Below are 66,451 nucleotides of genomic sequence, written 5' to 3'. Positions count from 1 at the left end.
ACACATGTGGAGCAGACGGTCTCCCTTCACCCGTATCAGACATCACAAAAACTACTATTACAACTAGCACTAATTTGCTTGGGTCGGGCCCCAACTCCTTTTACACACTTTCTTCCTTTGGAATCTGGCAGAGGCACTAAGATATAGGGCAGGAGGCAGGGGGCACAGGCCTCATGGGCATTCTCCTCCTCTCTCAGCCAGAGCTGGAGAATGGCAGAGCTGTGTCTAGCTAGAAGGGGAATAACCCCAAATACAGACGTATGTAGGTGCTGTCTGCAAAAGGTTTCTTTGAAAAGAAGAAAAGGTAAAGGGGTGACTTGATCACAGTCTATGAGTATGTCAAGGCTGAATCCCCACTCTGGCATTTTGAGTACAGAAGGTGGGGACCTGCAAGGATTCTAAAAATTAATACTGGCCACTTCATGACTCAGTTTTGTATTTTATTTCAATTTTATTTATTTTTTTAAAGGTTTCAAAAAATCTCAAATAAAATGAAACATTTTATTTTGGGTTGACCAAAACATTTTGTTCAACCAGCAGCAAGCATTTTTGACTTTTTTGGTTAGAGTTTTGGGTTGACCCAAAACAATGTGGTTTTTTTTTTCAAAAAAATTTCTGGTTCAGCCATTGAATCAAAAATTGGTTCTTCACACAATACAGATTCTCACAGAAATACCTTTCATGGGCTATGGTTGACTGTCATGCACAGAGCAATGTTCAGTACTATACAATCTTCTCAGAGGAGAGCAAGGGCATGATGCACTACATGTCCCATGAGGATCCACAGTGGCATTTTCTCACTGAATTATTTCAGTTTTTGGCCAAAATATTTTAATATTTTTTTTATCATAAAATAAATTGGGTGGGCACAGAACTGGTTTCCAACCAGCTCTAATGATTGGGAATTATTTAGTGAGGCTGATCACAGCCAACTTTAGGCAAGATATCAGGCTGTGGACAGGGCTGGTGGGAACACCACTGAATCACTCAACGTTAGATTCCACAGGAACATATATTATAGTGAACAATCCTACAGGGGAGTTATGTAGAGCATAGGACAAGATCACTTAGGTCTTTTCCATCTCTAAGGTCAGTGATGTAGAGACGCTTTCTCCTTATGTTGTGGGCAAAACTCAGGAAAAATAACATTTAATGGGGTAGAAATGAAATGTGGTGTTAGAAAACTGATCAAATCAAATTCTGAAACTTGCTGTTTTTATGAGTTTATACACCCCCACTTTAACAGGACACTTGCAGGATAATCTTGCAGGGAGGGAGGGAAATGGCCTTCACTGGTCATTTGAGGTAGTGCGTAGCATGTGGTTACATATAAATATCAAGGGGTATATAATATGCAGCAACACTTTCCCAGTAGAAGCCCTACCTTCCTTGTAGATTTCTGACAACATTTCCCATTGGGTTGACATCCGCTAGCCCAGACATTAATTTATTTTGGAAAATATGGTAAAATTCTAATCCCATGCTTTTGAGTTTAGTTGAGTGTGAACAAATTAAATTTTCTACGACGATGTCCAGATAACAGAATGAAGATAGCAGATATATCAACAAGGACCATCACAGGCTGAAATAATCAGAGGCAAGCAAATCTATTAGCAGCACATAACTAATTGATCAAGTTTCTTCTCTTTTCTGCATGCAGAATATCTGGGAACAGATCACAATTTCCAGAAAGTTATTAGTTATTCACGTTTACTAGACACTTTCCAACTCAAGATTTCTATAGGCTGATTAAGAACAGTTTCTATGTCTCTTGGGAAATACAGCAGCACTGAGACTTGCTGAGTCCTTGCTACATCTTGAGAGAATCTCTTTCTCATTGCTCTGTTCCTGGGGAGCTTAGTTCAATACTCAAAAGGCAGCAGACTTGATTATCCATATCCCAGGGAGTTTACACCTAGAGAACAAGCACCCTGTAGAAAGGTAGGGTGGTTTTAGGATGAACACACTGGACTAAGATGCAGGAGATCTCGGTTGGCTTCCTAGGTTTGCCACGGTCTGTGTGATTTGGGTGTGTCACATAGTTTCTTTGTGCCTTGGTTCCCTTTCTATAAAATGGAGATAGTAAAACAATGCTTCCTTTTACTTATCTTTTCTCTCACATGCCTATTAAGTATGTAAGTGTGATGCCTAGTATGTTGTATTTCTCTAGCTGCTACTGTGATGATGATAATAGATTTCATAGAATCGTAGGACTGGAAGGGACCTCGAGAGGTCATCTAGTCTAGTCCCCTACACTCATGGAAGGACTAAGTGTTATCTAGACCATCCCTGACAGGTTTGTCTAACCACAATGCCAGGAAGTTTTTTCCTAATGTCCAACCTAACACACCCTTTCTGTAATTTAAGCCCATTGCTTCTTGTCCTATCCTCAGAAGTTAAGGAGAACAATTGTTTTTTCTCCCTCCTCTTTGCAACAACCTTTTATGTACTTTAAAACTGTGGTCATAGAATCATAGAATCTCAGGGTTGGAAGGGACCTCTGGAGGTCATCTAGTCCAACCCCCTACTCAAAGCAGGACCAAACCCAACTAAATCATCCCAGCCAGGGCTTTGTCAAGCCTGACCTTAAAAACCTCTAAGGAAGGAGATTCCACCACCTCCCTAGGTAACCCATTCCAGTTCTTCACCACCCTACTAGTGAAAAAGTTTTTCCTAATGTCCAACCTAAACCTAATGTCCCCTCTCAGTCCTCTCTTTTCCAGACTAAACAAACCCATTTTTTTTCAATCTTTCCTCATAGGTTATGTTTTCTAGACCTTTCATCATTTGTGTTGCTCTTCTCTGGATTTTCCCCAATTTGTCCACTTCTTTCCTGAACTGTGGTGCCCAGAACTGGACACAATACTGCAGTTGAGGCCTAATCAGCTTGGAATAGAGTGGGAAAAATTACTACTTGTGTCTTGTTTACAATACTCCTGCTAATACAGCCCACAATGATGTTTGATTTTTTTTTTGCAAGTGTTATACTGTTAACTCATATTTAGCTTGTGATCCACTATGACTCCCAGATCCCTTTCCTCAGTACTCTTTCCCAGGCAGTCATTTCCCATTTGGTGTATGTGCAACTGATTGTTCCTTCTTAAGTGGAGTACTTTGCATTTGTCCTTATTGAATTTCATTCTATTTACTTCAGATCATTTCTCCAGTTTTCCAGATCGTTTTGAACTTTAATCCTATCCTCCAAAGCACTTGAAACCCCACAGTTTTTTATCATCCACACACTTTATGAGTACTCTCTATGCCATTATCTAAATATTGATGAAGATATTGAACAGAACCAGACAGAATTGATCCCTGCGGTACCCCACTTGATATGCCCTTCAAACTTGATTGTTAACCACTGATAACTACTCTTTGGGAATGGTTTTCCAACCATTGGGGATTGGTCCTGCTTTGAGGAGGGGGTTGGACTAGATGACCTCCTGAGGTCCCTTCCAACCTTGATATTCTATTATTCTAACCCCTTTGAGAGCCCAGGAAGGTGCACTTGGGAATTCCTTCCTCTGGGGTACCCTCAATCCCTTTCACTCCCCCTCCAGGGAAGAGCTGAGAAAGAAAAAAACAGAAACCAGTTGTTGCCACCAGCTAATTAGACAACATGTGCACAAACCTTTTAAGACACAAACATCCAATACTGTTATTAAAAAAGGTCAATTTTATTTTATTTTTTAAAAAAGGAAAGAAAATTCATCTGGGAATTCAGCTATTGCTAGATTTTAAAAGAGCAATTACAAGGATTAAGCACCAAGAATAGTTTTCTTGAGGTCCAATTTAAAGGTTACAAGCAAAACAAAAGCACGGGGGTTAGCACAGAGGAATCCACAAGCCATAAAGAAATAAAAGGGATAAACCTAATTGCATCTTCCTAGACATTTCTTGATCTACTTGCATATTTGAGGTTTCAAATGAGTAGTTTCTAGGTATGATACTGATGATTTTTCATACCTGGCCCCAAACTTTTTACAGCATTGCTGCTCTGTCCCCCTCTTCCCAGGAGAACAACCACAGACAGACAAAGGGGAAGTTTTTTTCCTCAATTTTAAAAGGTTCTAGCCTTCCCATTGGCTCTTTTGGTCAGGTGCCCACTCACTTCCTTTTACCTATGCATAGCAGTGAGACTTTTAACCCTTTACAAGTAAATCAAGTAGAGAACAGCTACTAAGAGGGATCTTATAGCTAACTGGCTGGCTGGGTGTCCATAAAAGGGAGCCAACCCCTTCCCCCCTTCATTTATCACACATGCCTTTACATTCTTTTCTTCCTCATTATTCACTGGCTACCTTTAAACCAAGCACTAGGGAAGGCTGTGTGGCATCTGTCACTGAGCTGTTTGTTATCAAAGCAACGTTCATACCTATCAGGTTGTGATAGGCTGGGCCATTCTCTGACGTCACACCCAGGCAGTTTCAGAGTCTCTTCCTTGCTTGAGATCTTTATTCTAGCCTTGCTGTGTGAGTCTCCTGATTATGGGGTATGTGCAGTCTGAGTTTTCTTATACAACTCTGGTTTGTATACAATGATACAGCATGGCTGGACCCTGGGTCAGAGTTTACCTTTAACCCCTGCTCCATGGAGCTCAGCTCAACCCCTGCCCCCTGGAGCTCAGCTTGTCCTGCATCTGGTAAGTTCCTGTGGGTGGCAGAGGCTTGTCATGTCTTTCACACTCAGCTGCTCTGTAGCGCGAGCCAGCTGGCATTTAAGACCACAGAACCTCACAATTTCTCTTAGTGGTAAATGCTGAATAAGAAGTTCCTAAGGGCTTGTCTTCACTACTGCACTAAATTTTCATTGTTGCATCAGTGCAGCAACACCCATTAGCCCATCTGGTGACGACATATTACATCAACAAGAGAGCATAATTACTCCACCTCAACGCTTTAAGTCAATGTAACTTATGAAACTCATTTGTTGGTTTTTTCACACCCCTGAGTGAAGAAACTTACATCGACTTAAATGGTAGTGTAGACAAGGCCTAAATGTTTATCATGCTTAGATGCTGCACCTGGGGATGCTCGGAAGAAGAGAGAGAGAATGCTTTGGAGATGTAAAGTAGGTAAGTACTGAATGCAATTATTAAAGCTGTTTGGAAAATGGGGTTTTTTTTACATATAAAATTTCATTCAAACAAATAGGTCATTTACATCAAAATTTTCAGTGGAAAATTCCTAGTTTTCTTCAAAAAAGTGAAAATTTCAGTTTTCAGACTTTTTTTTTTCTGTGTTCAGCTTTCCCATCAAACATCAACAAATTTTGAAGCAAGCTGGTGCTACCTGGCAAGTTTTATACTGAAAAAAAAGGATTCCACTGGTGAAAAGTTTGATCAGAAAACGTCCAACCAGCCCTCATTACTTTTGTGGCACTTCCCTCTAAGCAAACAGGAAAAGGAAGTCTCATTTAATTAAGTAGTGCTAGTGGCCAAAGGGCAGTGTTGGAGGGCTCCTGTGGGGAGCTCCATATGTTCTGAGCCAGAAGGGAGGGTGGTTAGGGTGGGGGAAAGGCATATGAAGGACACTGAAGCAGATAAGGGAAGGGAACAGGACTTTGGAGTCCTGCAGTAAAACAGAGCAGAGAAGGAGGGAGGAGCAGAGTGTGACCATCAGGGCAGAATTCAAAGTCTGATGCTAATAAAACACCTTTTGCATGAGCCTGTGAGAAATTCCTGGTGGGGCTTGGAGTCACCCACAGCTGGACGGAGGAGAGCAGCTACAGTGATAGAGTAAGTACATTGGCAAACACTCTCCTTGGGTGACCGTTAAAATTGGAGGTTGGTGGACATATTGGGAAAGGAGGCCATAAGGATGCCCTGAAATCCTTTCTGAATCCTTGTAGGAAAATGAGGTCAGAATTAAAAGAGCAGCAAATCGAATTACCTGACACGTGGGAGGGAGAGGTGAGGGGAGAAATTTGTGGCTCAAACAACATGCTCTTGTGAGAGCAAGTGGCACCTGCCAGATCAATAAAATGTTCATACGGAAGGGTGGAGTAGTGACAAAACTTGCTTGCATTCACCTAAAACTTTCCATGAGTCAGCTACTCTCCACTACATGGCTCTAGCCAGTGAGTAAAGGAGCTCAAAGGTCAGACTGGTGTTGATATCGTCTGTGACGTCTCCTGACTAATAACAGCTCAATCTGGGGTGAGCATTTGGTGCTGCTAAAGGTCGGTGCCTCCATCTCTCTTGAAAAAATAGACACAAGTGGTGTCATCCTGCCACCTTCCCACTCCCACAACATCCCAAAGCAAATGAATGAAGTACTCTGGTCCGGCCAGTGAAAGGGTAACAGAAATGTGACAAAAGGGGTTGCACAGGTTGGAGAGAATACAATCTCTGGAGACAATCCTGACTATTCCCATGGCTAAAGCCTTTCCTTCCTCCTTGCTACCCACATAGGTTAGAACGGCATCATTATGGTCATCTAGTCTGATCTCCTCTGTAACAGAGGCCATAGAACTTCCCCCTAGGGATTTCTGCATCAATTCCCTTAATTCCTGCTCACAGTAGCCTGAATTTATGCTTCCAACACTGGATCTTGTTATGTCTTTTGTCTGCCAAATGAAAATGCCTTCTACCCTTGGAAATAGTCTTCCCACTTACAGATTGTGACCTCAGCCTGCTTTCCAGTGCTTGTTAACACTTAAAAAAAATCTAGATCCTCTTAACATGCCAAATCTAGCAGCAGCCGGGAGCGTTGTGAAGACTGGCCGCTATGGGGTTAGTGCTGTACATTGCCATGTGGAAGAAATCGTAAATCTCTCACAAAATGGGACATAAGCATATGTGCCTCTGCAGCCATCTTTCTGTTAGAGTGTTGGGAGATTGTTATTAACTAGTCTTTGTGTTGTTAACTAGAGCCAGGTGACAAACTCAATTTTTTTCTGCAGAAAAATTCAATTTTCACTGGAAATCTGAATACAAAAATATTTTGATTTGGAAATGCTGAAATGCGGGAATTCCTGTGCCTCATTGCCCCCCTTTCCCTCTGTAGGCCAGGTATTCTAATCAGACAACATCTTCTATGGCGCATCATGGTCCTGCCTCTTGGAAATGGAGGCAGTGCATCATGGGAGTCCCTGGGCATGGTGCATGATGGGAGATGTAGTCCAGTCAAGGATCTCAGCCTGCAGAGGAGTAATGTGATATGTGGCAATTGAGCTACATTTCCCATGAGGCACCACAGCAGCATAGCTGAATTGCAATATTTCTGGTTTAGGGCTTTCAGTTTTATGACAAAAACTTGATACGTCCTCTGAAAAAAAGACCCTTTCCACAGACACACAAATATCTTCCATTAAAAAACAGTTTTAATGGAAAATTTTTCTCCATGTCTTTTGTAAATGCTTTCAGGTTTGATCCCATGCTTTTGAAGTTAACGGGAATGTTTCCTTCACTTCAATGAGAGCAGGAACAGGGCCTTTGTGCCAAAGGACCTGGGTAAATTTCACCCTCTATCAACCCTAGAATAATCAATTACACAGCCTTGGAAAATTCCATCCCAAAAACTGAAAGATCCAGAAAGTTAAAAGCATCTGGAAGAGGAGGGGTAGAATGGAGACACTTGAGCTCCTTGGTTGAGATTTTAAAAGCCAACAAGATGGTTTTGCCACACAAACCCTTTTGATATTCAGGGTAGTTGTGTTGCTGAATCCTTCAGTCAGCTTTTGAAATTTCAACTGTTATCTTTGGGTGTTGCTAGTGCTCCAAAGGACAAACTCATGGTAGGGACTCAAAGGGGCTTGAGCAAGAGGTAATGAAGATTCCTACTCAGCATGGCCCATGACCTAATTTTGGGGCCAGTGTTATTACATATGGTTTAATCTGGGCCAATCACTCTTTTCTGCAGCATCTTTGCCATCATGGCAGCACCAGGAAGCACGGCCAATGGGGTGCTTGTGTTCATACCCCCAAACAGCGCTGGCATCATCCACCAAGGCCAGGGGGTCTCTGGTGCCATTTCCCAGACTCCTGAGATGGTGCAATGTGGGCCCCAGCAGTTCAGGGTCATGAACCCTGCAAACCAACCTCTTGGGACAGTGTACCCCGGGAGTCCTGCTGAACAGGTCGCGCAGCTGAGGCAAATGGGGATGATGGAGAGATTCCTCAAATCACAGTCTAAGACCATGGGGGTAAGTGTGATTTTTGCTCTCAGTCCATAAGAATGAGTCATTTCAATGCAGAAGGGCCTACACAGGTGGATGAAGGCCTGAGCATGAGCAAACTCCAGAGTCCACCCTTTTCTTATTTACTTTAATCAACAGCTTTATGGGAAGGATGCTAAGAAGCTGGTACCATCAAGTGACTTGGAATCTCTGGGACCCAGGGTAGATCTGACCTCTTCTTGAGACCTCATTGCTTTGTCGGGGAAGGGAAGGAGAAGAATACACCCAGGGTTCCAGGGGCAGTGAATCCTCCTAGGTGCCCAAACAGGGAGAAATGAGGATTAATTGAGCAAAGGAGAAACAGGGAGGTAAAGAATTATAAATCAGCTGTTACAGTAACTAAATGAATGAAAATGCCCCAAGGTGGCTGGGGCCATCTCAGGGATGAAGGGACTGCAATTCAGGTGGTGTAATCACAATGGCCATGGATCTAGTCTGAGAAGGAGCAGTTCAAACCTAGGGTCCCTCTCCTAGGCCTGGTCTACGCTATGTGTTTAAACCGAATTTAGCAGCGTTAAACCAAATTAACCCTGCACCCATCCACACAACAAAGCCCTTTATATTGATATAAAGGGCTCTTTAAACCGATTTCTGTACTCCTCCCCGATGAGGGGACTAGCGCTGAAATTGGTATTGCCATGTTGGATTAGGGTTAGTGTGGCCGCAGTTCGACGTTATTGGCCTCTGGGCGGTATCCCACAGTGCACCATTGTGACCGCTCTGGAAAGCAATCTGAACTCGGATGCCAGGGGCGGCTCTAGACATTTCGCCGCCCCAAGCAGGGCAGCATGCCGCGGGAGGCGCTCTGCCGGTCGCTGGTCCCGCAGCTCCGGTAGACCTCCCGCAGGTGTGCCTGCGGAGGGTCCGCTGGTCCCGCGGCTCCACCGAAGCCACGCAGGACCAGCGGACCCTCCACAGGCATGTCTGTGGAAGGTCCACCGGAGCCGCTTGCCGCCCTCCCGGCGACTGGCAGAGTGCCCCCCCGCAGCATGCCGTCCCGAGCACGCGCTTGGCGTGCTGGGATCTGGAGCCGCCCCTGTCGGATGCACTGGCCAGGTAGACAGGAAAAGCCCCGCAAACTTTTGAATTTCATTTCCTGTTTGCCCAGCGTAGAGCTCTGATCAGCACGGGTGGTGATGCAGTCCCAAATCCAAAAAGAGCTCCAGCATGGACCGTATGGGAGATACTGGATCTGTTCACTGTATGGGGAGACAAATCTGTTCTATCAGAGCTCTGTTCCAGAAGACGAAATGACAAAGCATTTGAAAAAATCTCCAGGCTATGATAGACAGAGGCCACAGCAGGGACTCAGCACAGTGCTGTGTGACAAGCATAATGGAAAGCCAAAGAATCAAATGGACATTCATGGAGGGAGGGAGGGGGTACTGAGGACTCCAGCTATCCCACAGTCCCCACAGTCTCCAAAAAGCATTTGCATTCTTGGCTGAGCTCCCAATGCCTGAAGGGTCAAAAACATTTTCCCAGGTGTTTCAGGGTGTATGTCGTCAATTTACACCCTTCCCCCCACCAAAAGAAAAGAGAAAAAATCGTTTCTCACCTTTTTTCAATGTCACCCTATGTCTACTGCCTGCTGCTGGTAGACGGGGTGCTGCAGCGCTGAACGCCAGCATCCCCTTCCCGGTGGCAGATTGGGCAAAATGACTGGTAGCCATCGTCATCATCAGCCCGTGAGTGCTCCTGGCTGGCCTCAGTGAGGTCAGCTGAGGGCGCCTGGGTAAAAATGGGAATGACTCCTGGTCATTCCCTGCAGATGGTACAAAAGGCTTGGTAACCGTCCTCATCATAGCAGCTGGAGGCTGAGCTCTATCAGCCCCCCCACCTTTCACGTCTAAAGAAGATTCTGTACTCCCTGGACTATCATAGCAGTGGGAGGCTGCACTCCTCTCCCCCTCACCCTTTAATGTCCTGCCTGGACTATCATAGCAGCTGAAAGCTGCCTCCCCCTCATTTTATCTCACTAAAAACTCAGTGTTTTTTATTCCTGCATTCTTTATTACTTCATCACACAAATGGGAGGACACTACCACAGTAGCCCAGGAGGGTTGGGGGAGGAGGGAAGCAATGGGTGGGGTTGTTGCAGGGGCACCCCCTAGAATGGCATACAGCTCATAATTTCTGCGGGATCTCTGGGGCTCTGACCCAGAGCAGCTGTGCTCTCTGGTTCTCTAGTACACTTGCCCCATATTCTAGGCAGGACTGACTCTATTTTTAGACAAAACATAAAGAAGGGAATGACCTGGGGAGTCATTCCCATTTTTGTCCATGCGCCCCCAGCCGACCTCAGGACGGCCAGCCAGGAGCACCCATGACAGCAGCAGACGGTACAAAAGGATTGATAACCGTCATCACCAATTTCCAATTGCAAACGGTGCAAAATGACTGATAACCATCATCTCATCGCCAATTTACAATGGCAGATGGTGCAATAGGGATGATAAACATCTCTGCTACCTTGCAAAGGCAAATGAATGCTGCTGTGTAGTACTGCAGTACCGCGTCTGTCAGCAGCATCCAGTACACATACGGTGACAGTGACAAAAGGCAAAACAGGCTCCATGGTTGCCATGCTATGGCGTCTGCCAGGGCAATCCAGGGAAAAAGGGTGCGAAATGATTGTCTGCCGTTGCTTTCATGGAGGAAGGATTGAGTGACGACATTTACCCAGAATCACCCGCGACACTGTTTTTGCCCCATCATGCATTGTGATCTCAACCCAGAATTCCAATGGGCGGGGGAGACTGCGGGAACTATGGGATAGCTACGGGATAGATACCCACAGTGCAATGCTCCGGAAATCGACGCTAGCCTCAGTACATGGATGCACACTGCTGAATTAATGTGCTTAGTGTGACCACGTGCACTCGACTTTATACAATCTGTTTCTAAAAACCAGTTTCTGTAAAATCAGAATAATCCCGTAGTGTAGACATACCCCTAGTTACTGCAGTGCAGTACTGATTCCCTTCAGCCTTGAACTACTAATGAAAACAACCAATGTGAAACTTCTATCCATCAGTCTTGAGAGGGATAAGCCAATGGGTCTTCATTTATTTACAATTATGTATATAAATAGGCATAAGAGTAAACAGATTAATAGATTTTAAGGCCTGTAGGGACCACTGGGATCATTTAGCTTGACCTCCTGTGCAGGGGCGGATCTATGAATTCCACCGCCCCAAGCAGGGCGGCGCGCTGCGCTGCTCGCGCTGCCGGGCGCTGGTCCCGCGCCTACGGTGGAGCTTCGGCAATCATGCCTGCGGGAGGTCCACACGAGCCGCGGGACCAGCACACCCGCCGCATTTATGCATGCGGGAGGTCCGGTCGTCCCGCGGCTCCGTTGGACCTCCCGCAGGCATGACTGCGGAAGGTCCGCCGGACCCGCCTGCCGCCCTCCCGTTAAAATGCCGCCCCACGCGCGCGCTTGGCGCGCTGGGGTCTGGAGCCGGCCCTGCTCCTGTGTATCACACACCAAGAACTTCCCTGTATTAATTCCCATTTGAATTCAAGCATATCTTTTAGAAATGTCCAGTGATGGAGAATCCACCACAACACTTGGTAAGTTGTTCCAATGGTTAATTACATTCACTTTTAAACATTTGCACCTTATTTCCAGTCCAAATTTGTTTAGCTTCAACCGCCAACGATTGGATTTGCTAGACCTTTGTGTGCTAGATTGAAGATCCTGTTACTAAATTTTATTTTCCCACAGAGGTACTTTTAAATTGTAACCAAGGGTATGTCCACACAGTGAAATTAGGTCGATTTTATAGAAGTCAGTTTTTTTAGAAATTGATTTTATACAATCGATTATGTGTCCCCCCACTAAGTGCATTAAGTTGGCAGAGTGTGTCCACAGTACCAAGGCTGGTGTTGACTTTCGGAGCATTGCACTGTGGGTAGCTATCCCACAGTTTCGCAGTCTCTGCTGCCCATTGGAATTCTGAGTTGAGCTTCCAATGCCTGATGGGGCAAAAACATTGTCGTAGGTGGTTTAGGGTACATGTCATCAGGCCCCCCTCCCTCCCTCCCTCCATCCCTCCCTCCATGAAAGCAATGGCAAACAATCATTTCTCACCTTTTTTCCTGGGTTACCCACGCAGACGACATACCACAGCAAGCATGGACCCCACTCAGCTCACTGTCACCATACGTCTCCTGGGTGCTGCTGGCAGATTGTACTTCATTGCTACACAGCAGCAACTCCTTGCCTTCGCAGCAGCAGACGGTGCAATATGACTGCTAGCCGTTGTCTCCTGGGTGCTCCTGGCCAACCTCGGTGAGGACAGTTACCCCTTGCTCCCATGGCTCATGAAGCCTGGACAGTAGTAAGGAACAGTCCAACTATAGGCTGAGCAAGTGCAGAATGGTGGTAGACTGTGCCTTTGGACATTTAAAATCTTTCTGGCGCTGTTTGCTGACTAGGCTGTTTGTGATTAGAAGAGCACAGCAAGGCACGCTGTGCATCACAGAGACTTTGAAAACCAGTTTCATGACTGGCTAGGCTTCAGTGTGACAGTTGTATGTGTTTCTCCTTGATGCAAACCTGCCCCCTTTGTTGATTTTAACTCCCTGTAAACCAACTCTGTAAGCCATGTCATCAGATGCCCCTCCCTCCATGATAGCAATGGCAGACAATCGTTTCGCGCCTTTTTTCCGTGCAGACGCCATACCATAGCAAGCGTGCAGCCTGCTCAGCTCAGCCGCCACTGTTGTGTCCTGGCTGCTGCTGGCAGCAGACGGTGCAGTAGGACTGCAAACTGTCGTCATCGAACGACCGTTTCCACTGCCACTCTGTTCTCCTCTCCAAATTAGAGGACTGGGCCAAAAGAAACCTGATGAGGTTCAACAAGGACAAGTGCAGAGTCCTGCACTTAGGACAGAAGAATCCCATGCACTGTTACAGACTAGGGACCGAATGGCTAGGAAGCAGTTCTGCAGAAAAGGACCTAGGGGTTACAGTGGACAAGAAGCTGGTTATGAGTCAACAGTGTGCCCTTGTTGCCAAGAAGGCTAATGGCATTTTTGGCTGTATAAGTAGGGGCATTGCCAGCAGATCGAGGGACGTGATCATTCCTCTCTATTTGACATCGGTGAGGCCTCATCTGGAGTACTGTGTCCAGTTTTGGGCCCCACCCTACAAGAAGGATGTGGAAAAATTGGAAAGAGTCCAGCGGAGGGCAACAAAAATGATTTGGGGGCTGGAGCACATGACTTATGAGGAGCGGCTGAGGGAACTGGGATTGTTTAGTCTGCAGAAGAGAAGAATGAGAGGGGATTTGATAGCTGCTTTCAACTACCTGAAAGGGGATTCCAAAGAGGATGGATCTAGACTGTTCTCAGTGGTACCTGATGACAGAACAAGGAGTAATGGTCTCAAGTTGCAGTGTGGGAGGTTTAGGTTGGATATTAGGAAAACCTTTTTCACTAGGAGGCTGGTGAAGCACTGGAATGGGTTACCTAGGGAAGTGATGGAAGTGAGGTCGGGGGTTGGACTGGATGACCTCCTGAGGTCCCTTCCAACCCTGAGATTCTATGATTCCTTCCTTAGAGGTTTTTAAGGTCACGCTTGACAAAGCCCTGGCTGGGATGATTTAGTTGGGTTTGGTCCTGCTTTGAGCAGGGGGTTGGACTAGATGACCTCCTGAGGTCCCTTCCAACCCTGATATTCTATGATTCTATGATTCCTGCTCTGGCAGCAGACAGTGCAGTAGGGCTGCAAACCATCGTCATCGAATGACCGCTTCCGCTGCCATTCTGCTCTCCTGCTGTCCTGCAGACACCATACTACTGGAAGCATGGAGCCTGCTCAGATCACCGCGGCAGTTATGAGCACTGTAAACACCACGCACATTATCCTGCAGTATATGCAGCACCAGAAACTTCAAAAGCAGGCGAGGAGGCGATGGCAGCATAGTGACAAGAGTGATGAGGACATGGACATAGACTTCATTCAAAGCATGGGCCTTGGCATTTTGGACATCATGGTGGTAATTGGGCAGTGTGACAAAGTTCCTCCTCTACCTTGGTGGGTCCTGCGCTTATTGGCAGATTTGCTCACCTCAGTGATCTTCCCCACAGTCTGGGTCAACTCCTCCTGTGTCTAATCAGGAGTTGGGAGGTTTGGGGGGAATCCGGGCCTGCCCTCTACTCCGGGTTCCAGCCCAGGGCCCTTGTGGATTGCAGCTGTCTATAGTGCCTCCTGTAACAGCTGCATGACGGCTACAACACCCTGGGCTACTTCCCCATGGCCTCCTCCAACACCTTCTTTATGCTCACCACAGGTCCTTCCTCCTGGTGTCTGATAATGCTTGTACTCCTTAGTTCTCCAGCAGCACAGCACACCCTCTCACTCTCAGCTCCTTGCGCCTATTGCTCCCAGCTCCTCACACGCACTTCCTCTCCTCTGGCTTCCCTCCGCCTGACTGGAGTGAGCTCCTTTTTAAACCCAGGAGCCCTGATTAGCCGGCCTTGATTGGCTGCAGGTGTTCTAATCAGCCTGTTTGCCTTAATTGGTTCTAGCAGGTTCCTGTTTACTCTAGTGCAGCCCCTGCTCTGGTCACTCAGGGAACAGAAAACTACTCATCCAGTGACCAGTATATTTGCCCTCTACCAGACTCCTGTACCCCACTGGTTTGGGTCTGTCACAGAAGGTTCATGCCATGGAACGCCAATTCTGGGCTCGGAAAACAAGCAGAGACTGGTGGGACCGCATAGTGTTGCAGGTCTAGGAGGAGTCCCTGTGGCTGCGAAACTTTCGCATGCGTAAGGGCACTTTCATGGAACTTTGTGACTTGCTTTCCCCTGCCCTGAAGTGCAAGAATACCAAGATGAGAGCAGCTCTCACAGTTCACAAGTGAGTGGTGATAGCCCTCTGGAAGCTTGCAACGCCAGACAGCTACTGGTCAGTCGGGAATCAATTTGGAGTGGGCAAATCTACTGTGGGTGCTGCTGTGATCCAAGTTACCAACGCAATCACTGAGCTGCTGCTATCAAGGGTAGTGACTCTGGGAAATGTGCAGGTCATAGTGGATGGCTTTGCTGCAATGGGATTCCCTAACTGGTGGGGCGATAGACAGAACGCATATCCCTATCTTGGGACCAGGGCACCAAGGAAGCCAGTACATACACCGAAAGGGGTACTTTTCAATGGTGCTGCAAGCACTGGTGGATCACAAGGGACATTTCGCCAACATCAATGTGGGATGGCTGGGAAAGGTATCTTTAGGAACTCTGGTCTATGTGAACGTCTGCACCAAGGGACTTACTTTCCAGACCAGAAAATAACCGTTGGGGATGTTGAAATGCTATAATTATCCTTCGGGACCCAGCCTAACCCTTAATGCCATGGCTCATGAAGCCCTACACAGGCACCCTAGACAGTAGTCGGGAGCTGTTCAACTATAGGCTGAGCAAGTACAGAATGGTAGTAGAATGTGCATTTGGACGTTTAAAAGCACGCTGGCACAGTTTACTGACTCGGTTAGACCTCAACAAAATCAGTATTCCCATCGTTATTACTGCTTGCTGTGTGCGCCACAATATCTGTGAGAGTAAGGAGGAGAAATTTATGGAGGGGTGGGAGGTTGAGGCAAATCGCCTGGCTGCTGATTACGCACAGCCAGACACCAGGGCGGTTAGAAGAGCACATCAGAAAAGCTTTGAAACCCAGTTTCATGACAGGCCAGGCTACGGTGTGAAAGTTCTGATGGTTTCTCCTTGATGAAAACCTGCCCCCTTAGTTCACTCTACTTCCCTGTAAGTCAACCGCCCTCCCCTCCCCTCCCTGCCCTTTGATCACTGCTTGCAGAGGCAATAAAATCATTGTTGTTTCAAATTCATGCATTCCGGGTGGGGTGGGGGAGGAGGGGAGGAGGGAAGGACAAGGCCACACTGCACTTCAAAACTTATTGAATGCCAGATTTCTGTTGCTTGGGCAGTCCTCTGGGGTGGAGAGGCCCCCTCACCGTGTTCTTGGGTGTCTGGGTGAGGAGGCTTTGGAACTTGAGGAGGAGGGCAGTTGGTTACATAGGGGCTGCAGCAGTGGTCTGTGCTCCTGCTGCCTTTCCTGCACCTCAACAATACGCTGGAGAATATCAGTTTGATCCTCCAGTAGCCTCAGCATTGCATCCTGCTTCCTCTCATCACGCTGACGCCACCTATCATCTTGCTTCCACCACCTGTCCTCATGTTCATTTTGTGCTTTCCTGCACTCTGACAGTGTCTGCCTCCACGCATTCTGCTGGGCTCTTTCAATGTGGGAGGACAACATGAGCTCAGAGAACATTTCATCGCGAGTGCATTTTTTTCGCCTTCTAATCTTCGCTAGCCTCTGGGATGGAGATGATACGGGGAGCGTTGAAACATTTGCAGCTGTGGGAGGAAAAAAGGGAGAGTGGTATTTAAAAAGACACATTTTAGAGAACAATGAATAGATTCTTTCCCGGTGAACCAAGCCGTTAACATTACATAGCACGTGTGCTTTCTTTTCAAGGTTGCATTTTGCCTCTTCTATTGAGGGCCTGCCAGTTTGGTGTGAGAGATCACACATGCAGGGCCGGCGGGCAACAGAATTCGGCTTGCAGGCAGACATGTTAGGCCACAGTCTTTTGGCTTCTTTAATCTTCATAACGTGGAAATGCTTTCAAACAGCAGCGTCCTCATTTCCCATTCCAAGTACCCGTTGGGTTGGCCATTTAAAAGGAGGGGTTGTGGTTTTCGAGTTAACGTGCAGCACAAACCCAGCTAAATCCCTCCCCCACCCAATTCTCTGGGATGATCGCTTCACCCCTCCCCCCATTGCATGGCTAACATCGGGGATGATTTCTGTTCAGCCACAGGCAAACAGCCCAGCAGGAACGGACGCCTCTGAATGTCCCCTTAATAAAATTCCCCTATTTCAACCAGGTGACCATGAATGATACCACTGTTCTGAGGATAACACAGAGAGATAAAGTGGATTTCCACCCATCCCCATACACGTTAACAGACTTTTCCAGTAGCTGTACTGGCCGCAAATGCATCCCAAGTCTTCAGGGCAAATTAATCATTAAACACACTTGCTTTTAAACCATGTATTATATTTACAAAGCTACACTCACCAGAGGTCCCTTTCCTGCCTTCAAGGTCCTGGAGCCCGCTTTGAGTGAGCTGGGAGGGTACTGACTCCAGGGTGATAAACAGTTCCTGGCTGTCGGGGAAAATGGTTTCTCTGCTTGCTTGCTGTGCGCTATCTTCAACTTCCTCCTCATCAGCAATTTCCTCGTCCCCAAAATCCACATCCCTGTTGCTTGAGAATCCATTAACAGAGTCCATGCAAAGGGCTGGGGTACTTGTAGGGGCACCCCCTAGAATGGCATGCAGCTCATCATATGTCAGTATATCTGGGGATCTGACACAGAGCAGCCGTTTGCCTCTCTGGTTCTTTGGTAGGCTTGACTGAGCTCCTTAAGTTTCACGTGGCACCACTGTGGGTCCCTGTTATAGCCTCTGTCCTTCATGCCCTTGGAGATTTTTTCAAATATTTTGGATTTTGTCTTTTGGAACCGAGTTCTGATAGCATGGATTCATCTCCCCATACAGCTCCAGTACCTCCCGTTCAGTCCATGCTGGAGCTCTTTTGTGATTCCGGGACTTCATGGTCACCTGTGCTGATGAGCTCTGCATGGTCACCGTTCTGATCAGCTTGCCACGCTGGCCAAACAGAAAATGAAATTCAAAAGTTCGCAGGGCTTTTCCTGTCTACCTGTCCAGTGCATCTGAGTTGAGAGTCCTGTCCAGAGCGGTCACAATGGAGCACTCTGGGATAGCTCTCGGAGGCCAATACCATCGAATTGCGTCCACACTACCCCAAATTTGACCCCAAGGTCGATTTCAGCGCTAATCCCCTTGTTGGGGAGGAGTACAGAAATTGATTTTAAGAGCCCTTTGAGTCAACAAAAATGGCTTTGTCGTGTGGATGGGTGTAGGGTTAAATTGATCGAACACTGCTAAATTCGACCTAAACTCGTAGGGTAGACCAGGGCTAAGTGAACCCTTAGCCTTTTTTAGTTAAGATCACCAGAGTCCTGAGAACGTGCCAGTTTGGACTATATTGTTGCAAAGTTTGGTCTCCTCTGGCTCAATAGATCTAAAATCTCTGCTGGTGTGTATAGTCACAGCCCCATCCCTGTCAGTGGAGTTTTGTCCCCCAGCAGGGAATTTGTTTGGCGTGGTTACTGGATCAATGAAGTCAGTGTGGTGATCTGTGGGTTTCTTGTACATAGTAGTCTGTAAGTCTCCAGTGTTAAAGCTGATCATCATGTTCAGGAAGTTGATGCTGGTGTGGGAGTGTTCCAGAGAGAGTTTAACAGATAGGTGAAGGTTAATGAAGTTACAGTAGAAATCTATGAAGGTGTTTAAGTCGTCTGTTCAGAGGATGAAAATATCATTGATGTATCTCAATTATATCATTGGTTTTATGGTGCATTTGTTCAGAAATTCTTCTTCAAGGTGGCCCATGAAGAGGCTGGCATATTGGGGAGCCATCCTAATACCCATGGCTGTTACTATATGGTTTGACAAAGTGTTTGTAGTTGAATGTAAAAATATTATAGGTGCGGATGAAATAGATGAGTTTCATGATGTGTTTATGGTAGGTATCTGAGGGTTGTCCATTGTCTTGTAAATATTTAAGGCAGGCAGCTTTGCTGTCATTGTGAAGGATTTTGGTGTACTGAGAGTGTCAAGGATGGCATTCTGAGGTACTTTGTTGATATGGAGGAGTTTGTTGATCGTGGAGGAAACTGGCCCTTTGTGTGGTGAGTAGTTTGAGGATGGTTTCTATGAGTCCCTATATTCCTTCAGTAAGAGTGCTCTGGCCAGGTATGACAGGTCTGCCTGGCTTCCCTTGTTTGTGTATCTCTTGAAGCATGTAGAAGGTCCCTGGGGTGGATATGTAGGGGATGAGTTTATAGAGTTTTTCTCTTAGAGCTATTTGCATAAAGATTTGATTATATCCTTAAATTTCTGGGTAAATTGTGGTGTGGGGTCATCTTTGAGTTCTTTATAGTACGTGATGTTGGAGAGTTGTCAGTTGGCCTCATTAACATAGTCATCATGGTTGAGGATTATGATTTCAACCCATTTGTCATTTGCTCTGATGGTTAGATTTCAGGGACTGTATAGCTGTCCTCTCAGCAGTGGAGAGATTGTGGTATATGTGGTGATTGTTAAGGATTTCAGTCTTTTTTTTTTTTAAGCAATCAGTGTAAGTGAGTGTGGTTTTGTCTGCTCTGTGGTATCCAGTCACATGATTTTTTTCTGATTGTCTATGATGATGTGGTAATTATGAATGGTGTTGTCAATTCTTTGAGGCGAAGATGGTAGAAGAATTCTTCTAGTTCTCTAGCTGGTATCAGGTTCTGTTGTAGGGCAAAAGGTCAGTCCCTTAGACTACAGATAATTCTGCTGCAGTTAAGGATAAGCTTGATGAAATGATGTTCAGCTGTTGGGTACTGGTGACCTAGTTTCTCCTGGAGGTGGTGTTGTGGGTTGTAGAATAGTTGTAGTTGGTTCCACTTTTTGTTTTTGTGTTGGATGCCTGTCATCAGATTTCTTTGATAGTTGTTCTGGATTTCTTGCATGATTTCCAGGTAACTTTCCTGGTCTTTTTCTTCCAGTGTGTGGGAGCATGTGATGATTTCTTGTTTCAGGTGGTTCCTTGTGGAATATATGAGATGCAAAAAGCGGTTCATTATTTTTTATGAAGTCCATCTGCAGAGCTGTTCAGCATATTTGGAATTATATGTAATGGCCAGAGGTTTATGATGATGAGACATCTGGGGATGATATTTTTCTGTCTTGAATTTGCTCAGGAAGTAGCTGTCACTCTTAAGTTTTGCTTCCTTTCTCTTCCTGTTGTGGAGTTTCTACTTCAGACAGCAAAATTCATGATCTTCCATTATTATATGCAGTATTCTTGTAGCTGTGTTGGTCTCAGGATATTAGAGAGACAAAATGAGTTGGATAATATTTTTTATTGGACCAACTTCTGTTGGTGAGAGAGACAAGCTTTCGAGCTTACATAGATTTGATTATCTGATTCATTCTTTGGTAGTGATTCCCATCACAGTTGAGGGGGCCATGGGGAGAGGGGGAGACATTTTTCAATAGGAAATGTAGTTTTGTATTGGGAAAATCTAAACAAAATTTTGTTTTTGTTTAGGACTTCCAAAATCAATGTCTTCAGTTTGTCAAACTGAACTGAAATGTTTCCTTTCAGGTCAGTTGGACATTTAAACTACATCCATATGAGTTGCTACAAAGACTCAAGGAAGTTGTAGCTCATTCTTCCCAGTGGGACTGGCTCCCTGTTCCAAACTACATCCTCCAAGTTGCACTGCGGTCTCCTTTTTTACTGAACCACTATGGTATCTCATGGGAGTCCCATGATTCCACATGTGAGATGTAGTCCAGTTAGGAAGTCTAGCCCATAGAAGAGAATGGGGGCACGAGGCACCCAACTACAATTCCCTTAAGGCAATGCACTGACTCAACTGGACTCAGCTCAGTGTTAACCAAGCCTAAATTAAATATTTCAAGTTAGCTTGACAATCTGAAACGAAATGTTGAAACATTTCCAAACTGAAAGTTTTCAGATTTCAGATTAAAACAACTGTCTAAAGATCAGAATTTCCCACAGGATGGAAATTCCAATTTCCAATCAGCTCTGCTCAGGACACAGTGCTCTGCTCAGGACACAAGGTGGCAAGGTATTGGCTCCTCTTACTACCCCATTGTCTTCCCACAGGCCATCCAGATCCTGATTGGGCTGATGCACATTGGCTTTGGGGGTATCTCTGGAGCTTTCTTTGACCACTACACTCCTATCTCTTTTATAGGAGGATATCCGTTCTGGGGAGGACTTTCTGTGAGTAGAATAAATGGAAGCATTTATGAAATGATGGCATGGCCACATGGATAAATAATCACTGTCTATCATTCATGCTCTACCCATCTATTAGGACTGTAGTGATACACATAAGATAAACAGAGGGCAAGAGGGACACTTCCAGGATTGTAATGCACTTTCTAAACATGAGTGAACTAAGCCTCATAAAATGCTAGTGAGTTAGATATTATTATCCCCATTTTACAGATGAGGAACCTGAGGCATCAAGAGGCTAATGGACTCACCCAGGGTAATGGAGTTGAATTGTGGCAGAGAACCCAGAGCTCCTGATTCCTCCTCCTTTACTTCAAATTTCCTATATGTATCAAGAAACAATGTAGACTGTAGCTATGGGCAGTAAGTAACAGATACCTGGTACCTCAGTACCAGACCTAACCCACAAAGGGAAAGAGGCAGCATGTGGTCAGCTCAGGAACCTGCAGGAGGACAGGGATATGGTAGAACCGTCAGTCCATCTAAAGTGGCACGCCTCTTAGTCTGCTGCTATGTTTGTTGCTGTCACTTGGTAGATCATTGGCCCATCTAATGTGCTGACCCATTTCCTGCCATTGCTCAGCAGATCATTCATCCTGCATCATGCAGTGCCCCAGACCAGGCTTCAAAAAACCTTCCCCGTGTGCCACCTTAGTCCCCCAATAAAACCCACCCACATGCACTTGAAAGACAGGTGCTTTCCACCAACTACCAGCCCTGAGTGCCACTTTCACAACCCCTGCTACCAACCTTGTCTGTGCTACATGCCAAGTATCCTGGCATTTTGACAATCTGCTCACCCTGTTCACCAAAACTGTCTTGTTGGGCTGGTGTTAAGGGCCAAGCTTCTGTGAAGTCCCTGCCTTAGCCCTTTTGCTGGGATGATGTTGGTACTCAAGCATCCGTGAAGTCATTGGCTCAGCACCTTTCCCTACTTGGCTGATGTCAAGGCCCAGGCCTTTGTGAGGTCACTGACTGAGCACCTCTAGCTTACTAGGTTGAGGTCAAGACTCAGGTCCCCATCTCTTACTGAGTCCCCTAGCTGAACTAGCCTTATAAGGGTTTATCTACCCTGAATGGGGCAGTGGGGAAAGAAACTTGGCTGATGAGCAAAAAGAGAAAATCTCCTGCCAGGTTCCAAACCAGGGACCATTCAACTGTCAAGTGAAATTGGTCACTGCTCCACCATAGAAAGCAGAGTGTGGAGGTGACAGTAGGGGTCACTGCAGGTCCAGGACTGAGACATGTTAGCACAGCTGGGAGGCTGGGGAGGACAGCACTGGAACAGAAGAGGGCACTGCAGGTCAGGCTTGAGATGTGGAGATGCTCAGATAACATGGTGATGGGAATACTGTACAATCTCCAAAGGTAGACACATAGGCGGTGGATGGCACAGCTGCCCTGGGTGGAAGTTGGGGTGAGGAACCTGATGACTTTCTGAGCTCTTCTCAGGACCATCCAGTCATTGCTATACTTATGGAGAGAGGAGCAGAACTCAGAAGAAGAGAGGAGGAGGAGAATCTGTGCGGAAGGCTTAAGGAGTGGGTGTCACCTTAACTGAGAGGATTGAATTGAACCTGGATGGCAGTATTATTAGATGGAAAGTGCTCTCTAAGCACTAGGTATAATTATTATGACTGGTCCTGCTGAGGGAAGTGTCATTCTTTGCCCTTGCTTCCATCACATACAGCTTGTCTTGGAGGACAGATATTTCTTGTAAGTGTGAAGCGTGAATGATGGTTTTCTCTTTCCTGGGCAGTTCGTCATTTCTGGATCCCTCTCAGTTGCAGCTGAGAATCATCAAAATACCTGTCCGGTGAGTATCTAGATAATGTTTGTATCTTCTGTAATGTGGGGGAGACTCAGGGCACTATCCAGGAAGAGTGGCTGATGGGAAAGAGCAGAGAGCTTGTTGATCAAGAACATGGAGAACGAATATTGGAGAGGGAGAATGTGGGTGAGGTAATATTGTTCATTGGACCAACTTCTCTTGGAACTTGTGTTGGAGAGGAAAACAGAAGAGACAAATAGGGAGCTGGAGGAGACATGGGGATACTTTAAATCACTCCCTGCTGTCTGCCTCTGTATTCTTAATGGTGCTGAACTGAGAGCCAGTAGAGCTGAGTTGATTTCTCACTCTGCTGGTAACTTTGGGCAAGTCGCTTCACCTCTCTGTGTTTCACTATCCCTCTTGTGTGTTTAGATCTGAAGCGGTTGGGGGCAGTGAAGAGCCAGTCTCAAGCTGTTCTCATAATAAGAGTCAGCTGGGCTTATCTAACTTTCCCAAAGAAGTGCAGGGTTTGAGTTGAGTGTAAACCTTCAGAGCTGGAACTTATATTTTTTTCTATTACATTTTGATTAATTTTTTTCAAAATATATATACAGAAAAAGCAAACTCTATATAAACTTCTCATAATATAGTAACCATTTCCTACCTAATCTTAGCTGTACTTGTAATATTTAATTAAGTATATATATATATATATATATATATATATATATATATATATGTCATGAATGGTTAAAATATAAATCAATTATTTGTATTGCACAATTTACAAACAAACAAAATTTGTTTATAAAAATCCAACTAGTTAAAGCAAAATTATTAAGTTAACCAAAAGAATAGAAGCGAAGTTCAGAGGAGGGGATAGAGATGCAGAGGAAATGAAATGTGAAAAAAGGAGGGGGAAGTAAGGGAGCCATTCAATTTAATAGGATAATTCAGATAGTTCCAGGAGAGCATCTCATATCTCTGAGAATTTTTTGGGGGTATGTCTGTTACAGTACACACGTCTTTCCATGGTGGCCACCAGGGCCAGCTTTAGGCTGATTCAACTGATTCCTCTGAATCGGGCCCTGCGCCTAAGAGGGCCCCGCAGCTGTCCACCCCGACCCCAGCCCCAGCTCACTTCCTTCTCCTCCCCTGAATGCTCTGCCTCCTTCTCCTCCTCCTCCCCTGCTTCCCGCGAATCAGATGTTCACGGGAAGCCTGCAAACAAGCAGGGGCAGGTAAGCTGGGGCAGGGTGGCGTGAGGAGGGCTCCAGGGAGGCGCGGCACGACCCAGTCCGCCCTGGCTGAGTGGCTCTCTCCGGCCTGGCTCCCCGGCCCTGGCCTGACCCCGGCCGAACGCCCCCAGCCCCAGCCCAGTCCTGGCCCTGGCCGAGCAGCTCCGGCCCGGCTCGGCTTGGGCCCCGTGGCGCCAGTCCCGGTCCCGGTCCCGGCTGAGTGGCTCCGGCCTGGCTCAGCTCGGGCCCCGTGGCGCTGGTCCCGGTCCTGGCCGAGTGACTCCAGCCCGGACCCGGAGCCTGCCGAGTGGCTCCAGGCAGCACGGTAAGGGGGCAGGGAGCGGGGAGGGGGTGTTGGAAGAGGGCAGGGGAGTTTGGGAGGTTGTGGGGGTGGGTAGGGGTTGGGGCAGTCAGAGGGCAGGGAACAGGATTGAATGGGGGCAAGGGTCCCAGGGAGGCAGTCAGAAAGGAGCAGGGGTTGGATGAGGCAGTGGGGGGCAGTCAAGGGAAGGGGTTCCAGGGGCAGTCAGGGGACAGAGAGAAGGGGTGGTTGGATGGGTCAGGGATCCTGGGGAGTCATCAGGAAGGAGAGGAGGGGTTGGATGGGGTGGCAGGGGGCAGTCAGGGGACAGGGAAGGGGGATGGATGGGGCAGGGGTCCCTGGGGAGGGCGTCAAGAACTTTAGGTGGGGTTAACATGCATCCGCATACATTACACAATGTACGTAATATATAATTTTGTTATTATTTATATAGTTATGGAAAGTAAATAATACATGGAAGAAATGAAAGGGTTTTTTTTTATGCTTTTTTTTTTTTAGTCATCCCTGCCAGGGCCCCACCAAAAATGTTCAAATAGGGCCCCGCACTTCCTAAAGCAGGCCCTACTGGCCACGCTTACGATATCTATGCTCCAGTCTTCAATTATTGGTCACTCTTTGGATTTCCATGCTTGTAGTACTGGTCGCTTAGCATTTACTAGTGCTCTTCTTAGTCAAAGCTTTTCAGATTTATTCAGCCTCCAGCTAACATCCATTGGGTTTAAAATTACATTTTTGGCTTGTAATACAATTTTATTTGATAAGAAAAACTAACTCTGCAATTAAGTTCTGCCCAAAACATACAACTGTAGGAGCATTCCCAGAACACATAGATGAGCTGGTTCTTATTTTAACTAAACCTGTTCTCTGCCTACACGCAACTTGACCCTCCACATGTGTCTTTCAGGTGAAAGGCAGCCTGGGAATGAACATCACTAGCGCCATCTTCTCAGCCATTGGGATCATTCTCTTGCTAGCGGAGCTGATTATTAATGCAAGTTGCAGCTATTTTGGGTTGGTAAGTGACCAGACTCTGCCATAGAGTCATAGAAGTATAAGGCTGGAAGGGACCTCAAGAGGTTGTCCAGTCCATTGTCTGAGCTGAGGCAGAGTTAAGTCTACCTGGATCATCCCTAACAGCTGTGTTTAAAATACCTTGAATTTTGTGCCTGGAATTGTCCCAAGCCTTTGACCCCAGGGTAGAAAATATCCATGTGTTCAGCTCCAGACTGTCTTATTGATTCTGCTTGATAAAGCCAGTGTCAAAACTCCTGTCAATGTCAAAAATCAGGCAGGGGGACCATATTTTTCTTCTGTTTTGTACAGCACCAAGCACAATGGAGTCCTGGTCCATGACTGGGTTTTCCAGGTAACAAAAATGAGGAGAGAGTAAAAAGACTGGGATTCTCCAGTCTTGGAAAAGAGACAACTAAGGGTGAATATGGTAGAGGTCTATAAAATCATGACTGATGTAGAGAAAGTGAAAGTGTTTATCTCTTCACATAACACAAGGACTAGGATTCCCCCAATGAAATGAATAGGCAGACGGTTTAAAACAAACAAAATGAAGTATTTCTGCACACAACACACAGTCAACCTGTGGAACTAGTTGCCAGGGGATATTGTGAACTGGGTTCAAAAAATAACTAGGTAAGTTCCTGGAGGGTAGGTCTATCAATGGCTATTAGCCAAGATGGTCAGGGACACAATCCCATGATCTGGGTGTCCTGAAACCTCCAACTGCCAGAAGCTGGGACTGGATGGATCACTCAATAAATTATCCTGTTCCATTAATTCCCTCTGAAGCATCTGGCCCTGGCTGCTGTCAGAAGACAGGATATTGGGCTAGATGGACTATTGGTCTGACTGTTCTTATATTCAGGTGCTTTCAACTTAATAATAACTCCTCTTGATTTCAGCAGGAGTAGGATTGGGCCCAAATGTCTGTTTTACCTCACTTTGCATGGATGGGGGCACTGAGGCATGAAGCCACCAATCTAAAGTCACGCACAGGCTAACGGCAGAGCTCAGAACTGAACCCAGTTCTTCTGAGTTGTAGTCCAGTGTTTGAGCCACTAGGCCACACAGCCTCCCCTAGGCTCTGTGAGCCTCCATCTTCACAAACAGATGCATCTCAGGGACACTGATTTCTGTAGGCCCAAAAGAATGCAGAAGTCTATGATCTCCTGACAGTGGTGTGGCTCCAGGCATCACAATTACAGGGGCTGCTGAATAGTTTCAATGAGGAGGAGAATTCTGTGTGCCTGGGAGGAGGGAAGAACTGGGACCAGATTTCTGAATCCCCAGAATTGGACTCCCCACTGCATTCCCTTGGAGGGAAAAGAGGGGGTTTTATGTACCTCACGGCAGCCTTGTGCAATGTGTTAACTCTAGCATCAAAATTAATTAGCATCCTCTGTGGTTTTGTGCGCTTCAGGCTGCCGCGAAGGGGGTTGCAGTCTTGCTGTTCTTGTTCACCATCCTGGAGTTCTCCATCACTGTCTCAACCTCGTACTTTGCATGCCTAGCCATCTGCTATACCCCTAACACTGTGAGTCTTTCAGCTCTCAAATGGGGATGTGTGTCAGATCATGTGTTGAATGGAGGGGAAGATGCCTGCCTTAACAAAGTGCCCACCCTGATGGCAGGAGTATCCCTGGGGAAGGGCCTGAATGTGTCTTCGGGGGGCACTGATGGGGGAAAGTGACAGGTACTGATTTGGGCTGGTTGAAAATTTGGTCAAATAGTTTTCTTGATGGAAAATTGGGGTTTTGACTAAATAAGAATTTTAGCAGAAAGCACATGCTTTCTTCACAAAACATTGCTATTTTGCCAAAACACTGAACACCTTGGTTGAAAACAAACTATTTAGATTCAAAGTGGCACCATGCTTCTTGATGGAAGTTGTAGTTCAGCTGCTGCATGCTCCAATTTTTCTCTGTGGGCCGCATTCTCTAGCTGGATTACATATCCCACAATGCACCATTGCTGGGGCCCTCCTCTCCCCAACAAAGGGAAAATGGTAAATCATGGGAGATATAGTCCTACCAGTGACCATGGCCCTTAGAGGACAATAGAAGTTGAGATGCACCGTCGTTGCACGTTGAATCAAAATATTTTGGTGGTTGACAGATTTTTGTTGACATTTTTGGCAGAGGAAATTGCTTATTTTCTGGCTCTTTTTATCATGATTCTAACCAGGCTGCTGGCACCACGATCCAAGTTAATGATTTTTTTTTTATGGGAGGGGGAAATAATCCCAGTTTTCACTGCCACCACATTGACCTTCATGGTCACTGTTTTAATGTCCATAGGGATTCATTTTATCTCCCTACGCCAGGTGGGGAGGAACACGAAACTGTAACTGGGCCAGAACCTGAGCTGTAATCCCACGCTTTTTTGTGCCCTTGACGGTCACCAGATCTCTCCAGCAAAGAATTCCCGCGGCATGAAATCCCCACCTGGCACAGCCAGCTCTTACTCCCTTGGTGGAGGGCATGTACTGAGGGCACAGTCGGAGTCCTTCGTACTCCAGCAATACCTGCCTGGTGGACAACTCCTTGGGGACAGAGGCACCATATTTCTAAGTTGCTAGGGGGTGCTCAACCTCCGCTCCCCCCCAGGCTCCACCCCCTCTCCACCCCTTCCCCAACCCCCCCCCACTGCCTCTTCCTGCTCTGCCTCTTCCCACCCTGTTCTGCCCCCTCCCCTAAGCATGCCCCTCTCTCCCTCCCTCCCCACCCCAGCACCTCATCCATGCCACTGCACAGCTGATCATGGCAGGCAGGAGGCGCAGGGAGGGAGAGAGAGGAGCTGATCAGAGTGGCTGCCGGCAGGCAGGAAGCACTATGGGGGGAGGGCAAGAAGCTGATTGCGGGGGCTGCCGATGGTGCTGAACACCCACTGTTTTTTTATGTGGGTGCTCCAGGCCTGGGCATCCACGGAGTCAGCGCCTGTGCTTGGGGGTCATCACCAGCCTTGATGTTTTAGAGCAGCTGTTAGGGCTAGCACAGAGCCAACCGTGGAGTCATGATGCTGCAAACTGCTCATGATGCTGCAAATTCCTGTCCCAAAAGCTACAGCTGTGGACACTCCCTACAGGGACAATGTTTCTAGCCAGACAGCAAAATAAATTAATCCAGGCAACAAAAACTCCTTGTTTGGGGTCAACTCACTGCTGTGATTCTGGTGTAGAATCTGACCTTCCCAAAGGCTGGCTGCCTCCCATTCAGCAGTTCTCAGGGCCGTTCCCCTGAGCACCTTTGCATAGCAAAGGAGGTAGCTGAGGTGAGGTTGATCCTTGTTGACCTGGGAGTAGGTAATCTCACACATTGATGTGCTAACATTTTCTCAAACGGTGGTAAAACTGTGTTTTTATGAAGAAGAAAAAAACCTGCTTTTGTCTCAATTTTCCGCAGGCCTTTTTGATTTTTTTCAGCAGCAACTGGAATGCTAGAATATTTTGACAAAGCCAAAAGATTTCAATTTGGAAATGCTGCCATGGTGCCTGATTGGGGGTGTAGTTTGAATGCCTCATGTTGCCATTCTCTTATGTAGGCCAGGCTCCTTGGCCTGACTACAACTCCCATGATGCAAAATTGCCTCCCCTCTTGGTTGTTGTATCCTAGGAGACCCTGGCCATGGTGTGTCATGGGAAATGTAGTCTAGTCTGTGTTCCTGACCCATAGCGAAGAATTGGGAGACCAGGCAACCAAACTGCATCTCCCATAAGCATCTCCAAATTGAAATCTTTCAGATTTCAGGCACTCTTTTTGGATGAAAAATTTAATTTTCCCCAGGAAACTGGATAATTTTCATGCAACATTTCACAGAAAAGTTTGGGGTTTGTTCATTTTTGGTTCTTTTTGTTTTTGGAGGGTTTTTTTGTTTTGTTTTTGAAAATCAGAATTTTGACAAGAAATTTTCAAACTTCCCTAGCAAGGAGCACAGAGGAATGCTCTGTGGCATAGTGAGACCTACCACATTAACTCTTTAAGTGCATCACAGCAAATCTGCTGCAGTCAGGACCCAAGAGAACTTCTAGTTTCTTTATCCAAAATGGCATCACTATATCAAGAGACCAGGGTCATGTTCATGACACCTGAGACCTATGCAACTACACAACGAAAATCCTACCAATAGTGACTAGGGGGTTGATAGTGATGATGGCACAGATTCATCCTTGTAATTCCAGTCACTACAGAAGACTTACACCAGGGATGCATTTGTGCCAGTTATATGAACTTGAGGGATTAGGAAGACGATGGTGGTTGTGCTGAAAAATGTGTTGATGAAAGGGAGTGGAAGGGTGAGGAAGATGATGGGGATGAACATGGAGGACTGAGAAAGGTGATGGTGGTGAAGAATGTGAGGAAGATGATGAAGCAAGAATGGAGGGGTGAGAAAGGGGATGGTTGTCGGGGTGAGAATGAAGACGATGATGTTACCAGTGAAGACTGAACTTTTTTGTTCTGCAGGCCATGTTGTTCAGGCCATATGTTGCCAATGCAAACCTTGGGGTTCCTTCTGCACAAATGGCCTCTCCAGCACCTCCCACCAATGTGGATTAGACCCCAAAGATGAGACTGAGTAATGGGCTTCATAACGAACTCCTATGAGAGATTGCTCCAGCAGTGGCTCCTATTGAAAAGTAAAATCCAATTTAAATGAATTACACAAAATTCTGTATTAATATTCCTAGTAAGGAATCTATTTGTCAAATTTTTTTTACCAGACTCTTTTTTGGCGGGTCTGTGTTGTTACGGACATACTTGCTGACTATTTTGAAATAAATTACCAAAATAATTGTAATTGGCATTAGTATATTGGTGATATTATGACAAATAAAATATATGCAGAATTTTCAAATATTGTGTGCAGAATTTTTATTTTTTTGGTGCAGAATTCCCCCAGGAGTAATATATTGTAGGGAACAATCCTATAGTGGAGTTATGCAAAGCATAGGACAAGATGACTTTGATAGATCTTTTCCAGCTCAAGCGTCAGTGACCTAGAGAAGCTTTCTCCTTATGTTGAGGGCAGAGTTCAGGGGAAATTAACATTTAATTAAGGGTGGGGAATGAAATGTGTCATTACAAAACTTTGATTAAACCAAATCCTGAAATTGATTGTTTTTATGAGTTTATACATTCCCATGTTAACAGGGCACTTGCAGAATAATCCTATGGGGAGAAAGTGGCCTCCACTGGTCATTTGAGGTAGTGCATAGCATCTGGTTACATATGTGTATCAAAGGGTATATAATGTGCAACAACACTCTCAGTAGAAGCCCTGACTTCCTTGTCGCTTTCTGACATTTTCCATTGGGCTGACATATCCTAGATCGGACGTGAATTTCTTTTGGAAAATATGCTAAAATTCTAATCCAATATTTTTGAGTTTAGTTAAATGTGAACAAATTAAATATTCTACAACGATGTCCAAAGATAATAGAATGAAGATAGCTGATACACCAACAAGGAGCATTACAGGGTAAAATAATCAGCGGGGAGCAAATCTATTAGCAGCACATAACTAATTGATCAAGTTTCTTCTGTTTTCTGCTTGCAGAATACCTGAGAACAGATCACAACTTCCAGAAAGTTATTAGTTATTCACTTTTACTAGACACTTTATTCCAGTACTTAAGCACACTGACAGAAAGTTTTTTCCTAATGTCCAATCTAAACTGCCCTTGCTGCAATTTAAGCCCATTGCTTCTTGTACTATTCTCAGAGGTTAAGGAGAACAATTTTGCTCCCTCGTCCTTGTAACAACCTTTTATGTACTTGAAAACTGTGCTCCTCTCTCAGTCTTCTCTTCTCCAGACTAAACAAATCCAGTTTTTTCAATCTTCCCTCATAGGTCAGTTTTCTAGACCTTTAATCATTTTTATTGCTCTTCTCTGGACTTTCTCCAATTTGTCCACATCTTTCCTCAAATGGGGTGCCCAGAACTGGACACAATACGCTAGTTGAGGCTGCATCAGTATGGAGTCGAGTGGAAAAATTACTTCTTGTCTTGCTTACAACACTCCTGCTAATACAGTCCAGAATGGTGTTTGCTTTTTTGTTTTTTTTGCAAAAGTGTTACATTGTTAACTCATATTTAACTTGTGATCCACTATGACCCCCAGATCCCTTTCTGCAGTACTCTTTCCTAGGCATTTGGTATGTGTGTAGCTGATTGTTCCTTCCTGAGTGAAGTACTTTGCATTTGTCCTTATTGAATTTCATCCTGTTTACTTCAGACCATGTCTCCAGTTTGTCCAGATCCTTTTGAATTTTTATCCTATCTACCAAAGCACTCGCAACCCCTCCCAGCTTGGTATCATCCTTAATATTTATAAGTGTACTGTCTACGGCATTATCTAAACCAGGGGTCAGCAACCTTTGGCACGTGGCCCATCAGAGTCATCTGCTGGTGGTTCGCGAGACATTTTGATTACATTGACGGACCCTCACAGCTCCCAGTGGCCCTGGTTTGCCGTTCCCGGCCAATGTTAGCTGCGGGAAGCGATGGCCAGCACGTCCCTGCAGCCCACCACTTCCCATAGCTCCCATTGGCCGGGAACGGCAAACCAGGGCCACTGGGATCTGCAGGGGGCTGTGCCTGTGGATGGTTAATGTCAGCAAATTGTCTCATGGTTCGCCAGCAAATTACCTGAAAGGTCGCCTGTGGAAGGTTGCCAACCCCGATCTAAATCATTGATGAAGATATTGAACAGAACCAGACCTGTGGGATCCCACTCAATATGCCCTTCCAGCTTGACTGTGAACCACTGATAACTATTCTCCAGGAATAGTTTTCCAACCAGTCATGCACCCACATTATAGTAGCTCCATCTAGCTCGTATTCCTCTAGTTTTTTTATGAGACGGTCATGCGAGACAGTTTCAAAAGCCTTACTAACATAAATATCTTCCACATCTACCCCTTCCCTCACCCACAAAGCTTGTCACCTTGTCAAAGAAAGCTCTTAGGTTGGTTTGACATGATTTGTTCTTGACAAATCCATGCTGACTGTTATTTATCACCTTATTATCTTCTAAGTGTTCACAAATTGATTGCTTAATCATGTGCTCCATTATCTTTCTGATTACTGAAGTAACCTGATGGGCCTGTAATTCCCCGGGTTTTCCTTATTTCCCTTTTTTTTAATAAATGGGTGCTATATTTGCTCTATTCCAGTCCTCTGGAATCGGTCCTGTGTTCCATGACTTTTCAATGACAATCGCTAAAGGCTCAGATATCTTCTTCGGTATTCTAGGACCGAAGACATCTAACTTGTCTAAATAATTTTTAACTTGTTCTTTCCCTAATATATTTAACTCAGTCTTTCCCTACCACATTTTCACTGACATTGACTATTTTAGACATCCAATTGCTGCTAACCTTTTTTTTGGTGAAAACTGAAACAAAAGTCATTTCCACATTTTCTGTTATTGTTCCCTGCCCCCCTCCATTGAGTAACAGTCCAACCCTGTCCTTGATCTTCCTCTTGCTTCTAATGTATTTGTAGAATGTTTTCTTGTTACGCTTTATGTCTCTAGCTAGATTAATCTCATTTTGTGCCTTGGCCTTTTTAATTTTGGCCCTACGTACATGTGTTCTTTGTTTATATTCAGCCTTTGTAATTTGACCTAGTTTCCACATTTTGTAGGACTCTTTTTGTATTTCAGATCGTTGAAGATCTCCTGATTGAATTCATTTAGTCCTAGCCATTTGCTTGCAAGTGACAGATCCCTTCAGTTCATAGCACAGAAGCAGTGACAGCCCCTTTTCATACCAAGTGGCTAGTCAAAGTTTGGAGTCCTGTGGGTGTTCCAGTTGGGAGTTGAAATTGGTAGTAGTCAGATGTTTCTTTGATACAGTTGTGTTTCTTTATAAGGAATGTTCAAAGTCCTCTGTCTCTGAATACAGAGGGAAGTAAACAGCAGGAAACAGCTTCTTTTGCTCACAGTGCCAAGGACACTCTTTTAGCCAGCTCCCTGACCCAAAAACCTCTTTCCCAGTGTTTTCCAAGGTCAGCAACCATGCTTTCCGCTGCTCCTTCAGGATGTCTGCCTCTCTCTCAGGGTATGTCTACACTACAGTAGCACAGCTCTGGCACCTCAGGGCCATTGTTTGAATGCTTCCTACCTCGACAGAAGGGGTTTTTCCATTGAGGTAGGTAATCCACTTCTATGAGAAGCTAGGTCTTTTGTCAACCTAGCCACATCGATGCCAGGGTTTCAGTAAAACTTAACTTCGGTGCTTAGGGCGTGAAATTTTTTAGAGATCTGAGCAATCTGGTTAGGTTGACCTAAGATTTAAGTGTAGACCAGGCTTCAGTCTGTCCTTGTATGACCTCAGTTTGCATGATCTCTTTCTCGCTTACACACACACATGCACAAAACAATACTCAGCCAAAAACTGTTGAGCAGCTTCACACACACACCTTTTGTCTTAGGTGGGGCTTAGGCTTAGAGTTATGTTAACTGAAGGGTTAACTAACAGTGTTTCGGGCCTGATCCAGAGCCCATTAAAGTTCATGGAAGAACTCCTGCTGACTCCAGGGCCTCATGACTAAGATTTTCAAAGGTGAGTAGTAATTTGGGGTATCCAACTTGAGACACCTCACAAGGGCCTGATTTTCAGAAGGTGGGTTCTCAGCACTTTCTGAACATCAGGACCCTTTAAGGCATCACAAGCTGGATACCCCAAAACCACTAGTCAGCTTGGCCCAACATCCTTACTCCCATATTTGTAACTTTATCACGGACCCACATGATGACAGGAGAAGAAAGGGTCCTCTCCTACCATCAATGTTTGTTAACAAGAGAGGCTAATAAGTGATACCATAAAAGGGAAGTGTTGTTCATAAGGGATCAAAGCACTCACTCAAATACTCTTTTGATATTTTTCAAGCCAGCCACCGGATTGTGTCACAGCACTGACAGGAAGCTGAAAGCCAAGATGTGGTTGTGCTTGACTTTGTTACAGTTACACCCCTGAAGGCTTTGGCCCATGCAGGTTGACATTGAGTTCCCATTACACTTTTTGCAAGAGTAGGAAAACTGACGCTGAAACTGTGCAGCAAAGACTGAATTAGGCAAATAATGGATTTTTTGGTTCCCTGGCAATTCTGAAAAATTGAAACATTTGTTTTGAGTCAAACCAAAACTGAAATTTTTCTATACTTCCGATGATAAAATAGTCAAAACAGTATTTCTGGTTAAAAGAAATGGTTTGTTTGAAACTAAATGAAATATTTTGTTTCAGTTTTAAGTAGTTTTATAACTTTTTAATTGTATTTAATAAATGTGAAGGAAATATCAAAACAAAAAGTTGTTTTAAACCAAAAAATTGAAATGTTACCTTTTGGATTTTTTTTCTTTTGTTGTTGTTTGTGGGGTGGTCTGTTTTGTTTGAACATGAACAATTCAGCCAAACCGACACAAATCTGTGAAACTTTCCGATGTCTCTGAACCTGCATTTTTTGCCAATAAACTTTTTGGCTGAAAGATTTTGCCCAGCTCTAGCTTGACACAGGATTGCCATTCTCAACCACTGAAAAATTTTCATTCAGGTCCCCCCAAATCATGAGACTTTAAAAATATTGGTTTCAGAGTAGCAGCCGTGTTAGTCTGTATCCGCAAAAAAAAACAGGAGTACTTGTGGCACCTTAAAGACTAACAAATTTATTTAAGCATGAGCTTTCGTGAGCTACAGCTCACTTCTTCGGATACATAGAATGGAACACACAGACAGGGGATATTTATACATACAGAGAACATGAAAAGGTGGAAGTATGCATACCAACAGGTAGAGTCTAATCAATTGAGATGAGCTATTGTTAGCAGGAGGAAAAAAACTTTTTGAAGTGATAATTAAGATGGCCCATAGAAGGTGTGAGGAGAACTTAACATAGGGAAATAGATTCAATTGGTGTAATGACCCAACCATTCCCAGTCTTTGTTTAACCCACAGTTAATAGTATCTAGTTTGCATATTAATTCAAGTTCAGCAGTTTCTCTTTGGAGTCTGTTTTTGAAGTTTTTTTGTTGCAAAATTGCCACCTTCAAGTCTGTCACTGAGTGGTTAGGGAGGTTGAAGTGTTCTCCCACTGGTTTTTGAATGTTATGATTCCTGATGTCAGATTTGTGTCCATTTATTCTTTTAACAAAAGACATAAAAGAATAACAAAAGAATAAATGGACACAAATCTGACATCAGGAATCATAACATTCAAAAACCAGTGGGAGAACACTTCAACCTCCCTAACCACTCAGTGACAGACTTGAAGGTGGCAATTTTGCAACAAAAAAACTTCAAAAACAGACTCCAAAGAGAAACTGCTGAACTTGAATTAATATGCAAACTAGATACTATTAACTGTGGGTTAAACAAAGACTGGGAATGGTTGGGTCATTACACCAATTGAATCTATTTCCCTATGTTAAGTTCTCCTCACACCTTCTATGGGCCATCTTAATTATCACTTCAAAAAGTTTTTTTCCTCCTGCTAATGATAGCTCATCTCAATTGATTAGACTCTGCCTGTTGGTATGCATACTTCCACCTTTTCATGTTCTCTGTATGTATAAATATCCCGTCTGTGTGTTCCATTCTATGTATCCGAAGAAGTGAGCTGTAGCTCACGAAAGCTCATGCTTAAATAAATTTGTTAGTCTTTAAGGTGCCACAAGTACTCCTGTTTTTTTTAAAAATATTGGGTTATTTTTACTGCTATTTGTTGTCTGAGCCACTAGGGGGTCATAGTTTTTAGCTTTTCTGTGCTCCAAGGAGAGCTAGAAACTTACTATTTTTTATTAAAAAATGAAAGCTAAGATTCTCTCACAATCATAGGACTTGAAGAATTGGGGCTTTAAGAAAAGCACCAAATATTGCATGACTTGCAATAAAAACATCAGACTTTGCAGTGATGACAGTCTCTCTTCATTAATTCCAAGCCCTTAAATTCTTCTCTTCTTCTCTTCTCACCGCAGCGCTTTAATTTGGCTTGTGTAGTTGGGGCAGAACGAGCGCTCTAAAAAAACCACCTCCACGAGGGGCATAGCTACTAGCACTGGTGCACTGTCTATACTGGCACTTTATAGTGCTGAAACTTGCTGCACTCAGGGGGTGTTTTTTCACCCCCCTGAGCGAGAAAGTTGCTGCACTGTAAATTGCCAGTGTAGACAAGCCCAAAGGCTACCTTTGAGCTAAGCATTGGGGAAGGCTGTGTGGCATCTGTCACTGCTCTGTCTGTTATCACAAACAACGTTTATACCTATCTGGTTGTGACAGGCTGAGCCGTTCTCTGAGGTCACACCCAGGCAGTCTGAGTCTCTTCCTTGCTTGGGATCTTTACTTCAGCCTTTCTGGGTTCTCTGCTGTGTGAGTCTCCTGATTATGGGGATGTTCAGTTTCTGAGTTTTTGTATACCATGATCCAGCACAGCTGGACTCTGGGTCAGGGTTTACCTTACCCCATGGGGATCAGCTTGTCCTGCATCTGGTGAGTTCCTGTGGGCAGCAGAGGCTTGTCAGGTGTTTTCCTCTCAGCTGCTCTGTAGCAGGAGCCAGCTGGCATTTAAGACCACAGAGCCTCATAAGCTCTCTGAGGGGTAAATGCCGAATAAGAAGTTCCTAAATGTTTAAGATGCTTAGATGCGACCTGGGGATGCTACATAAGGAGAGAGAGAGCGCCTTGGAGATGAAAAGCACTAGGTACGTCCCAAAAGCACTTATTAGAGCTGTTTGGAAAATGGGCTTTTTTCCCATAGAAAATTTCATTAAAACAAAAAGATCATTTACATCATAATTTTCAGTGGAAAATTCCTAGTTTTCGTCAAAAAACTGAAAAATTTTCAGTTTACGGACATAAATGTTTTTTCAGGCTGTTCAGCTTTCCTATGAAACATTGACCAATTTGGGGGAAAGTTGGTGCTTCCTGGTAACATTTTTGTTTAGTCAAAAAACAGATTTTCCTGATGAAAAGTTTTCATCAGAAAATGTCCAGCCAGCCCTCATTACTTTTGTGGCAGTTCCCTCTAGGCAAAGAGGGAAAGGAAGGGTCTTATTTCATTCTGTAGTGCCCCTAGTGGCCAAAGGGCAGTTTTGGTGGGCTCCTATGGGGAGCACCATGTGTTCTGAGCGAGAAGGGATGGTGACTAGGGTGGGGAAAAGGCAGGGAGGGACTTTGAGGGGGATGAAGAAAAAACATCCAAAAGAGAAGAGGACTTTGGAGTCCTGCAATAAAACAAGGCAAAGACAGAGGGAGGAGCTAAGTATAACAGGCAGGGCAGGATTCAAAGTCTGATGCTATTAAAATCCCTTATGAGCCTGTGAGAATTTCCTGATGACTCTTGGAGTCGCCCACAGCTGGAAGAAGGACAGCGGCTGCAGCAAAAACAGAGTAAGTTCATCAACGCAAACATTCTCAGGGTGACCGTTAAAATTGGGTGTTGGGTGCCATACTGGGGGAGGCTATGGGGACACCCTGACGTTCTTACAGGACCCTTGTAGTTTCTGCCTCTAGAGTTGAGGCAAAATAAGGTCAGAATTTCAAGAGCAGCAGATCCCATTACCTGACAAGCAGGGGAGAGAGGATTCCTGTATTCCTAAAATAATCAGAGGCACCACCCTTTGGAAGCATCAAGTGCTCATCCCAGATCCAACTGTTATTAGACAGGAGATGTCGCAGACCGTGGCAAGGCCATCCCAATCTCTGAACCTTGCCCCTTTTACCCACTGGCTAGCGCCACGTAGTGGAGAGCAGCTGACACATGAAAGGCTTTGGGTGAATGTAAGCAAGTTGTGTCACTGCTCCATCCTTCTGTATGAACATTTTCTAGAGTTCTGAGAGGTGGCACTTGCTCTCACAGGAGCATATGGCTTTGAGCCACAAATTTCTCCTCCTCTCCTCTCTCCCCTGCTTGTCAGGTAAAGGGATCTGCTGCTCTTGAAATTCTGACCTTATTTTCCCTCAACTCTATATCTCTCCTCAATATATGTTCCATTCTATAAATCCGAAGAAGTGAGCTGTAGCCCACGAAAGCTTATGCTCAAATAAATTTGTTAGTCTCTAAGGTGCCACAAGTACTCCTGTTCTTTTTGCGGATACAGACTAACATGGCTGCTACTCTGAAACCTGGGAAGGAAGAAGCAGTCCCCACTATTCCCATGGCCCTTGAGCCTTTCCTTCCTCCTTACTACCCACATAGGTTAGAACAGCATTTAGATTGAGAGCTTTCAGGGCCTGAAGGGATCATTATGGTCATCTAGTCCGATCTCCTCTGTAACAAAGGCCATAGAACTTCCCCCCAGGGATTGTGGCATCAAGCCCCTTAATTCCTGCTTTCACTAAACTGAATTTATGTAGCTCCAGCATCCAGTCACTACATCTTGTTATGCCTTTGTCTGCCAAATGAAAGAGCCCTCTACCCTTAGAAATCATCTCCCCACTTATAGATCATGACCTCAACCTGCTTTCCAGTGCTTGTTAACACTTAAAAAATATCTGGAGCCTCTTAACAACCCAAACCTAGCAGCAGCTTGGAGCGTTGTGAAGACTGACCCCCTATGGACATTGCAGTGCATCATGGGAGTCCATGGCACATGATGGGAGATTTAGTCCAACCAAGGAGGTCAGCCTGCAGAGGAGAAGGGGGATATGTGGCAACTGAGCTACATATCCCATGAGGCACCACAGCAGCACTGTTGAATTGTAATATTTCTGGTTTAGAGCTTTCAGTTTTTTTATGAAAACTTGAAGTTCTGTGAAAGGGAGACCCTTTCCACACACACAAATATCCACTTAATGGAAAACCCAATTTTCCATTAAAAAACAGTTTTGCTGGAAAATTTTTGGCCAGCTCTTTCGTAAATGTTTTTGGGTCTGATCCCATGCCTTTGAAGTTAACGAGAATGTTTCCTTCGCTTCAATGGGAGCAACAGCAGAGCCTTTGTGCCAAAGAACCCGAGTTAATTTCACCCTCTATCAAGCCTAGGATAATCAATTGCACAGCTCTGGAAAATTCCATCCCAAAAACTGAAAGATCCAGAAAGTTAAAAGCATCTGGAAAAGGAGGTGTGGACTGGGAACACTTGAGCTACTTGGTTGAGAATTTAAAAGCCAAAGAGACGGTTTTGCCACACAAACCCTGTTGAAATAAATGGGAGTTGTGTGGCTGAATCCTTCAGTCAGCTTCTGGAATCTCAACCCTTATCTTTAGGGTGTTGATAGTGCTCCAATTATAGCCCCATGCGAAGGACAAAATCACGACAGGGACTCAAAGGGGGTTGAGCAATAGGTAATGAAGATTCCTACTCAGCATGGCCCAGGGCTAATTTGGGGACCAGTGTTATTACATATGGCTTAATCTGGGCCAATCACTCTTTTCTGCAGCATCTTCATCATCATGGCAGCACCAGGAAGCATGGCCAATGGGGTGCTTGTGTTCATGCCCCCAAACAGCGCTGGCATCATCCACCAAGGCCAGGGAGTCTCTGGTGACATTCCCCAGACTCCTGAGATGGTGCAATATGGGCCTCAGCAGTTCACAGTCATGAACCCTGGGAATGAACCTCTTGGGTCAATGTACCCCAGGAGTCCCGCTGAACAGGTCGCGCAGCTAAGAAAAGTAGGGATGATGGAGATATTCCTCAAAGCACAGCCCAAGACCCTTGGGGTAAGTGTGATCTTTGCTCTCAGTCCATGAGGATGAGTCATTTCAATGCCGAAGGGCCTGAACAGGTGGGTGAATGACTGAGCATGAGCAAACTCCAGATTCCACCCTTTTCTTTTTTACTTTAACAATCAGCTTTATGAGAAGGATGCCAAGAAGCCGCTACCATCAGGCCTCCTCTTGAGACTTCATTGCTTTGTAGAGGGCAGTGGATAAAAATACATCCAGAGTTCCAGGGGCAGTGAATCCTCCTAGCTACCCAAACAGGGAGAAATGAAGATTAATCAAGCAAAGGAGAAACAGGGGGAAAGGATTATAAACCAGCTATTTCTGGAACTAATGGAATGAAACAGTCTCATCTTGGGGAGGAGGGGAAGGCTATTTAACTGGTGTAAATCAATGTAGCTCCATTGTGCTAATTCACTCCAGCCGAGGATTTGGTCTGAGAAGAAGCAGTTCAAACCTAGGTCCTAGTTACTGCAGTGCAGAGCTGATTCCATTCACCCTTGCACTGCTAGTGAAATCAACCAACCTGCAACTTCTATCCATCAGTCTACATGGATAAGCCCATGACTGGCTGTTTATTTACAATTATGTACATAAATAATCAAATGAGTTAATAGATTTGAAGTCCAGAAGGGACCACTGACCTCCTGTATATCACAGGCCAGAGAACCTTCCCTCTGAGGGGACTATTGGGCGGGGAGGAGGTTGACATTTTTTCAATGGGAAATGTAGTTTCCACAGAAATCAAAGATTTCCATTGGAAAAATCAAAACAAAATATTTTGGTTTTGGGTTGGGTCTTCCCAAATCAAACTACCTCAATTTGTCAAACTGAACTGAAATGTTTCCTCTCAGGTCAGTTTGACATTAAATTGCATCCACGTGAGCTACTACGATGCCTCAAGGAAGTTTAGGTTATTCTTCCCAATAGGACTAGCTCCCTATTCCAAACTGCACCTTCCCAGCTGCACTGCAGTCTTCTCATTTTACTGAACCACCATGGTATGCCATGAGAGTCCCATGATTGTGCATGTGAGATGTAGTCCATGTAGGAAGTCTAGCCCATAGAAGAGAATGGTACCCCAACTACAACTCCTATAAGACGATGGTTTGACAAATTGAAATGAAATGTTTAACATTTCCAAACTGAAAATTTTCAGATTTCAGATTAAAACAACAGTCTAAAGATCAGAATTTCCCACAGGATGGAAATTCCAGTTTCTAATCAGCTCTGGTCAGGACAGAGTGTTCTGTTCATCCCCAAGATAGGGGGAATTGGCTCCTCTTACTGCCCCATTCTCTTCCCACAGGCCATCCAGATCTTGATTGGGCTGATACACATCGGCTTTGGAGGTGTCTCTACAACTTTCATTAAATACATTTCTGTCTCTGGCATCGTGGGATACCCGTTCTGGGGAGGAATTGTTGTGAGTAGAATAATTGAATGTGTTTATGAAGTGATGGCATGGCCACATGGATAAATAATAATTGTCTATTACTAAAGCTCTAAATGGACACAAATCAGACATCTCTAGGTAAAAGAATAAATAGACACAAATCAGACATCAGGAATGGTAACATACAAAAGCCAGTAGAACACTTCAATCTCCCTGGACATTCAATAACAGATTTAAAAGTAGCCATACTTCAACAACAAAAACTTGAAAAACAGACTTCAAAGAGAAACTGCAGAGCTACAATTCATTTGCAAATTTAACACCATTAATTTGGGCTTGAATAGGGGCTGGGAGTGGCTGGCTCACTACAAAAGCAATTTTCCCTCTCTTGGTATTGACACCTCCTCATCAATTATTGGGAGTGGACCATATCCACCCTGATTGAATTGGCCCTGTCAACACTGGTTCTCCACTTGTAAGGTAACTCCTTTTTCTTCATGTGTCAGCATACACCTCTACCCCGATATAACGCGACCCAGTAGAACATAAATTCAGATATAACGTGGTAAAGCAGCGCTCCAGGGGGCGGGGCTGTGTGCTCCGGCGGATCAAAGCAAGCTTGATATAATGTGGTTTCAGCTATAACACGGTAAGATTTTTTGGCTCCTGAGGACAGCGTTATATCAAGGTAGAGGTGTATTTATGCCTGCATCTGTAATTTTCACTCCATGCATCTGAAGAAGTGGGGTTTTTACCCACAAAGGCTTATGCCTAAATAAATCTATTAGTCTTTAAGGTGCCACTGGACTCCTCATTGTTTTTGGGGATACAGACTAACATGGCTACCCCTCTGATACTTGATAAGTAACAGACACCTAGTATCTCACTTCTAAAAGCAACCAACAAAGGGAAAGAGGCAGTGTGTGCTCAGCTCAGGAACCTGCAGCAGATGTCACTCCCACGTGGATATGGTAGAACATTAGTCCATCTAAACTGGCACGCCTCTTAGTCTGCTGTCACATTTGCTGCTGTCACTTGGTAGATCATTGGCCCATCTAATGTGCTGATCCATTTCCTGCCATTGCTAGGTAGATCATTAATCTGTTGTCCTGCATCATGCAGTGCCCCGGACTAGGCTTCAAAAAACTTTCCCCATGTGCCACCTTAGTCCCTCAATAAAACCCACCCACATGCGCTTGAAAGACAGGTACCTTCCACCAGCTACCAGCCCTGAGTACCACTCTCGCAATCCCTGCTACTCCACCTTGCCTTTTCTACATGTCAGGTGTCCTGGCTTCTCATTTTGAAAATCTGCTCATCCTATTCACCAAAACTGTCTTGTTGGGCTGGTGTTAAGGGCCAAGCTGCTGTGAAGTCCCTGCCTTAGCCCCCTGCTGGGCCGATGTTGGCACTCACATCTGTGAAGTCACTGGCTCAGCACTTCTGCCTACTGGGCTGATGTTAAGGCCCAGGCCTTTGTGAGGTCATTGTCTGAGCACTTCTAGCTTACTAGGCTGAGGTCAAAGCTCAGGTCTCTGTCCCTTTGCAATTCCCCTGGCTGAACTGGGCCTTGTTAGGGTTTTATCTACCCTGAATGGGGGGTGGAGGGGAGGAACATCAGCTGATGAGCAAAAAGGGCAAATCTCCTGCCAGCTTCCAACTCAGGAACTATTCGACTCTCAAGTGAAATTGGTAACTGCTCCGCCACAGAAAGTATGGAGGTGACAGCAGAGGGCACTGCAGGCCTGGATTGAGGCACGTTAGCACAGCTGGGAGGCTGGAGAGGACAGGTAAGGCGACCATTTTTTTCAAAAGGCAAAAGTAAGACATATGCAGAATCTCCACCCTCTCTGTGGCCCTGCCCCCAGCCCTCCTCTTCCCCTGAAGCCCCGCCCCCCAGTCAGGCTGGAAGCCAGAGCCTAGCCATGGTAAGAGTTGCCCAGGAAGCCCAGGCCATTGTGGGGGGCCCCAAATCCTCTATCTGCCCTGAGGGGGCTGGGGGACTTGAGAGCAGCCCCCCACCTGTGTCCCCACTGCAGGTTAGGCTTCAGATGTAGACATACTCTGATATCATGGTGATGGGAGTACTATACAATCTCCATAGGTAGAGACATAGGCATGGGATGACACAGCTGCATTGGGTGGAAGGTGGGGTGAGTAACCTGGTGACATCCTGAGCTCTTCTCAGGACCATCCAGTCACTGCTTTATTTATGGGGTGAAAAGCAAGCTCAGTTGTCAAAAAGGAGCAAGAAGGAGGAGAGAAGAGGAGGAGAATCTGGGCGGAAAGATTATGGCATAGGTGTCACCTTAACTGAGAGGATTGAAGGGAACCTGGTTGGCAGCATTATTAGATGGAAAGTGCTCTCTCAGCACTAGGTATAATTATTATGACTGCCCGTGCTGAGGGAAGTGTCATTCTTTGTCCTAGCTTCCATCACATAGAGCCTGTCTTGGAGGCGAGATCTTTCTTGTAAGTGTGAACTGTGAATGATGGTTTTCTCTTTCCCGGGCAGTTCATCATTTCTGGATCCCTCTTGGTTGCAGCTGAGAATCGTGGCAACATCTGTCTGGTGAGTTTCTAGAGAATGTTCCCTCCCCTTTCCTAACTGGGGGGAGGGAGGGGAGTCTCAGAGTTTAGTTCTGCTTCGCCCAGGGCACTATCCAGGAAGAGTGGCTGATGGGAAAGAGCAGAGAGCTTGTTGATCAAGAAAATGGAGAAGGAATGTTGGAGAGGGAGAAGGTGGTGGAGGTAATATTGTCTACTGGACCAATTTCTGTTGGAACTTGTGTTGGAGAGACAGAAGAGACAGGGTAGAGGGTGGTGAAGCACTGGAACGGGTTACCTAGGGAGGTGGTGGAATCTCCTTCCTTAGAGGTTTTTTAAGGTCAGGCTTGACAAAGCCTGACTGGGATGATTTAGTTGGGGATTGGTCCTGCTTTGAGCAGGGGGTTGGACTAGATGACCTCCTGAGGTCCCTTCCAACCCTGATATTCTATGATTCTATGATCCTATGACAAACAGGGAGCTGGAGGAGAAATGGAGATACTTTAAACCAGTGGTGAGCTGGAGCCGGTTCGCACCGGTTCGCGGGAACTGGTTGTTAAATTTAGAAGCCGGTTTAAAACCAGTTGTAAAGGGGTGGGCAAACTATGTGGCCCGCGGGACCATCCTGACCGGCCCGTCTGAGCTCCTGGCTGGGGAGGCTCCCCCGGCCCCTCCCCCCGCCTCCCCCGCTCTCGCAGAGCCTCAGCGTGCCTCCTACCACTTTGAGCGGCATGGTAAGGGGATGGGGCTGCGAGCTCCAGCGGACCGCGCGGCATCGATACACGCTGCCCTGAGCAGCATGGTGAAGGGGCCGGGCCGGGGCTGGGAGGAGGGGTTAGATAAGGGGCAGGGAGCGGTTGGAGGGCGCGGAGGCTCAGGGGGGGTCAGGGGATGGGGAACGGGGGGTGGGGGGTTGGGCAGGTGTGGGAGTTCCGGGCAGGGCCAGCTTCAGGCACCAGCTAAAGAAGCAGGTGCTTGGGGCAGCCAATAAAATGGGGCGGCCCTCTGGCCGCTATTGGGGCGGCACGTCCGAGTCTTCAGGGGCAATTCGGCAGCGGGTCCCTCAGTCCTTCTCAGAGTGAAGGACCTGCTGCCGAATTGCTGCTGAAGAGTGGAGCGGCGTGATCGCGCTGCCGTGGCTTTTTTTTTTTTTTTGGCCACTTGGCGCAGCAGAAAACCTGGAGCCGGTCCTGGTTCCTGGTGTCTGTTGGGGTGGTGGTGGATGGGGTTGGGGCAGTCAGGGGACAGGGAGCAGGGAGAATTGGGTAGGGGGTGGGGCAGTCGGGGGCAGGATGTGGGTGGCGGTTGGATGGGTGAGGAGAGGCACTTGGGGCTTGTACTCACCAGGCTATTCCCTACCGGGTCTTCGGTGGCAGTTTGGATGGCGGGTGGTGTGGGGGGGGGGTGAGAAGCACGTGGGGCTTGTACTCACTGAGCAGTTCCCTGCTGGGTCTTCAGCAGCAGTTTGACGGCAGGTCCTTCACTCGCTCCGGGTCTGAAGGACCCGCCGCCGAAGTGCCGCCAAAAACCAGTAGCGAAGACACGCCCCTCCTCCCCGCCGCCGAAGTGCTGCCGAGGACCCGGTAGGGAGCCAGTTATTAGGATTTTGGGAGCTCGTCACTGCTTTAAACTGCTCCTTGCTGTCTTTCTTCTGTATCTGTAGCAGCAGCTTGTGGCCCAGCAACTACCTTCAATTTTTCTATTGGCTAATAAACCTCAATTAGGAGCCCAATAGAAAAGAGTCCAATAGAAAGTAGAGCTGCAAACAGCTGCTGAAAGGGGAGCCAGGCTACCAGGGAACAAAAAAAAGACAAAGTGTCCAGGGAGGCTGAAAAAGGGACGTTAGAAGAATTAAAGTAGCCAGAAATATATTCAAAACAGTGAAGAAAAGGGGACTTCCAGCTAGGCCCCTATTGAGCAAAGCACTAAGTATCTGTGAGACTTAAGGGTGTATTTAAAATTAAGCATGTTTTTAAGTGCTTTCCTGAATTGAGACCTACAGGCTGATCAAAAAATGGGGGAATGAATGAAAAATGTTGTAGACATTTTTTCACCATTCCCCACCACCACCACCCAACATTTCACAATTTCAATGACATTTTGAAAATTTCAACCAGCTCTGACTCTTACCTTTTACCTGCTATTTTCTTTTCTCTGCATAGTAGGAACAGTCTTTTCTAAGTAGAAAGACACATTGCATAATTCACCCTATGAACCATACTCTGATAACAATGAGCCGTTCCTGGGACTATATTATCTAGCTATTAATAGGCTTCACAGGTGACTAAGGGCTGCCAACTGCTATGGTTTTTTTGCTGTGGTCATGAGAAATGAACTTCCAAAGTGTCATAGGCTTGGCCCAAAAATACAGGCAGTTCTTTGAACTCCCCAAATTACATAAGCCCTGAAATCTCATTTTTAATTGAATTTATTGCTTATAACAAGACCTAAGGCAAAAAAATCAAGCTCCCTATTTACCCTGGAACATACACAGCATGTGTAAGTGACTGTTAAACCAGCCACAGGGCTTAGAACTTGGGAACCTTTAGCACTAGAAGGAAAAGTCTCTACTACTTGAGCTAGCAGATGGGGAGCCTTAAATTTCTTTCATGTGCCTCAGCTGCTAGAGGCAGACAAGAACTCCATCCTTTCTGAGCATGACTTGCCTATGGACAGTGCAACATTAGTCCCAAACCGCCTCACCAGTGCGCCCCACCCCAGACCTTCTGGGACCACTTCCAAGAGTGAGTGTATAGCTCAGCATTCCAGCCCAGTCAGGTCTTGGCCTGTCTTTTGCATGTAGTACCCTGTTCACCTGGTTACCTCTTCTACGGGTTTTGAGGCACAGGCCTGGGTTCTTCTGGAACCTCCTCCAGCTCAGCAAGATGTAACTTCCTTATTTCCTTCCCATATGAATGTATTTGGCGGTGCTCCCACCTACCTCACTCCTGTCAGGGCAGCTTGGAAGGAAAATTCTAACCACAGAGTAACCGCAACTTACTTGCCAGATAGTTGGAGACTCCCAAGAAATAATACAAACATATACAATATATTCAAGACAGTATATTAAACAGAAAGTAAATATAAAAGGGTGAAACATTACTCTTGTGGTCACTGGTGCCCACGCTGATAATACCCATGAATTTCCCCACTCACATGACCTGATATAGCAAACGTTAAATTTAGTTGGTACACATACTTTGTAGGGGCCTTTGATGGCCTGTGACAACAATATCTTCTATAGCAGCAATTAGAAACTTGGCTGATGTGGTTCAGTACAGCCCAAAGACTCGCAAGTGGAATAAGATGGTAAGTCCCCCCACAAGTTTAATAAGTAGCAGGTAATAAAATCCCCAAACCCTTACCTGCTGGCTTGAGGACACAGTTCAGGGAGTTGGGGGTCTCCCAAACAATGTCCCTGACCATCTAAAAGATGGTGCACTCACAACTCTGTGATGGATCCTCAGGTTCAGAGATGGCTCTGGACTCCTCAGTCACTGCTGAGGAGCTGATTTTCACTGCTGGCAGGCTTCTTCGTGCAGGAGTCAGGCTGCTTCTGGTGCTAGGATTTCGCCTCCCCACCAAGGGGTGCAGGGCTCAAGGTGCAGATTATAATAACTTCTAAATTCCAAACTTCAATCTCCCACCCTAGCACTCAGACACTCTCACAGCAGGCAGGCAGCCCTGAGCTAGCAGCCAGAGCCGTGGTGACATGCAGTGGCTGATTTTACCTGGGGAGCTGAAGGGCTCTCTGAGCCTGGCTGTTTGGGGTGGGGGGAGTTTTCCCAACAAAACTCCATAAACTGGTAGTCACCTTGAAGAAGGAAAGGGCCTAGCTGAGGGATTTTGCTTCCAGGTCCCCAGAGGCCAGTTCTCAGGGGCAACCCTGCATGCAGGAATGGACTCACCAGCTCCCCATACAGCCAGTCCTGCCCTTTCTGTGACTGGCTCCAGACCCCTCCAAAATGGCTTTCCCCCTCCAGCTGTGCTCCCAGGGGCAGGCATCATACTTCTTATTGGTCAGGCTAGCTCTTCTTCCCAGGCTATTTGACTCTGCCCTCTCCCTCCTTTCTCTCAGACACTGCCCCTCCTCCAAGCAGGCTACTTGCTATCCACCCCCTGTCACTGTCTCCTGTCTCCATCTTTGTTGCCCAGCAGACTCTGAGTCTGCCCATGGTTCGCCTCCCTCCCAGGGACAGTGCCTCTCCCTGAGCAACCAGCACACAGAGCTCTGGGAACCTGGCTGACCTCCTTGGGGGTGATACACAGCCAACAATGGAGCCAGTTATTCCAACTGAGACTTCCGGCCCCCTTCTGGTCAGCCATGAGATTTCAGACAGGAGTCATATGTTGTCACCAGCTGGTCACGGAGAGGTGCAAAGTCCCAAATCCAGTTCCCAGTGCCCCAAGAAGAATCGGGCTTTTTTGTCATTAATGTTCTAGTCTTTCCTGGGGTGTAGGAGGGTTGTCTTTATTGGCTGAAGAGAAAATGCCAGTAGAACAGCTTGGCTGTTCTCCATGGGTGCCATTCTCAGTCCTAGCGACGATAACATAAGACCATAAGAACGGTCATATTGGCCCATCTGGCCCAGAATCCTGTCTGCTGACAGTGGCTAATGCGAGATCCTCACAGGAAATGAACAGAACAGGGCAATTATCGGGTAATGTATCCCCTGTTGTCCAGTCCCAACATCTGGCAGCCAGAGGCTCAGTGTAAGGGGGCTGTTGGTCCCTTACTGAAAATGTGGGGGCAGGGGGAAGGAGAAGGACTGGGACTGGTTCTTACATTTTTCTATTAAATTTGTATTTTTTTTTTCAAAATATATATATAGAAAAAACAAACTGTATTTAAACTACTTATAATATATTAACCATTTGCTACCTAACCTTAGCTATACTTGAAACATTTAATTGTGCATATAATATGAATGGTTAAAATATGGGTCAATTATTTCTATTACACAATTTACAGACAAAATTTGTTTGTAAAAATCTAACTAGCTACAGCAAAAGTATTAAGTTATCCAAAAGAATAGAAGCAAAGTTCAGAGGAGGGGAATAGAGATGGGGAGGGAAGGAAGAGGGTAGAGAGAAGGGCAGGCGTGTGGGCATTCATTAAATAGGATCATTCAGATATTTCCAGGAAAGAATGCCATATCTCTGAGAATTTTTCTTGGGTATGTCAGGAAGAAGTTAAAATTTAGCCAGCAGAAAAGACAGAAACTGATGAAAACCAATGACATAGTTTCTGTTAATACATAATAACTTAGCTCAGCTTATTGATAAAAAAAAACAATGCTCCCTTCTCAACCCACCGGATGTCTGTAAGCACTCATCCCTACCCCCGCACCTCGCCTCCTTCCCCTGCAAGGTAGTCATAGACGTTTGATGCAATTAGGATGACCTCTGTATGTACGTACTGTTCTTATTTTTATCTTTGTTCAGGGTTCTCTCTTGACTTGCAACAATGTCTGTCTCTGTATGTACAAATACATGCAAATAAATTCATAAAAAATGTATATAACTGGCCACTATGGCACCATATTTTTGAAGCTGCTTGTCAGTCTTCCCAGTACCGTGAATAAACCCCCTTCAGTATTGTCTGTGATTGCCTGATTCTTGGGGAAAATAATCTTTTTGCCAACAGCTTTGGCGCAGCGAGCAGGGTGTGATCGGGAATCCTCGGAGAGTTTCTCACAACCAGGGATAGAGGCGAGTTCCTTTTTACTTACCACCTCTAGTGCACACCTTGGTTTGGGACTCCCCGAGGCACCCCTCCATACCCCTTTTTTTTAATATGAACCACATATATGATGCACAGGCAAGAGGACTGAACGGGACTGTGTTTGTGGCCAAGTTTGTTGGGGTGCAGGGATCACTGGAGGCGAAGGCTGCACTGCCAAGTACTGAGCACCAGAGTGTGTGCTGCAGTAAACTAAGTACAAGGGTGTGCTCAGTTAATCTCCCCTGAAGCGCCACTTAAGTGGGTTTCAGGCAGCTGGGATACAATGTCTTATGAATTGCCCCAGAATGCGTCGACGATACCCTCTACGGGAGGGTACACCAATGATACCCTCTACAGGAGGGGGACTCATTGACTGGCCCTGGGGAACATCAATGATGCCCTCTATGGGAGGGAGACTCATTGATTTTATAAAAGGGAAACATAAAAATGTTCAAAAATCAATAGCAAAAAATAAGTGGAATAAAGGTATGAGTATAATGGATAGCGTGTTATGGTGGTCTGGTCAAACAAAAGAAGGATTAGGGAAAGGAATTGTAATAATGTACTGGGAATATAAAAAAAAATTACAAAAGTTAAAAAGACTCCAAAAAGCTCTTACATCAAAGCTAAATCAAAAAACAAATTTAAACCGCAAACTAAATGAACTTGAAGTAGAAAACAAGGCTCTAAAAGCAAAACTAAAAAAACCCCAACTCCTCTGCACGTCGAATTGTTGCTAGCATACAAAAGAAGGGTAATTTTACTGACCCTCACTCAAGCTGCAATACTAATAAAAACCAAAATAAAATTAATTGGAAACACCTTAAAAAACAAATTCAAAATTGGAACCTGGCACACATGGGGGGGAAATCAAGATAATTCCCCCCCCCAACCCAGAATTAAGTGCCAGTGCTCCCTTGGCCCCTCTCCAAGTGACCACTCAGTGGTCAGGGACAGGTGAAAACAGAGTGGCTCATAATACTTATAAGGACACGCCTCTCAGCACAGAGGAAAGGAGGGGCTTACTGAAAGATCTCCCTGATCTAAAGCCCAAAGACCCAAATTTAATATTCTGGAAAAGAATAAGCCACATGGTTGCCACTCATACGTTACATACCAGGGATCTTTATATCTTAACAAAAGCTAAATGCCCCAATCTATCATGGGCCAAGATCCCTACAAAAGGACACAGAAACGGTGTTTGGGCCTCTGTTATATTAAAATCTGAAAATGATATGACCCGTGCCCGCACTGAGTTTAAGGAAGCCGTCCAAGAAGCCTTGGGGAACGGAGCCAGTAATTGGGGACTGATCGAGGGCTGCGTACAAGGCAAGGATGAGCCTGCAGCTCAATGTTGTAAGAAAAAATGGGAGCTGTATTCCAGCAACGCAGGCATTGCAGACCCAAAAAAACCAAATCAAGCATTTTTTAAAATGTTAAAGGAAGGTTTTAACTCCCACCTGCAAACAGCCCTTAATTTGGGAGTGAACCCAGGCTCTAATTATGAATCCCTCTGTATGTGGGCCTCTGAATGCGAAGCCAGACAGGCCAAAAAAATAAAGAGCAAGTCTACGTGCATTGCCGTAGTAACAGCAAAAAATAATGTAATCTGTTGTAACTGTGAATGTCTCGGGCATACCCCAAAAAACTGCAGGTGCAAGGCCCAAAAGCCTAGTCAGAGACAGAATCATGGCCAGTTGAATTTCTGCAGTACCTCACTGCCCTGTCCCGTCCCCACTGCCCTCCTCCCATCCCCCCGCCACCTCACAATGTTTTGTATGTGGGGAAATTTGAATTTTTTGTTTAAGAATTAGACAAGCACAGAAATACTGAAGGGCGGTACCAGTCTTTTAGCAATTACTAGTGCTCTGCTTAGACAATTTTTTTCATATTTATTCAAGCTTCCAACTAACATTCATGAAGTTTAAAATTAAATTTTTAGCTTGTAACACAATTTTATCTGACAGGAAAAAACGTAACTCTGCAATTAAGTTCTTCCAAAAACATAAGAGTGTAGAAGCATTCCCAGAACATATAGGTGGGCTGGTTCTTATGGGGGACAATCACCCTGACATCTGCTGGGAGAGCAATACAGCAGTTCACAGACAATCCAGGAAGTTTTTGGAGAGTGTTGGGGACAACTTCCTGGTGCAACTACTGGAGGAACCAACCAGGGGCCGTTCTTATCTTGACCTGCTGCTTACAAACAGGGAAGAATTGGCAGGGATGTAGAAGTGGGTTGCAACCTGGGCAGCAGTGACCATGAGATGGTTGAGTTCAGGATCCTCACAAAAGGAAGAAAGGAGAGCAGCAAAATATGGACCCTGGACTTCAGAAAAGCAGACTTTGACTCCCTCAGGGAACTGATGGGCAGGATCCCCTGGGAAAATAACATGACGGGGAAAGGAGTCCAGGAGAGCTGGCTGTATTTTAAAGAATCCTTATTGAGGTTGCAGGAAAAAAACATCCCGATGTGCAGAAAGAATAGCAAATACGGCAGTCAGCCAGCTTGGCTTAACAGTGAAATCTTCGGAGAGCTTAAACACAAAAAGGAAGCTTACAAGAAGTAGAAACTTGGACAGATGACTTGGGAGGAGTATAAAAATATTGCTCAAGCATGCAGGGGTGTAATCAGGAAGGCCAAAACACAACTGGAGTTGCAGCTAGAGAGGGATGTGAAGGGGAACAAGAAGGGTTTCTACAGGTATGTTAGCAACAAGAAAAAGGTCAGGGAAAGTGTGGGACCCTTGATGAATGGAGGAGGCACCTAGTGACAGATGATGTGGAAAAAGCTGAAGTACTCAATGCTTTTTTTGCCTCAGTCTTCACAGAAAAGGTCAGTTCCCACACTTCTGTCTTGGGCAACACAGTATGGGGAGGAGGTGAGCAGCCCTCAGTGGTGAAATAACAGGCTCAGGACTATTTAGAAAAGCTAGACATGCACAAGTCCATGGGGCTGGATCTAATGCATCCGAGGGTGCTGAGGAAATTGGCGGATGTGATTGCAGAGCCTTTGGCCATTATCTTTGAAAACTCATGGTGATTGGGGGAGATCCCGGACGATTGGAAAAAGGAAAATATAGTGCCCATCTTTCAAAAAGGGAAGAAGGAGAACCCGGGGAACTACAGATCGGTCAGCATTACCTCAGTCCCTGGAAAAATCATGAACAGGTCCTCAAGGAAACCATTTTGAAGCACTTGGAGGAGAGGAAGGTGATCAGGAACAGTCAACATGGATTCACCAAGGGCAAGTCATGCCTGACCAACCTGGTTGCCTTCTATGATGAGATAACTGACTCTGTGGATATGGGGAAAGCAGTAGACATGATATATCTTGACTTTAGCAAAGCTTTTGATACAGCCTCCCACAGTATTCTTGCCAGCAAGTTAAAAAAGTATGGATTGGATGAATGTACTATAAGGTGGATAGAAAGCTGGCTAGATCATCAGGCTCAGTGGGTAGGGATCAATGGCTCAATGCCTAGTTGGAAGCCGGTATCAAGCAGAGTGCCCCAGGGGGTCAGTCCTGGGACTGGTTTTGATCAACATCTTTATTAATGATCTGGATGATGGGATTAATTGCACCCTCAGCAAGTTCGCAGATGACACTAATATTGAGGGAGAGGTAGACATGCTGGAGGGTAGGGATAGGGTCCAGAGTGACCTAAACAAATTGGAGGATTGGGCCAACAGAAAGCTGATGAGGTTCAACAAGGACAAGTGCAGAGTCCTGCACTTAGGATGGAGAATCCCATGCACCACTACAGGCTGGGGACCGACTGGCTAAGCAGCAGTTCTGCAAAAAAGGACCTGGGGATTACAGTGGATGAGAAGCTGGATATGAGACAGCAGTGTGTCCTTGTTGCCAAGAAGGCTAATGGAATATTAGGCTGCATCAGTGGGAGCATTGCCAGCAGATCGAGGGAAGTGATTATTTATTCCCCTCTATTCGGCACTGGTGAGGCCACATCTGGAGTACTGTGTCCAGTTTTGGGCCCCCCACTACAGAAAGGATGTGGACAAATTGAAGAAAGTCCAGCGGAGGGCAACGAAAATGATCGGGGGTTGGGGTACATGACTTATGAGGAGAGGCTGAGGGAACTGGGATTGTTTACACTGCAGAAGAGAAGAGTAAGGGGGGATTTGATAGCAGCCTGAAGTGGGGGTTCCAAAGAGGGTGGAGCTTAGCTGTTCTCAGTGGTGGCAGATGACAGAACAAGGAGTAATGGTCTCAAGTTGCAGTGGGGAAGGTCTAGGTTGGACATTAGGAAACACTATTTCACTAGGATGGTGGTGAAGCACTGGAATGGGTTACCTAGGAAGGTAATGGAATCTCCATCCTTAGAGGTTTTTAAGGTCCAACTTAACAAAGCCCTGGCTGGGATAATTTAGTTGATGTTGGTCCTGCTTTGAGCAGGGAGTTGGACTAGATGACCTCCTGAGGTCTCTTCCAACCCTAATCTTTTATGATTCTATGATAACCAAACCTGTTTTCTGCCTACACACAACCTGACCCTCTGCACGTCTCTCTCAGGTGAGAAGCTGCCGGGAAATGAACAGAATTAGTGCCCTCTTCTCAGCCCTTGGGATCATTCTCTTTCTAACGGAGCTGATTATTAATGCGTCACTTTATTATGAGAAACATCATTGGTTGGTAAGTGGCCAGATTCTGCCTTAGAATTATAGAAGTATAAGGCTGGAAGGGACGTCAAGAGGTCATCCAGCCCATCACCCTGTGCTGAGGCTGTGTTAAGTCTACCTGGACCATCCCTAACAGGTGTGTTTTTAAAATACCAGGTACCTGGAATTTTCCTAAGTCCTTGACTCCACGGTAGAAACTGTCCATGTATTCTGCTTCAGACCTTTGATCTGGGGGAAAATTGACAAAAATTTGCTCTTAACGTGCTTGATTCTGCTTTTGATAAAGCCAGTGTCAAAACTCCTGTCAATGTCAAAAACCAGGCAAGGATCATGCTTTTGTTCTGTGTTTTCTGCAGCACCTAGCACAGTAGGGTCCTAATCCATGACTGGGGTTTCCAGGCACTATCAACATACAAATTAATAATAATAATAACTCCTGTTGACTTCATCGGGAGCAGCATTGGACCCAAATACCTGTTTTACTTTGTTTAATCCCCACTATTCAGAGAAGGAGAAACTGAGGCACAGGGAGATGAAGCGACATGCCCAAGGTCACCCAGCAGGTCCAGCTTTTCTCAATCCTAGTCCAGTGCTCTATGCACTAGACAACACTGACTCCATGCTACAGAATCCTGGCTGACCTACCCAGGGAGCGTCTCAGGGGGCACATATCCCTGTAGACCCAGGAGAAAACAGAATTCTTTGATCTCCTGACAGTGGTGTGGCTCCATGGATCACAATTACCCGGCCTACTGAGTAGTTAGAAGGAGGAGGAGAATTCTGTGTGCCTGGGAGGAGGGAAGAACCAGGACCGGATTTCTGCATCCCCACAAGTGGGAAAAGAGGGACTTTTTATGCACCTCACAGCAGCCCTGTGCAATGTTACATCTCTAGCAGTCAAAATTAATTAGCATCCTCTGTGGTTTTATGCTCCCCAGAATGCTTTGAAGGGTATCACGGTCATGCTGTTCTTGTTGTCCATCCTGGAATTCTCCATCGCTGTCTCAACCTCGTACTTTGCATCCCAAGCCATCCGGTATACCCCCAACACCGTGAGTCTTTCAGCTCTCAAAAGGGATGTGAATCGGAGCATGTGTTGAAAGGAGGGGGAGATGTATGCCTCTGCAACGTGCCCTCCCTGATGGGAGGAGTGTCCCTGGGGAAGGGCCTGAATGTGTATGAGGGAGGTCGTGATGGGGGAAAGTGACAGGCCCTGATTTAGGGCTGGTTGACAAGTCTGTCAAATTTGGTTTTTTTTAATGTGAAATTGGGGTTTCAACTCCATGAAAATTTTAGCAGAAAGCACCTGCTTTCTCCAGAAATGTTGCTATTTTTCCAAAACACCGAACACCTGAAAACCAATCTATTTAGATTCAAAGTGGTGCCATGATACCTCATGGCAGTTGTAGTTCAGCTGCTGTGTACTCACATTTTCCCTTATGGGCCATGTTCTCTAGATGGACTACATCTCTCATGATGCACCATGGGCAAGGGTGCATGTGACATATCCCCTCATGGGAGATATAGTCCTGCCAGTGACCATGGCCCATAAAGGACAAAAGAAGTATAAGGCACCCAAACTACAACTACAATGAGGCACTATGGTTCCATGTTGAATCAAAATATTTTAGTGGTTGATAGATTTTTGTTGCATTTTTGGAAGAGGAAATAGTCCTATTTTCTGGCCCTTTTTACCTTGATTCCTAACCGGGCGGCTGGTACCATGATCCAAGTTACTGAATTTTTTTTTAATGGGAGGGGGAAGTAATCCCAGTTCATTGTCAGTGTTTTAATTTCTGTGGGGCTGCATTTCATCTTCCCAGGTGGGGGTAGGGGGGGACCCAGGAAACTGTAACTGGGCCAGATCCTGAGATGCAATCCCACCCTTTTGTGCCACTGAAAGTCACTGGATCTCTCCAGCAGAGAATTCCCTTGGCATGGAATCCCCACCTGGCACAGCCAGCTCTTACTCCCTTGGTGGAGGGGATGTATTGAGGACAAAGAATCATAGAATCATAGAAGATTAGGGTTAGAAGAGACCTCAGGAGGTCATCTAGTCCAACTCTCTGCTCAAAGCAGGACCAACACCAACTAAATCATCCCAGATTGGGTTTTGTCAAGTCAGGCCTTAAAAACCTCTAAGGATGGAGATTCCACTACCTCCCTAGGTAACTCATTCCAGTGCTTCACCACCCTCCTAATGAAATAGTGTTTCCTAATATCCAACCTAGACCTCCCCTACTGCAACTTGAGACCATTGCTTCTTGTTCTGTCATCTGCCACTACTGAGAACAGCTGAGCTTCATCCTCTTTGGAACCCTGCTTCAGGTAGTTGAAAGCAGCTATTAAATCCTCCCTCCCTCTTCTCTTCTGCAGACTAAATAATCCCAGTTCCCTCAGCCTCTCCTCATAAGTCAGCAGCCTACAGCATGGCCAGAGTCCTTGTGATCCAGCAACACCTGACAGCTGGCAACTCCTTCGGGTCATCACCAGCCTCAATGTTTTAGAGCAGCTGCTGGGGCTAGCACAGAACCAGCCATTGAGTCATGATGCTGCAAACTCCCCTCCCAAAAGCTACAATTGTGGACATTCCCTCCAGGGACAATGTTTCTAGCCAGACAGCAAAATAAATGAATCCAGGCAACAAAAACTCGTCTGGGGTCAACTCACTGCTGTGATGCTGGTGTAGAATCTGACCTTCCCAAAGGCTGGCTGCCTCCCATTCAGCAGTTCTCAGGGCCGTTCCTCTGAGCATCTTTGCATAGTGAAGGGGGTAGCTGAGATGAAGTTGACCCCTTCTCGACCTGGGAGTAGGTCACACACAGATAGGCTAACATTTTCTCAAACTGTGATGACAACTGTTAAGTTTTTATGAAAAAAACTGTTTTTGTCTAAATTTTCCATAGGCATTTTTTATATTTTTTTTCAGGAACAATTCAAATACAGTACCAAAATATTTTGAAAAAAATAGCAGCAAAAGATTTCAATTTGGAAATGTTGCCATAGTGCCTAATGTGGTTTGTAGTTTGAATGCCTCATGTTGCCATTCTCCTTTGTACGCCAGTCTCCGTGGTCTGACTACAACTTTCATGATGCAACATCATCTGCCCTCTTGGTGAGGGGAGGTTGTTGCATCCTGGGAGACCCTGGCCATGGTGCATCACGGAAAATGTAGTCTAGCTTCTGAGCTTGACCCATAGCGAAGAATGGGGACACTAGGCAACCAAACTACATTTCCCATGAGGCACTGCAGCAGATCTCCAAATTGAAATCTTTTGGTTTGGGGGCATTCATTTTTTTGATGAAAAATTGAATTTTTCCTGGGAAACGGGATATTTTTTCATTAAACATTTTGTTTAGTTAGACAGAAAAGTTTGGGGATTCTGTGTTTTTTTTTTTAAAGCAGCTTTTTGACAGGAAATTTTCAAGCAGCCCTAACAAGGAACACAAAGGGATGCTCTGTAGCATAGTGAGACCTATCGTGTTAACCCTTTAAGTGCCTCACAGAAACCTGCTGCAGTCAGGACCCAAATGAAGTATAGATTCTGTATTCTCCAGTTTTGCAAAAGACCATGGTCATGTTCTGTGACAGCTGGGACCCATGCACCTCCACAGGAAAAATCCTACAGATAGTGAAATGAGTGTTGATCATGGAGTTAGTGATGATGGCACAGATTCATCCCTGGGGTAGTGCCAGTCAATACAGCAGATTTATAAAAACTAGAGGGAGGAGGAAGATGATGGTGGTAGTGCTGAAAAATATGTTGATGGAAGGGTGAGGAAGGTGGTAGTGAGGAAGATGATGGAGCAAGAATGGAGGGGTGAGGAAGGTGATGGTTGTGGGGGTGAGAAAGGAGATAATGATGTTACCAGCAAGGGCTGATCTCTCTTTTTTTTTTTTTTTGCAGGCCATGTTGTTCAGGCCATATGCTGCCAATGAAAACTTTGGGGTTACCTCCGCACCAATACCCCCTCCACCACCTTACACCAATGAGGCGTATGACCCCAAAGAAGAGACTGAGTAATGAGCCTCATAAGGAACTCCTACAAGAGATGGCTCCAGCAGCAGCTCCTCTGAGAAGTAAAACCCAACCCTATCCTGCATGATAGATCTCATTCCATTTTCTGAGTGCAGTTCTAGAACCCAGCTCCATTGTTCATCTCACAGGGAACTCATTTCAGTCTGCTTCTCCCTGGCTCCACACCATTTGTAGTTCACGCTACACAGAATGAAATAAAGTGATAACTCACCAACACTATTCAGCCCCCCAGGCTTTGGTCCTGAACATTTCCCTTGGCGGCTTTGTCAATAAAGCTTCAAAATGGATCCTGAGTCAGTTTAAAGCACTTGTTTACAGATGTGTGTCTGCGTGTGCATGTGGATGCGTGTCTGTGTGTGCATGTGGCGTATGTGCATGTAGTATAAAGATGTGGCGTGTACGTACCCACATGTAACTCTTACCACACACACGTGGTGGAGCAGGAAGTCCCCTTTCACTAGTAGCATACATCACTGTAAAGTAGTGTGGCCGGGGCTCAACCCTCCCTGGGGAGGAGGGGAGCCACACCGGCCTGTTTTTCGTACTCGGGTCCTGCCCTGTTTCCGCAAGGCTGAGCAACAATGCACAAAGTCAATTAGGGGCTCAGGACTTCTGGTGCAGGGGCTGAGCAACAAACAGTTAGTATAGAGGCCCAGGCCCTGGATCAGGGCGGGACAACAACAGTCAGGGCTCAGGCCCCTAGGCCTGAGTGCTGGGATGAGTGGGAAGACTGCCACTCGTGAGTGGGGGTGGCAGGGGGGACGCAGGCCCACCCACTCCACTGCGTCCCAGCCCGGGGCCCTAGGAGCAGCTATCCCCGCTGATAGTCAGTGGGGATCCTGACCGCAACACACTGACATAGGCACTGGTAGATCTGCAGCCTGTCTGGGGTCGGCTGCCCCTGGGCCACTTCCAATTTCCCCCTCTGGGCCTACCTGGTCTGTGGCGTCAGCTCCCGAGAAGTCCAACAGCATGGGCTCCTCGCGGCCAGGGCTGGGGGGTAGATCCGGCAGCTCCTCCGGGAAGTCCGGCCAGGTCTGCTCCGCGGGTTCCTCGGGGTAACAGCAAGGGAGAGGGGGAGTCTCCGGCGGCTCCTCCTCGTAGCTGGCGCGGGGAAGCTCCAGCGGCTCCTCCCAGTAGCGGGTGTGGGGAAGCTCCGGCCAGTCAGGGCAAATGCCCTGGGCTCCAGCGGCTTCCCAGTCCCGAGCCCTCTCTGGCAGGTCTGCTCCCTACGGTGGCTGGGCTCCCACTGAGCTCTGATGGCCGGCTTTTGTGCTTCCGGGTCGCTGCCTGACCCTCTGAGGGGCGGGCTCCCTACTCTGTAGCCCCGCCCCCTCCGGTGTCCGGCGGGGCTCAACCCTCCCTGGGGAGGAGGGGAGCCACACCGGCCTGTTACAATCACAAAAACAACTATTGTAACTAGCATTAATTTGCTTGTGTTGGGCCCCGACTCCTTTCACACACTTTCTTCCTTTGGAATGTGACTGATGCACGAAGGGCTTGTCTTCACATAAAGCCTTCTCCTGTCAGCGTAGTTAATCCACTTCCCCGAGAAGCAGTAGCTGTGTCAATGGGAGACGCTCTCCCATCGACATGGTGCTGTCTATCTGGGGGGATTAGGTTGATATAACTACATCACTAAGAAGTTGGTGGATTTTTCATACCCCTGAGTGATGTAGTTATACCGATATAGGTCTATACGGTAGACCTGACCTAAGGCCATTTAAGTTGACTTACGTGATGTTGATGATCATAAGCCACTTTAATTACATTGGTTGTGCACATCCACACAACGCTCCTTGTGTTGGTGGAGTGGGTCCATAGTTATTGCTCTTGCATCAACAGAGAGAGCATTGCATCATGGGTAGCTATCCCACTATGCAATTCGCCGCCCTCTGCCACTGGGACCTCTGGGAACAGATCGCAGTGTTTCATGGGGGCATGCTCACCATCCCATGATGTATTTCTTTCCATCCCATCATTCCATGGGCTTCTGACTTCATTTTGCAGCATTTTTCACCAACCCTTGTAAACTATGTGCCTGCCATCTCTGCCTGAAAGCATGGATCCTGAACTGCTGACCAGTCTGGTGATGATCATTATGAACACAATGTGGCCGGTCCTGCAGTATTTCATGAGCTGTAAAACAGAAAGTGAATCAGAACCATTACTGGTTTCAGAGTAGCAGCCGTGTTAGTCTGTATCCGCAAAAAGAACAGGAGTACTTGTGGCACCTTAGAGACTAACAAATTTATTTCAGCATGAGCTTTCGTGAGCTACAGCTCACTTCTTCAGATGCATAGAATGGAACACACAGACAGGAGATATTTATACATACAGAGAACATGAAAAGGTGGAAGTATGCATACCAACAGGAAGAGTCTAATCAATTGAGATGAGCTATCATCAGGAGGAGAAAAAAAACTTTTGAAGTGATAATTAAGATGACCCATAGAAGGTATGAGGAGAACTTAACATAGGGAAATAGATTCAGTTAGTGTAATGACCCAACCATTCCCAGTCTCTGTTTAAGCCTGAGTTAATTGTATCTAATTTGCATATTAATTCGAGTTCAGCAGTCTCTCTTTGGAGTCTGTTTTTGAAGTTTTTTTGTTGCAAAATTGCCACCTTCAAGTCTGTCACTGAGCGGTTAGAGAGGTTGAAGTGTTCTCCCACTGGTTTTTGAATGTTATGATTCCTGATGTCAGATTTGTGTCCATTTATTCTTTTGCACAGAGACTGTCCAGTTTGGACAATGTACATTGCAGAGGGGCATTGCTGGCACATGATGGCCTATATCACGTTGGTAGATGTGCAGGTGAACGAACCCCTGATGGCATGGCTGATGTGATTAGGTCTTATGATGGTGTCACTTGAATAGATATGTGGACAGAGCTGGCATCGGGCTTTGTTGCAAGGATAGGTTCCTGGGTTAGTGTTTAGGTTGTATGGTGTGCGGTTGCTGGTAAGTATTTGCTTCAGGTTGGGAGGCTGTCTATAAGCGAGGACTGGCCTGTCTCCCAAGATCTGTGAGAGTGAGGGATCATCTTTAAGGATAGGTTGTAGATCTTTGATGATGCCCTGGAGAGGTTTTAGTTGGGGGCTGTAGGTGATGGCTAGTGCGTTCTGTTATTTTCTTTGTTGGGCCTGTCCTGTAGTAGGTGGCTTCTGGGTACTCTTCTGGCTCTGTCAATCTGTTTTTTCACTTCAGCAGGTGGGTATTGTAGTTTTAAGAATGCTTGATAGAGATCTTGTAAGTGTTTATCTCTGTCTGAGGGATTGGAGCAAATACGGTTGTATTTTAGAGCTTGGCTGTAGACAATGGATTGTGTGGTGTGTCCTGGATGGAAGCTGGAGGCATGTAGGTAAGTATAGCGGTCAGTGGGTTTCCGGTATAGGGTGGTATTTATGTGACCATCGCTTATTAGCACAGTAGTGTCTAGGAAATGGACCGCTTGTGTGGATTCGTCTAGGCTAAGGTTGATGGTGGGATGGAAACTATTAAAATCACAGTGGAATTCCTCAAGGGCTTCTTTTCCATGAGTCCAAATGATGAAGATGTCATCAGTGTAGCGCAAGTAGAGTAGGGGCGTTAGGGAACGAGAGCTAAGGAAGCATTGTTCTAAGTCTATATAGGGATCAGTACTGGGACCAGTCCTGGGATCAGTGCTTTGGCCTGTATTGGGTCCAGTACTGATATCTATTCTGGGATCAGTGCCGGGACCGGTACTGGGAAAAGTACTGGGAGTAGTACTGGAGTCTTTACTGGGACCAGTCATAGGACCAGTACTGGAGTCCGAACTGGGACCAGTACTGGGTTCTGTACTGAGACAAGTCAGGGGACCACTACTGTGGTCTGTATTGGGACCTTCACTGTTGTCTGTACTGGTCCCAGTAATAGGACAAGCAAGTCATTAACTTGTATTAGACCGAAGTATTACAGTCCTCTGGAGACTAAGCTATTGTGTCAGAGGCAAAGAACAGGCGGGAACAAGATCTGCCAATCCCTGAGGCCCCTGCAGTAGCAGAGCATTGATTCAATGAGATACTTAAGACACAGACTAGAAATTTTCCATTAGAACTTTTATCCATCAGTTGAATGCCGTCAAAAGTGAAACTTGGCAATTTTGATGACATTTCATTTAGAAAGTCACCATGTTTTGATCTTCTGTTTCACCAGGACATTTCATTTCAATGCTTGTATTTTACGTTAACTAATAAAATGTTTAAAAAGTCAAAAATTGGAACAGCTCATTTTGATCGACCCAGTGCTCACTTTTGGATTCAGGCCAGTATGATAAAGGCCTCTGGTTTCCATGCATAACGCGGAGCCCTGAGACATTGTGTCTCCATTTCCTTCAACCATGGACACCACCAGAGGTGGTGGCAATAACTGGTCACATCGGCATACCAGGAATATTCCCACCTGCCTGCAGCAGAAACAAGGTACTGTTCTAATTGGTTCCTCAGGGACCTGCCTGAGACACCCTGCCACTCACCAAACTCCTCCTATAAATCATCCAAGTTCTCTATCAAGTGGGAGCCCACTGGAGTCAGCCAGGAAATGTACCTTCTCTTCCACAGGTAAATCTGGCCATGCCAGGCGATAGTAGGATCGGGATCCCATTCGTCCCCTACCTCTGGCTTGGATGAGGTAGGAGGTATTGTCTAGCCCCCTCCCTTCTCTACCCCATGCCCAGTGATTAGCCCTTGGACCATGATGGCCAAACATGGGTTTAATCTTTCTCTCCTTCACTCAGGAGATGGCTGTGAATGACAGACATTCAGGGATCCCTGTGGTGCTTCACACACTGTTGCCTGGACCCACCAGTCAGACCCCAGTATTGATCCCAGCTTGCACCCCTGGCAGCCATCTAGCACACAGTCACAGCACATGCCCAATTTTGGGTGTTAGCCTTTTTCCCTAAAAGAGGAGTATGGGGTGGATCATCGGGTCACAGATACGGGGCAGAAGAGAGCACTAGGTCTCCTCTGATGCGCATCCTCCCCACAATCCCCACGTAGCATCTCACTGCAATTTCAGTGTTGGCTGCTGAGCAGAAAAGTGCTGGGGTTAATGTCTTCTTCACAGGTCAGCTCTTGTAAGAGCAAAGACTTCATCTGCCCCTAAACTTCACGATATCCTGCCTTCTCCAGTGAGTAAGGTCACAACTGAAATGATGTTTCTGATGCCCAGGTCATGTCCGAAGAGCAGCTGGGAGATCAAAGTTTATTTGCTCATACCACAAAGAGTTTGGCAGAACATGCAAATTAGTAGCACATGGGTGCTGTCTGCAAAGCTTTTCTTTGAAAAGAAGGAAAGGTAAAGGGGTGACTTGATCACAGTCTAAGAACCAACATGGATAAAAGAAAGCTGTTAATAGAGGGCTCTTAGTCTAGCAGACTAACAAGTTCCAATGGCTGGAAGTTGAAGCTAGATAAAATCAAACTAGAAATAAAGCACAATTTTTAATAGTGAGAGTAATTAACCGTTGGAATAAATCACCAAGGGCTGTAGTGTCCTCTCCATTATTGTATATTTTTAAATCAAGACTGGATATTTGTCAGAAGGATCTGCTCCAGTTCAAACGGAAATTAACTCGGGGAAGTTCTATGGCCTGTGTTATACTGGAGCTCAGACTAGATGATCACTGTGGTCTTTCTGGCCTTCAAATCTATGAATATGGAGAGGAACTCTATTAGGGTATGTCTACACTACCAGATTAGTTCGATTTAACTTAATTCGAATTTGTGGAATCGACCTTACAAAGTTGAATTTGTGTGTCCACACTAAGGACACTAATTCAACTTTGTGAGTCCACACTAACGGGGCAAGCGTCAACATTGGTAGCGGTGCACTGTGGGAAGCTATCCCACAGTTCCCGCAGTCCCCGCTGCCCATTTGAATTCTGGGATTTCCCCACAATGCATGCTGGGGGGAAAAATGTGTCGAGGGTGGTCTTGGGTAACTGTCATCATTCAACGTGCTTTCGGATGTCTCAATGGGAGATGGAGGCGCTTACTGACTCGCTCGGATCTCAGTGGAACCAATATCCCCATTGTTATTGCAGCTTGCTGTGTGCTCCACAATCTCTGTGAGAGCAAGGGGGAGACCTTTATGGCGGGATGGGAGTTTGAGGCAAATCGCCTGGCTGCTGATTACGCTCAGCCAGACAGCCGTGCAATTAGAAGAGCCCAGCGGGAAGCGCTGTGCATCCGGGAGGCTTTGAAAGCTAGATTCCTCAGGGAGCAGGGTAACCTGTGACTGTTCAGTTTCTTTACAGAGAAGCTGAACCTGCCCCTGCTTCAGTTACTGTTGACTTTCTTCTGCGGTTACATACCCCGTTCACCACGTTTACCCCCTTCCAACACACGTTTAAAAATAAAGTTAATTGATCATTGTTAATTAACAACGTTTTCTTTATTAATGAATTTGCGTTAAAGGGTTGAAACAGGGACGCAGACTGTGGTGGGTAGGGTGTGCAGTGATGTTAACACCACTTCTACACTCAAGGAATGATAGGCTCCTGCTCCTAGAGCGGTCTGCAGTGCCGGACTGGTTGTTTCAACAGAGCCTGCCATCCCTCCTTTTCGGGACTCTGTGTGCGGGGGCTACGTGACCTTGTGGCGGGGGAGGACGGTTACAGATTCCCCTGCTGCGTGGTTCTGTGGTCCGGGACAAGGACCGCTGCATAAGTTCTGTAACCACCCTCCCATGCCACAAAGTCACGTACCCCGCACCCACACAGAACATGGAAAACACCTCCCATACCGACCAGGGTGCCTACTGACTGCACTGTGTGTGTGATCTGCTGTTGATCCTGCCCCCGTGTCTGTACCCTGGTAAAGGTGACTGTCCTATGCAATTAACAACCCCCTTCCCCCCCCCTTCACAGACAGTCTTCTGTAGAAAAACTTGACGGAAATAGTAATTAACAGCAAACTACTTTTAATAATCAACTACACAGTTAGGGGATGAAACTGGGATTGGGGCTTGGGTGAGCCAGGAAAGGAAGGACTTCTCAACATTTAGGGAATGAGAGCCTTCTTGTATTTGTGCACTCTGCAGGGGTGCAGTGACAGTTTTCACGGCCCCTGTCGCCCCTCCTTCTTGTTACTTTGGGTGAGGGGGGGTTGGGACTTTGTGGTGGGGGGGGCGGTTGCAGATACAGTGCAGGGGGGCTCTGTCCTCCTGCCTGCGGTCCTGCAGAACATCCACAAGGCGCCGGAGCATGTCAAATTTTCCCTGGGCATTTCCTGTGTGGCTGGTCAGAACATCCAAGCTCGGACTGCTGTCCAGAGCGTCAACAGAGTGGTGCACTGTGGGATAGCTCCCGGAGCTACTAAGGTTGATTTCCGTCCACACATAGCCTAATTCGACATAGCCATGTCGAATTTAGCGCTACTCCCCTCGTCGGGGAGGAGTACAGAATTCAAACTAAAGAGCCCTCTAGGTCGAACTAATTAGCTTCCTGGTGTGGACGGGTGCATGGTTAAGTCGAATTAACGCTGCTAAATTCGACATAAACTCCTAGTGTAGACCAGGCCTGAGATAAGCAGATAGGGCCAGATCCTCAGCTGGCATAAATCCCTACTGACCTCCAAAGGGCCAGCGTGCCCCCAGTTTTTCCCATGGTGCGCACTGTCAATCCCTGTGGGGCCATCCCTGCTGCAGCACTGGCCCCAGCATGTTGCCTGCTTATCCACACCATGTTCAGCCCCGACTTTCCAGCCCAGCCCGCACAGGTGCAGTGTCACTCCCCATCCTGGGAGGGGACATGGGCTGCTGGAAGTGGGGCGAGGTTGGGCAGGTCCCTGGGGTAGAGTTCTGGTGCAGTAGCTGGCTCTACGGCAGCAGCAAAGAGTAGCGGCATGAGGCATGGCCTGTGCTGGTGCATCTTACCACTGCCAGTGGTACGTAACATGCATATGGCTGTAGACACTACTGACTAGGGCTACGTTGATTCACACCAGC

General features: G+C 46.1%; 2 protein-coding genes and 2 long non-coding RNA genes across 4 annotated transcripts; 2 read left to right on the top strand and 2 right to left on the bottom strand.

Moving 5' to 3' along the window:
* Positions 1 to 7,875: 7,875 nt before the first annotated feature.
* Positions 7,876 to 30,210, top strand: LOC120393427 (membrane-spanning 4-domains subfamily A member 8-like). The gene is made up of 6 exons (XM_039517970.1): positions 7,876 to 8,145; positions 20,987 to 21,106; positions 22,881 to 22,937; positions 25,357 to 25,467; positions 26,887 to 27,000; positions 29,927 to 30,210. The coding sequence occupies exons 1-6, from the start codon at positions 7,876 to 7,878 to the stop codon at positions 30,017 to 30,019; spliced, it is 765 nt and encodes a 254-aa protein (XP_039373904.1). The 3' UTR covers positions 30,020 to 30,210.
* Positions 8,301 to 22,035, bottom strand: LOC120393431. The gene is made up of 3 exons (XR_005592038.1): positions 21,872 to 22,035; positions 21,373 to 21,443; positions 8,301 to 8,430 (listed from the first exon to the last, which is right to left on the bottom strand). It is a non-coding gene; the product is annotated as an uncharacterized LOC120393431 (long non-coding RNA).
* Positions 30,211 to 39,839: 9,629 nt separating the features above from the next.
* Positions 39,840 to 58,692, top strand: LOC120393428 (membrane-spanning 4-domains subfamily A member 15-like). Its single transcript, XM_039517971.1, has 6 exons — positions 39,840 to 40,124; positions 41,437 to 41,553; positions 44,039 to 44,095; positions 54,330 to 54,449; positions 55,375 to 55,488; positions 58,345 to 58,692. Exons 1-6 carry the CDS (start codon positions 39,855 to 39,857, stop codon positions 58,459 to 58,461), a joined length of 795 nt encoding a protein of 264 aa, XP_039373905.1. The 5' UTR covers positions 39,840 to 39,854; the 3' UTR covers positions 58,462 to 58,692.
* On the bottom strand, positions 49,491 to 57,240 carry LOC120393432. Its single transcript, XR_005592039.1, has 3 exons — positions 57,107 to 57,240; positions 54,597 to 54,664; positions 49,491 to 49,547 (listed from the first exon to the last, which is right to left on the bottom strand). It is a non-coding gene; the product is annotated as an uncharacterized LOC120393432 (long non-coding RNA).
* Positions 58,693 to 66,451: the final 7,759 nt, after the last annotated feature.

This window comes from Mauremys reevesii, unplaced genomic scaffold, assembly GCF_016161935.1.
Source record: "Mauremys reevesii isolate NIE-2019 unplaced genomic scaffold, ASM1616193v1 Contig2, whole genome shotgun sequence".
In the NCBI taxonomy this organism is placed as follows: domain Eukaryota; kingdom Metazoa; phylum Chordata; order Testudines; family Geoemydidae; genus Mauremys; species Mauremys reevesii.
This window is presented reverse-complemented; position numbering and strand designations above follow the sequence as displayed.

Bases quoted from the DNA above. Each gene is read 5' to 3' on its own strand.
- LOC120393427 (XM_039517970.1), top strand. From the start codon at position 7,876: ATGGCAGCACCAGGAAGCACGGCCAATGGGGTGCTTGTGTTCATACCC. The intron at 8,146-20,986 runs GTAAGTGTGATT...GTCTTCCCACAG, and splicing joins CACAGTCTAAGACCATGGGG to GCCATCCAGATCCTGATTGG. The intron at 25,468-26,886 runs GTAAGTGACCAG...TGTGCGCTTCAG, and splicing joins GTTGCAGCTATTTTGGGTTG to GCTGCCGCGAAGGGGGTTGC.
- LOC120393428 (XM_039517971.1), top strand. From the start codon at position 39,855: ATGGCAGCACCAGGAAGCATGGCCAATGGGGTGCTTGTGTTCATGCCC. The intron at 41,554-44,038 runs GTGAGTAGAATA...TTTCCCGGGCAG, and splicing joins CGTTCTGGGGAGGAATTGTT to TTCATCATTTCTGGATCCCT. The intron at 55,489-58,344 runs GTGAGTCTTTCA...TTTTTTTTGCAG, and splicing joins TCCGGTATACCCCCAACACC to GCCATGTTGTTCAGGCCATA.